The sequence below is a fragment of the Vigna angularis genome, chromosome 3 (genome assembly GCF_016808095.1).
Source record: "Vigna angularis cultivar LongXiaoDou No.4 chromosome 3, ASM1680809v1, whole genome shotgun sequence".
Classification (NCBI taxonomy): domain Eukaryota; kingdom Viridiplantae; phylum Streptophyta; class Magnoliopsida; order Fabales; family Fabaceae; genus Vigna; species Vigna angularis.
The window spans coordinates 36217195-36289283 of record NC_068972.1 but is presented as its reverse complement, the minus strand read 5'-3'; the positions used below and the strand labels follow the sequence as shown (position 1 = coordinate 36289283).

General features: G+C 33.3%; 2 protein-coding genes across 5 annotated transcripts; one reads left to right on the top strand and one right to left on the bottom strand.

The window, feature by feature from the left end:
- Positions 1 to 12710: 12710 nt before the first annotated feature.
- LOC108325561 (polycomb group protein EMBRYONIC FLOWER 2) lies at positions 12711 to 17726 on the bottom strand. Of its 3 annotated transcripts, XM_017558650.2 has the most exons (9): positions 17621 to 17726; positions 16462 to 16561; positions 16188 to 16243; positions 15557 to 15662; positions 15264 to 15429; positions 15103 to 15180; positions 13419 to 13552; positions 13155 to 13217; positions 12711 to 13015 (listed from the first exon to the last, which is right to left on the bottom strand). In XM_017558650.2, exons 2-9 carry the CDS (start codon positions 16468 to 16470, stop codon positions 12932 to 12934), a joined length of 696 nt encoding a protein of 231 aa, XP_017414139.1. In that variant the 5' UTR covers positions 16471 to 16561; positions 17621 to 17726; the 3' UTR covers positions 12711 to 12931. The 3 variants fall into 3 exon arrangements, with proteins under 3 accessions (XP_017414139.1, XP_017414137.1, XP_017414138.1); XM_017558648.2 differs by lacking the exons at positions 16462 to 16561; positions 17621 to 17726 and having other exon boundaries at positions 16188 to 16437; XM_017558649.2 differs by lacking the exons at positions 16462 to 16561; positions 17621 to 17726 and having other exon boundaries at positions 15103 to 15177; positions 16188 to 16437.
- Positions 17727 to 32413: 14687 nt separating this feature from the next.
- LOC108326486 (serine/threonine-protein kinase TIO) lies at positions 32414 to 53494 on the top strand. 2 transcript variants are annotated; one of them, XM_017560015.2, is made up of 23 exons: positions 32414 to 32685; positions 32765 to 32839; positions 33532 to 33624; positions 33779 to 33853; positions 34075 to 34167; positions 34544 to 34607; positions 34716 to 34800; positions 35454 to 35526; positions 35599 to 35667; positions 35776 to 35856; positions 35936 to 36017; positions 36148 to 36297; positions 37259 to 37397; positions 43151 to 43180; positions 43835 to 44006; positions 45887 to 45985; positions 46175 to 46702; positions 46916 to 48073; positions 48289 to 48522; positions 48999 to 49142; positions 49459 to 49539; positions 50071 to 50259; positions 53111 to 53494. In XM_017560015.2, exons 1-23 carry the CDS (start codon positions 32596 to 32598, stop codon positions 53354 to 53356), a joined length of 4050 nt encoding a protein of 1349 aa, XP_017415504.1. In that variant the 5' UTR covers positions 32414 to 32595; the 3' UTR covers positions 53357 to 53494. The 2 variants fall into 2 exon arrangements, with proteins under 2 accessions (XP_017415504.1, XP_017415505.1); XM_017560016.2 differs by lacking the exon at positions 43151 to 43180.
- Positions 53495 to 72089: the final 18595 nt, after the last annotated feature.

Here is a 72089-nt window from a genome sequence, read left to right as displayed (position 1 = left end):
CTCTTTCTTACACATTTTTTTTTTTTTTTGAAAATTCTATGCTTGGAATCCGTTGTCAATGTTGACATCAAACGTGATGTACGTTCGAAATGCATTCAATCAAAATAATGTCAAGAAGCAGTGGGTTCTTTGATGAAAGGAAGAGAGCGTAACTAGGGGTTCAAATTCCCTCTAGCACTAGCTTGAACCTGAAAAGGTGCGGGAGATGAGTATGAAAGGTAGATGGTTGAATGATTACCTGTGGGTAACGTTAGCATTTGAATTTTCTTACTTTGGGAGGTGTTGTTAGTATCTACACATGCATGGCCCGCAAGGGCTGCCCCAATTTTGTTGCGTATAGTAAACTTGATTTGGAGAGGTGGAAAGGTTCGGGTGGGAAGGATTGCCCCAATTTGGCGATTCTTGATTGACGGGGAGACTTCGCATTTTTTGTCTTTTCTCTTTTTTTTTGATGTTTTTATTTTCTTTCCCTTTTTTTTCTTTTCTTTAAGTGATTGTGTCATCTACCACATCATTTCGTTTCAGGGTTAAATTCGTGAGAAAGATTAGGACAAACAGTCTTCAGTCAGCGTGGATTTTTATTGGCTTGTACCGTGGCTAAAGGTCAAAGGGTTTTGAAAGAAATGGATAATGAAGGCTCAAATAAGTGTTTGGCGGTTAAATTGTTTCGACAAGAATCATTTGCAAGGTGTCGAGTCAACTATCCCTAGAGATTTGAAACTTCGGGCGTCCTTTTATTTTCATTGCTGTTTTTTTCTTTCTTTTCTTCCCCTTTTGGGTCGCTTGCTTCGTTGTCTCTGTTGTGTACTTCTTTGAGACTTTATATATTTTTATTTCATTTTCCTTCTTCTCCTTTTTTAGAAATCCCCTCCTTGATTTTGGATGCCCTTGATGTACCCTTTAGGTTGACATCGATGTGCTAATGATTCTTGTCGAGGGTGATGAAAACAATTATAATTTATGGCTCAAAAGGGGTGCAATTGGATAAACTTCTTTTAACGTTTGGATAAAAGAAAAAAATGGCCACACGTCACTCTGAATCTTTGCTTACCTTACTTTCTCGCGACTTTAGCCCTGGAATAAAACTCGGTAGTGGTTGACACATCAACTTCATTATTTTTTCTCTTTCTCTTCTTTCTTTTTTTTTATATATTTATTTTTCTATCTCCCAATCAACAGATCGTTGGGGATGTGTACCATGATGAACACTGCCCCAGTATTGTATTCATGACAATCCTTTGTTTTAATGGGAAACGAAAAGGTTGAGGGTTCAAGTAGTATGAATGCAGATGCTCTAGCCAGAAAAGAACGATGGTTACCCCGAAACCTTGCATCAAGAGAAGACCCAACTTTGGTATTTTCAAAATTTATTTTGCTTTTGCTTTTCGAAAACACTATGCCCTTGACAACCTCATTGACAACGAATTCAACATGTGTCTTTTCTTTTGCCCCTTTTTTTTTTTTTTTTTTTTTTTTACGACACCCACCAGGACCGAGCTAAGCCGACTGGATACCCGTGATGCTTTTATTGACATTCGTTCAATTATTTTCGTTTTCATTCCTCTTTATTTACCTAAACAGCTCAGCGCGACATGCAATAATTTTAGAAAGTATGAACAAAAATTAATATGCGGTATTTATTGAATGAAATAACACAGATTACAACAATTTAAAAGGCAATGTTAATATTCGCTAACGGCAACCCCTATCACGGAATCATCATACATAAAACTTTTTGACCGCATGAGAATTAACCGGTAACGGTAATTCCTCCCCATCCATCCTTGTGAGAATTAGTGCCCCACCAGAGAATGCTTTCTTCACCACAAACGGCCCTTCATAGTTTGGGGTCCACTTGCCTCTATGATCTTTTTGGATGGGCAAAATCCTCTTCAACACCAGTTCGCCTTCACGAAACTCTCTTGGGTGCACCCTTTTGTCAAAAGAATCTCAATGAAGAAGTTAATTACATGGGCAACCAGTTTTGTTCCAACAATTACAATCAAGGGTGGAAATCTCATCCTAGCATGAGACAAAGTCAGTTTGGGCAAACTGGTGGACAATTCAATAGACCACCACCACAACAACAACAGTGGTAACAACCCTCTCTAGTTGACATAACTACAAAGCTTAAGGAGACTCTCCAACAATTCATGCAGGCAACTCTTTCCACCCAGAAAAGCACTGAAGCTGCTATAAGAAATCTAGAGATGCAGGTTGGTCAAATAGCCAAGAAGTTGGAAGAGATACCTATCAACAGTTTTGGGGCTAATACTGAAGTTAACCCCAAAGAAGAATGCAAGGTTATCGTGAGCATAGAAAATGCGAAGGAGAAAGAGAAAGAAAAGGAGAGAAAAGAAAAAGTTGAGTTAAGAGAGAGAAGAAAAAGAAAATTTTGTGAGAGAAGAAAGAAAAGAAAAAGAAGAGAGTGAGAGAAAAAAAGAAAAAAATGAGAAAAAACTCAATTAGGGTGCTTTGAATAAATTTTCAGAAAGTTAGGAATAAAAAATCCTGTGACTGAGGCATTGCAACAAATTCCTGAATATGCTAAGTTTTTGAAGAAACTCCTCAAAAGAAATAAATATTTAGAGAGGAAACAATTGAGGTACAAGGAGAGTGCAGTGTGATATTGCAAAAGGTACCTCCTCCTAAAGTTAAAGATCTAGGAAGTTTCACCATTTCTTGCACTGTCAAGGGCCATAAAATAGGGAAAGCCCTAATAGATTTAGGGTTCAGTATCAATTTGATGCCCTTATCTATTTTTAAAAAGATTTGTGGTCTTGAAGTCAAGCCTGCAAGGTTAACTCTGTTTATGGCGGATGGATCCACCAAAAAGCCCTATGGTGTGATGGAAGATGTGATGGTACAAACTGACAATCTCAGATTCTTGGTGGACTTTGTAGTGATGGAGATGGAGGAAGACTTGGAGATCCCTCTTATTCTTGGAAGGTCATTCATGAAGATGGCCAAGGTAATCATTAATGTTGACGATGGAACTATTACACTCAAAGACCAAGAGGATGAGGTGATTTTCAATGTCTTCAACGCTGAGCAACAAATCCAAGTGAAGAAGACTAGTCTCAAAGCTGCATGTGGAGATGCACCAAAGATTAGTACTAAAGTTTCCAAGCTAGGTAAGAAAGGTAAAAAGTGTTTTTTGTCACAGGTAAAAGAAGAAGAAAAAGATAGCAAGGGAAAAAGTGTTCATCAAGATTCCTTGGAAAAATATGAAGAATTTAGACCAGGCATTCGTGTGAGATTCAACAAAAAGCTGTGGGTTGTGAAAGAACTCAGAACTGATGGACTAATAGAGATTGAATCTCCAATTTCAAAGAGAACCAAAAAGGTGAACAGGAAGTTACTGAAGAACTGTTAATGTGGAGAAACACAAGATGACACCAAAATAAAAGATGACATGAGCTTATTGGGTCAAGCTAGTGACATTAAATAAGCGCTTGTTGGGAGGCAACCCAGTGTTTTATAAAATTTTATTTTGTTTAATTGTTTTTATTTTGGATTTTGTCATTTGAATTTTGTTTCTGTTTTTGTTGTTTTTTCGTGATTCTAGTGTGCATAGTTTGTAATAACTGAATGTTTGAGGGGTGGAGAGAGATTAATTGTTGGTTTGAGTGTTGTTTTGTTAGCTAGGGAAAAGAAACTGGAAAAATTCTAAGTGGAATCTGTGACCCTAGGGCCGGGAGTGCCCAAAACAAGCCAAAAAGCTAAGGGAGAATAGTGTCGCTCGCGGCTTGAGCGTCCCCTAAGGGGCGCCCGGGCGGCGTGAGTGCAGACTTGGATTTTAGTTTGGGGCTCAAGCGGGATTTTGGCCCACTTCCTTCTTTTTACGCCCTAGGGTTCGCCCAAGCCTCCTCTCACAGATTTTCTTCACTCTAGCCTCCCTAAACACTCCTCCTAAGTTCTCTCCTCACTTTTCCCCTCATTCATCCACCAAAAACCCTCTTCAGGACTAATGCTTGGTGAAATCTAACCCCAACAACATATTCATCTCATATTAAAGAACATTCGTTCACTGTGTTATTCTGTTATTGATCAAACTTCATTCATAATTTTTTTTCTTTGCGTTTGAAACCAATGATCTCGTTTTCTTTAAGTCTTAATTAATCGAGTTATCACACGATTGTTTAGTGGCGAGAGTCCTCTAGGATACGATACTTGGTTTTACCATTTTATATTACTTGTGCGATTCGCTACACTTGGCAATTCAACCCAACATCTCTAACAGGAAAGAAAACTTAGCCAAGTTAAAAACTAATCAAGAAAGGGACCGAACAAAGAAAGACAAGTTACCATAAATGTCTCGGTTGAGATATCGAGAAAAGGAACATTTTAGAAGCTCTCTAGTCGAGAGCTTATGAGGTAACGTTTAGAGTGGGAAAGGGTCAATCCGTTCGAAGTTTTGTGTCCAATAAAAAAGGAACTTTGGTCGATTCTTCCCATAAAAAAAATATATGTGCTGATTATATCATTAACGTCATTGATATGCATTTTGTAATTTCACTAGATTTGTAATATATCATTAACGTCATTGGACACAAGACACATATTAAAACTTTTTTAAAAAATATATGTGCTGATTAAACTATTTAGATCTCAACACACATTCATTATTTAGATCTCAACATACATCCACCTTGAGAAACAAATTTGATCTCTAAACCACATCCAACAACACAAAAGCCACGAAAGTCAACCTAACTCAATTTCATAGAACCTAGTGGATGTCACATTAAAAGTTTCAAGTAAAGGTAATGTAGACATATTAGTTTTGTACTTATTATCTTTAAACAAAATCATATTGAATGCATTTTGTAATTTCACTAAATCTAAGTATGCTAAAATATAAATGTCAAACTCAAACAACTTTTTTAATTCTTATATTTCATATGCATTTAGAGATTGACAAAAATTTGTGATTCTGAATATCCGCAGATATAATGTGACAGATAGTTATTACTTATGGATATTTATTATCTACGGGTAACATGTATTTTAATATTCACTTTTAAAGAGGTCAGGTACGAGTATTATATTATTCCAACGGATACTCGTTATCCGAAAAAAAAATAATTAAATTTTAAAATTAAATTTGTTTTTATTACTCTAAAAAAAAGAAAAAAGCTTTTCAATTAAATATTACCTAACCTTAATTAAAAATTACAATTGTTGATTTCTTTCAAAAACTTTATTAAGAAATTTTTTCCCAATCTCTTCTCTTTTACATTTCTAGCAAGTAAACCCATAAACTTCAAGCTTTTTCACTATCTTTGGTCTCTGGTCTCGCGCAAAGGTACACTATTTTATAGTTATGACATTATATTTGTTATGCTCTTCAGAGTCAATATAATGTTTCTGAATTTCATTAAATTTGTATTTAGGTCATAGATTTTTTATTACTTTTCAATCTTGAAAACATATGAATTCATTATTAATATATTTATCCACTCGTAATTATGTATCTATAAAGTTATTTGATAATTGATCATTTACCATTTTTCATACCGCATAACATAATTTCCTATTTTAATAACTATTGTGAATAATTTTTGTAATGTTCCTATTTATCATATTGTGCATAACCTAACAAAATATATATCTTTTACGTTGACTATGTATTTCGAAAGTCATAAATCATCTTCGAGATTAAGTGACATGAAAACATATTATAGATTAACCTATCAATAAAATTAACTTTCAGATTGAGTTAGGTCATACAAAAATACTTTACCAATTAACCTGCCTAGACTTTACAAAATAACTTCACATTGCATCTTTCAAAATTATTCCAACAGGAATATTGTTTTCTGCATTTTATGGAATACAATTATTTTTTTCTTCCAAAACGTATAAATTGTAATAAAACAGAACCCAAAATTTACATTCCGATTTATCCTATATGAAAGACTTTCAAACCTAGTGTCATAAAACACCATTTTTTTTTCATTAAATGGTTTTCAAACTACATCTTAACACTCATACACAAGTAAGTTCAACGTCTTGGTCTTTACCATAATATTATGGTTTAATTCTTAATTTGGTCTTCTAATTTTATTCAAAATTTCAAAAAAATCTCTAGTTGTTGGTTTTTTTAATTTAGTTTTTTAAAAACATCAAATTTAGTTTTTTAATTTAAAAAAAATCAAATATAGTCTTTTAGTTTTTTAAAAACATTCAATTTAATCCTTTTGACTTTTAACTACTCGTTCGTCCTTAAATTTTTAAGGTTTAATAGCTTAAGTGGTCTCTATGTTAAGTGATTTTTTTTAATTTAGTGATTTTTTTCAATTTAGTATCCGATTTTAAAAGTGCATACATTAGGTTCCAAAGTAGTCGGTATGAATCAAGTCCTTTCTGGGCAGAAATTCAACTTTTTTTCTTTTCTTTTTATATTAATTGTTTTCATAATGTAGGACATCTCTTCTTCTTCTTCTTCTTTTTCTTTCTGCACTTTGGAAGCCTTCACATTGTCTTCCTCGATCGTCTTGAAGAAGACAACCGACTTCAGCACGCGCATCAGCATGAACCGAGAACGAAAACGCGAATGCTGCAATACTCTGCACCAAAGGGGTTCGATTTCGCCAAGTACGTGATCCACGCGCTGAGAGCAAGGTGAACCATACCCAATGAAGTGAGGGTTCGGTTTCTAGGACCACATGCATCTCGGTTGCGAGCGGGGAGAGGTCTCGTTCCACTGTGGGGCCTTCGATCTCTTGGTGCTTAAAGTTTGGGTTTTGGCTTGGGTACGGGCTTTGGGCTTGATCTGGGGTTAGCTTGCGGGCTTCATCGAGTCTGAAGATGAAGAAGACGAGGAGAATTGGTTTGATGAGAGAAAGGTGAATGAGATGAAAGGAGAGAATGAATTTTGGGAGGGTTTGAAAATTGAGAAATTAGGGTTTTGGGAAAACGAAGTGATTGAAAAAGATGAAGAAAAACAACAGGGTTTTAAGAGCGAGGAGGTTAACATTGACCCTTAGTCTTCGTGAAATTATGACGACCATTGGCGTAAGAAGGAAGCAGAATTATGAGACTGTATAATGGGTGAAAGTAGAAAACTGAAAAACAAAATGTTCTTCTGGTCTTTTGAATTTCATTTTCTTCCTCTTTGTGTACTCAACTAACAGTGAAGATAAATAGTAATTAGTGGGTTAATGAAAATGATTTTGTGATAAATTATTTAATTGCCAAAAATTGTTTTTCTGGAGTCGACAACTAAGTAAAAATTAATTAGAATATGAAAAAGTTGTAGGAAGAGCAAAGGAAAGAGAAGAAAAAGTGCAAATTCGTTTGCCACGTTAGTGGGGAGTTAACTCTGTTTCTGCTCATTTAACAGTACAAACTTGATTCATACAATTTTGATAACTTTGAAACTCGCACTTATAAAATCGAATACTAAACTGAAAAGAAATAGTGGGGCCCACACGACGGGCTATTAGCTTAGTGGTAGAGCGCGCCCCTGATAATTGTGTCGTTGTGCCTGGATTGTGAGGGCTCTGTAATGCCCCGACAACTTACACTTGACCATGAAATTTTTATGGGTTAGGCTACCGAAAAGCAAATGCATTTTGGTGATATGAGTAACCAAATCAATTCCTTTAAGCTATCCTTCAACTGTATAGTCTCATACCTATACAGTCTCTAGATCCCTCTCATTCCGGTGTATGTTCGATTCGTCCATGTGTCCCTTCCACTAGAAGCCTGCCAGGAGTCGCTCCTTGTTTATACCTCATGCACTTCGTGCCTCTTGCACCGACAATCACTCCCCACCCTCGTCAAATCCAAACCCATATTCTAATTTTTACTAGAGTGGAGCTTCCTATTTTGTCGTGATGGCGAAAGAACAAAAGTAGAGTATTGATGAGCATATCAGTGGTATACCTGTAGTGGAAGAATTTGTCAATGTATTTCCAGATGAGGTGTCGGGGCTGCCACCGAGTCGAGAGGTGGACTTCGCAATAGACCTGGGTCCAGGAGCAGGACCAATATCAATGGCTCCATACCGTATGGCTCCAGCAGAGTTAGCAGAGTTGAAAAAGCAAATTGAAGAGTTGCTAGAGAAGAAATTTATTAGGCCAAGTATTTCTCTGTGGGGTGCACTTGTGTTACTAGTAAAGACGAAGGACGGAAGTTTTAGGTTGTGCATTGACTACCGACAACTGAACAAGGTTACAATCAAGAATAAGTACCTATTGCCAAGGATCGATGATCTATTAGACCAGTTGAAAGGCGCTGAAGTATTTTCGAAGATAGATTTGAGGTCGGGCTATCACCAAATCCTTGTCAAGCTGGATGACGTGAAGAAGACGGCCTTTCGGTCACGCTATGGGCACTACGAGTATGTCGTGATGCCTTTTGGGGTGACGAATGCTCCAGCAATATTTATGGATTACATGAATCGCATCTTTCGCTCTTGCTTGGATAAGTTTGTCGTAGTATTCATTGACGACATCCTTATATATTCGAAGAATCAAGAGGAGCATGCTGAGCATCTTAGAACAACATTAGAGAATCTGATACCAAATATAACACCCCTAATTGGATGTCAATTGTGAAATAGAATAACACTTTTCTTATATAGTTTAATATAAAATTGTTCTCTTCGGATAAAATAAAACTTATTCAAAAAGTATCGCGGAAGAAAAATCACAAAACATAAACGTTGTTCTTACAAAACGCGAAATAACTCAAAAACATAACCTTTACCGAAACATATAAAAAAAACAAAATAAATAAAATCCCAACAGAATTGAAATCCCATCTCTCGTCAAACTACTGCACTCCAGCATCATCTGCAACACCATCTACTCTCGTACAAGTACGATCATTGTAGGTGGAAACCACAATCACAAACATAAAGGGTGAGCAACCAGAATTAACATCATAGCATATAGTAAAACAGCATGAAACACAAACCATAACTAGTCATGGCAATATACTCTACTCATAAATAATATCATAACCAATCCATTCATAAACCAATGTCGTTTTCTTGCACTTTGTCATCCCAACCTTACGCAAAACAGGACAATTTGAGTCGTCCTCCATTGCGACTTCGGACCTATCTTCCCGACTTCTCAAGGAAGTCTTTTAAACAAGACATCCACTTCTTTACGTAAAAAGAAATGACACTCGAATATCTGTCTCTACATGAAACCCAATATCCTTCTCGTATCGCAACACGAAAAATCTAACATCCGATGACAAATACAAGAAAATAACAGCTTATTTTTATATCACAATCTCATACTCATTCGCAATAACTACATTAATCAATTGAAAACAGTAAATTTTAACACACCAAACAAAGCACTCTTTTCAATTAACGAAGCCTAAAGATCAATTTATTGAAATAATTAATTACAAGTAGGCCCCACATAGGTCCACCAAACCCATCCAAGCATCCACGTATACGCTCTTAAACGTAACAATCCCGCACCTGCTTTACACTAAAAATTTTCCTAAAAGCTTGATCCCATCATCCTCAATTTAATTTTAATACTAATAAGCATATAATAAAAGGTTTAATTGCTTCCTTTGTCCTCAGTTTGGTTGAATTGTGTCAAATTCATCCTCATTTTTAAAAAAGTTTCATTGTCGTCCTCACGTGGTGTAAAAGTTTCATTGTCGTCCTCACGTGGTGTAAAAGTGTCAATTGAATCCAAACATAGAAAAAATTTGTGTCAAAGTAGTCATTTTTCCTATATCTCTGTGTCTTCCTTTCATACAATCAAGTACAGATATTCATTTTACCTTATCCAATTTAAGGCTTTTCATAGCTCCAGAGAAGTGACATATGAAAGGAAGACACAGAGATATAGGAAAAATGACTACTTTGACACAAATTTTTTCTATGTTTGGATTCAATTGACACTTTTATACCACGTGAGGACGATAATGAAACTTTTTTAAAAATGAGGATGAATTTGACACAATTCAACCAAACTGGGGACAAAGGAAGCAATTAAACCTATAATAAAACATATCAACAGAGTCATCTTTCTAAACCACACGCATAATACACAATGAAAATAAAGTGATCAGGAACCTCTTACATAAAATACATTGAACTTCCTTCTATCATTATAACCATGGTCCCCTTAACTTCTCTCATAGACTTTCTTTAAATTCCAAAAATCAAAATCAAAATCGAAACTTCCTGTACCAATAAAAAAATAAGCCAAACTTTCTAATCCATAAAAATTTCATGGTTAAGTGTGCTTAGCCTGGAGTAATTTAGGGATGAGTGACCTTTTGGGAAGTTTTTCCAGAAAATGTGCGAGTGAGGAACAAACACATTGGAAAACCTCATGTTGATGTGTGGAGGCAGTCAATATTCCCTGTAAGTTGTCGGGCGTTACAAGTGGTATCAGAGCCTAGCCTCTCCCAATAGGGTGTGGTTTGAGGCCTCGTGGTGATGCGTGAGGACAGTCAATATTCCCTGTAAGTTGCCGGAGAGGATAGATGGGGCGATTCAGGTGAGATCCAATGTAGATCCAACTTTCTCTTCACTCGTGGGATCCGGGCGATCTGGGGGGACCACTACGACTCCTCTCTTCTCGAGAATGTTATCTCTCGAGCACATGTTTAGGTTTGACCTCAATAGAAAAAATGGAGCACCTAACAACGTATCTTCACAGACCAAAAACTACAAGATCGCCCCTTTCATTATGGGGTGACGACGGGATCGTACCATTCGAGCCTTTTTTTTCATGCTTTTTCTGAAAATCTGAAGAAAATTATAATCAATAAAAAATTTCTAATCCTTTTTTAAAGAAAGAACTTGAAATTCTTTTTCCCTAGACTGAGAGATTGGATGGGACCTAAGCTATTAAGCCGATTTTTAACTAACCATATATATATTATTTCTCTTCTTTATCCATCAAGACATTAAGTTTATTCTTTCTAAACCACCATTCATAATAAAGCAGGAAGCCAACAACTAATCAAATTGAAAAAATAATCAAATTTGATGTTTTTTAAAAAACTAAAAGACTAAATTAGAAAAATAAATAACTAAGAGTCTTTTTAAAAATTTGAATGAAATAAAAGAATCAAATTAGAAATTAAGACTAATATTATTAATAAATAGATACACGATAAATATTTAAATAAAATTCACTAATAATAATTAATAAATAATAGATATTCACGGATTACATACATGATACTTCTATCATTAATAATACAGATTTTATTGTCATGTCTCCCTGCGCTTATATTTTCTTACACCTTCTCTTAGAGTGTAATAACGGAAATCACTATTTTAAATTCTTACACTTTTTAGAAGATGCAAATCTAAAATGGAATTGGTTTTTAACTATTCATTTCAAAACATTTCATCATAAATGTATTAATTAATTACGAAATAATGCTTAGTATGTTCTGACATATTCATTCTTCCACAATATTTTAATCTGAAAACATTTTAAAAGTTGGTGCTAGAAAACCCTCTATTTCTACAAAATAGTCCATTTTCAGAAGACTGAAAATCGAGCATATCTCTTTTTCAGACTTTTTTCTCTTACATGTTCATTTTTATTTTTTAATATTTTTAATGAATGTGAAACTTTCAATGTATACATAGATTCCTACCATATGAGACACGTATCTAACTCAAATAATCAATATAAGTGCTTGACTTGTAAGCCTAAGATAATGGGCAATTTTACAAATTTGGATGATCTTGTTGGATTTTTCTGTGTTGTTCTTATGTTATGTCTTCAAAATACACTTATCAACAACACTGATTTTGATGGTTTAAAATATTTTAAAAATAATTTTAATATACTACCATCAGAGTATTTTTAATACTCAGCATAGGACAACACTAAAAATCCAACATAAAATCTGGACTCCAATTTTACACTTAAGAATAAAAGTTGCCAGTTCATGCCAACAGCATTAGCAAGAGCCATTACCTTTGCAGATCAAGCTTTTCAAAAAGGCTTTAAAAAGTTTTCCAAATAAAGCATTTCAAAAGGTTTTAAATTTTTACATTAGGAAATCAACATTCCTAACTATATTTAAAATCATTTCAAAAACATTAGTCCAGAATTAAATTTTTTATCATACAATACTTTAGAATGACCAGTCCAGAATAGTTAAAAATCAATCAACTATGAAATCTGCATTTCTTATGTTATTCAAAATTCTCATTTCTAAGTATACCTTTGCAAAATGTTTAATCCAAAAAGCTTTAGCGTGTTTCAAACAGTACTTTTCAAAATAATACGAGAACTTTAAAAGATCATTTGCATATTCAGAAGAGGGAGATGTGCCAAGAAAACATGAGTACAAGAAGCAATTGCTCTTAGAAAAATCAGGTTCATGCTTCTTAAGAAATTAGGAAGGGGAATCAGAAAAATCATGCATTGAAATGAAATGCAGCTTTAATTGAGAAGTTAAAACAAATCCAGTCACAGCATTTCACTTTGGTGTCAATCTCATTACTGCACCAGAAATCACAATATATTCAGAGGTTTTCAACAACTGTCAACAGTAGCTAAAACTCATTTTTGAATGCACTTTCACACAAACTCCCATTCAGCAGTTATATAAGTCTAATATAATGTATTGATATGAATTCAGAATCATAAAGTAACCATGTCACTACCAGCCATCCTGCAGAAACAGTTTTAGGATTGACTGCTTTGCACCACTTTTTGGGATTCTATGAAGCAACTCAGCTATGAATCTCAGAAAGTATAGTTTGTAACTGTAAGCATGAAGAAATAATCCAGAATCATCCATATAGAAAAATAGACAAATTCTAAGTTGCTAAAAAAACTAGTTGAAGAGTAACTGCATGAACAACAAATTGCAATAATATCCAAGTCCCTGTGTTTCCTTTTTGAGATTTTGTCAAAGTCCAACAATTTACCCCGATCATATGAGAAATGATGAGGACAAAACTTCACTATAGGTGCAGGAAAGGCCTGGAATAGTTCTCTTTGGACCCAAACTCTTCAGCAGAAATTGAGATATGTATCTCTGATATGCTCTTCAGAAATACAAACAAAAGGAAAGAAACAAAAAGCAGTCAATACAATTGATTCGCCATTTGATATCTAAGTCTATTATGGAGTTTAGGTGTGTGATTTTCTTGCTCAGTGGGAAATGACTTTGGAGCTAGAACTAACCATATTCTTGTCATTAGATGGACGTTGAATGGAGACTTTTTCACCCTGATTTTGAAAATCCGACTGCAGCATAAAGGAAGTTATGAACTAGTACATCTTTGGAACCATGAAGAATAGATAACAAAGCTTGAAATGGATTATTAGACCAAAAATATAGTGCCATGCATATCATATCATATACTATAAATAAGTTGTGTAAAAGGAAGCATAGTAATGATAGTGTTTTCTCCTCAAACAAAAAAATAATTGTGTTAATCATCATACCTTCAGAATACATGGAAACAAATCCAAAGTTGTGCAAATCTCAGTTCGGTGTCCCAAACGAAAAGTAGGAAGATAATTCCAAGCCATATAAATTGATTCTAAAGTTGCTTTCGCCAGAAGACAGTACTCTCCAGCTGTCAAGCACAAAATGAAGAACAAATTCCATCATGTACTAAAAAATCATTTGGAGGAAAACTAATTTATTACTTCCGTTCATCAAAAATATATTTTACAATGCATTAATTGTGTATTTGAGTACCTTAAGAATATCTTAAACAATTTGAAGAGAATACAATGGAATAAATTAGTTACCCAATTGAGAAATTGCAGTTCATTGTGTTTACTGATTTTCATAATTTAATTAGGGATTTTGTAGTTTTTTGTACTAGAGGGCTTCCTCTTGTAATTGTAATATGTACTTGGCCAAATTATTAGTATACTACTGGGTTAGTATTTTGTATCACATGAAGAACAAACCATATTTGAAATTAAGGAAGCATGGTACCTAACAAACTAGAGACAAAAATTCTGTTGTGTTTGCCGGTAGTAGTCTTGTAAAGGGCTATCTGAAATTTACATTGATTAGTTAGTTAGCCAAAATTTTAGGAGTTAATTTGGTTTTAGGCATCCACCTTGTACATAGTTAAGTAATATTTGTTTAAAACTTGTCAGAGAAGTTTCTTCCACTTAGCTTATGAGAGAAGCTTCTCAAACTCTAGGTAGTTAGCATAGGTTTACTAAACTAGACACCCAGTTAAGAAGCTCTAGTACAAGCTTCTGTTTTTCAATAAATACAGTGTAAACAAAGTCATTTGAATACTCTGAATCAAGTTTTTTTTTTACCAATTTCTAAAATGTGAGGAATACTCCTCTTGGATTTGAAATCCACCCTTAATTATTATCTTTGAGTATCCATATTCAAAGAGGAAAATCCTTTTCCAATCATCAATCTCTTCCATATTTTGCTTTTCATTTGGTTGTTCTGTGTTATGATCGAATGGTTGAACCAACCCATGGGAGCTTGGCTTGGCTCAATTGCATTGATGTTGTAGAGATTCTAAATCCTCCAAGGAGGCATTCATCAATGTGTTACCATGTGATGATAGATTACATTTTAATACCAATTAACACAGAGTTAAGTTGTCCAACAAATATATAAACGACATCACAGTAGTTAAGATGGGCCAATAATAATTTCTATTTCTAATACCATGCTAGATTTTATCTTAAAACTGAAAAGGCAACAAATTTTATCTTAAATTCACATAACATTAAGTGAAATTGCCCAGCAACTATATGAACTACACCCCAATAATTGATGTATGTAATCTGGAACTTTTCACCACCAACAATCATCCCAATGTAGAAATCACTAAGCAGATAAAATATGAAGCAAGATTCACTTTCATGGTTAGAAATGTAGAAATACGTCACTATTTGTAGCATGGCAAAACTTCATAATGTCGCATGTCATGTACCAGAGAATATTGCAAATCTGGTAACTAGTTTAGTAGTCCTACTATATTAGTAGTACTTGACCTAATTATTAGTATATAGATCAGATCACGGGGCTAGTCAGTCAAACCATAGTAGTACTTTGCCTAATTATCAGCATATAAAATATGAACATGGGGCTAGTTCTTGTTGCAGGCTCAAAAAAATTTGCAATTAAAGCACATCTCACATTCACCAAGAGGCAGATGATTCGGATCCAAAGGCGACGAGTTTGAATTAACTCCATTTGATAAATTTGAGTCCTCTACTGCATGTAAATTGTCATAATAAGGAACTTGGAAAATTTATGGATACTTCCATCACAATTCAATCACAATAGCACATACATACCAGTGGCTGCGCTGACAAACAAGAGATCAATTGTGTCAGATTTAGCTTCCTTCGCTAACTTATTCAATTCTGGGAGTGTAAACTTTACTTGGACTTCAGAATTCCAATCAACTTCACGGGAATTTCGGAAGATGAAAATCCGGCCAATTTGATAAACAACAGTATCCTTTTTTTGTTTTTGGTATGTTAAAAAACAAAAAAGCTATTATCATACAGTTTTACACTAAGAAGTAAGAAACTGGTTAGTATAAGAAATAGAAACTGAATCAGATTTTAAGAAGCAACACTCCTACCATTGAAATTCCACTATTAGGAGCCCTCCTAGCCAGACAGACATACATAGGAAAGACACTTTTGCCATTATTGAAAACCTTCTTTAAGCAAACTGTCATTTGTATTCTACATATGCAAATAAAAAAAGGAGTCATGAACAAAAATAAGAAACTTAATGTATCATCTCAAATAGAACAAGATTTTTCCTTCTCTTAAAACAAGAAATAAGAAATTCATCAAGACAGAAGGAACATGATTGCTAAATATGCTCTTAAGACCAGTTAGATACGATTGATAGAACAATCTGAATTAACACTCCCGATCTTACTTCATTTTGGAATGACACAAAAAATCTAAACATCAAAGTTTATGTTTTGAACTTGATCTTTCAACCAAGTAACTGTTAGTTTTCTTGTGTAGTTTGATTAAGTTTTTTGTAGTGTGTTTTTAGTCCCACATTACTTAGTATTGTGAGATGGTGTTCTTCACTTTGCTATATAAGAAAGTTTATGTAAGGTTTACAAATGAACCAAAACAAATACTTCTCTTCTCTCCTTTATTGCCTTTATTACCCTTGTTCCCAACAGTAACCTCTTCTTCGTATGAGAGACTTAAGTTGTCTCTAAATTGTCTATATATTATAACTTTTACCTCTTTTTTTGCTTCTCCTGTACCTTGTGGCGCAAGCATCTTCGAAGGAATACCGGCTGCATAGCAAAACCAATTCTATTAGCAATACAACATGCCATAAGTAATAGTTTATCGGCAACCCAGTATCTTCAAGGACCAGAAAATTTACTAGAAAATTATACCCCAAAGAATATACAGTCAACTCAGTATCTCATACATATTCTAAATCAAATGATAAGAACAACAAAAAAAAATTATGACAATGCAGATCATTTTAGCAAATAAGATAGAGTACAGTTCCCATCGAACGTCACTGAATAATGTTGCAGAGTTCTACGGGTCTGCAGAAAACAGAAAGGATCTCGTTGGCTGCAAGCTCCTCTTCTGGATGACTTCTGCAGGGAAAAACATATATAATCACTGGTTATGTTGTAAATACTTTTATCAAATGAAAAATGTGAGGCTAGTCACAAAGCGAAGATACGAAGTTGCACCAGCTACACTTCTTATTAAAGAAGTATCAGAATCATATGATATTTACCTGAAACTCTGAATCTTTAAGAATGTAATATTTTCTCTATTGACAAATGCAATCGAAAATGATTCAATAATTCATAAAAACTACAATTATTCAAATATGAAAAAATGGTACTCAAATGGATTAGACTCTGTAGCTACGCCAAAGCCTGAGTGTCAACAGATGGAAAAAAAAACATTCATAGCTTGTATCAAGTTGAAAACCACTGAGGTTGCTGATATCACTAGTTATCACAGCAAGTGATATGTGCCTAGTGATGATAGCATAAAGGCATTATTGGAGTAAAAAGCATCATATAGAATTATATAGGTGCATGCTTCTATGCTCATTAATCTTTGAAAGGGGCCCTTATGTCCTTATGCATGTCAATGAAAATAAACTGTTTAAGCATACACAAGAATATATCAAAGTATCAAAATGTCCTAAGTTCTCTTCTTTTCTTCTTTCCTTTTTCTTTTTATAACTCATATAAGCAGAGAATGTAAATCACAAGCCAAGTCCTACTTTTGTAGGAAACAGAAGCGTCAGTGATTTCTCCAATTGTGGGAAACATGACTGGTATATCCAGGTGCATGGAATTACAATGTGCCGTACAAGCATCAATCACACAGCAAGAATTAGAAAACAAAAAACATAAAAAGGGGTCAAAACAGATAAAGGGTTCTGAGAACCGAATAAATAGAGACTTTCCTGAACAGAAAAATACAATCTTGATAGCAAACAAGCAAATGGACAGGGAAAAAATAAAAACTGAAAGGTTCTTACTTTGAATGAACTATAAAAGGGGTGAAAGAGATGGAGAAGACAAGTAAGAGTGCAGTGTAAATGGGAACTTTGAGATTATGGAACCAAACAAATGCTTCAAAAGTGAAGTGTGTGGAGTTTGTGATCATTCATTATTCATTTACTATGATACCTCAGAATTGAACTCAAAATGAAACAGAAGAGATTGAAAAACCAATATTGATCTCTCTCCCACTCTGTCTTTGTTTCTGTTTGATTAATGATAAAAAGAAGGCTGGTTTTGGTGCAGACTCAGAGGAGTGAAAGTTTGAAATGCAAGCAAGTGAGGTAAGAAATAAACTCAAAGTTTGGAAACGCTTCTGACAATAAACTAAATTACAAAAGTAATGAATACAATAAATACAACATTAATAAGTGTATTAATTTATATTTTAATAATTACTTGAATTAACATTAATATACAATGATCTTTGTCAGATATAATAAATATATTAATTTAAACTTTAATAGTTACTTAAATTAACATAAATATAGAGTCATCTTTGTCAGAAATTTATTTTATGTATCATATAATACACGTTAACGTTATTAATTTTAGCATTTAATATATTTTCAATTTTTAAGTCTAGATGTGAAATTAAAATTAATCGATTCAAATTTTGATATATTTTTGTCTTCAAATTTAAAAATAATAAATATAATTTTTTTAACTGATTATATTAATTTTTTTTTTACGTATTAAATTATGTTTTATGATAACATTTTAATTTCTATAGTGTGAAATGATATAAATAGTTAAAAAGTTGGTCAAAAATATCATTTAACATATAAAAAAAATTAATACAAGTTAAAATGATTATTAAAAATTTTTTGATGTGTAAAGTTTGAATTCTAATTTTATATATTAAGCTTCTATACGAATCAATCCTAAAGTTTGTAAAACTTATCGACATGCATTAAACATGGTTTTTTTTTTTTCTATAATCTTATCTAGTAGTACTAACCAACACTTAATTATATACAACACTTTCTCATAGTGTCAAGATAAGTGAGTTAATTTATCTTATTTTTGTGTTGACGTAAGATCTTTAACACCCATCTCATATAGAGTTAAGAAGTGAGTTTAATTTATCTTATATTTAGCCAACCTAAGATTTCTAACATCCTTTCAGGTCGAGAAAAGAAAACTTACTTAATCTTACAAAAATAATATAAATTGAGATTTATATCAAATTATATATATATATATATATATATATATATATATATATATATATATATATATAAACTTGTGATATCTCTAATCCAAGTGAGATTTCCAACACTTATATATTTATAAAGTCAACTTATTTTAATAAAATGGCTTGTTAATATAAAAGAATGTAATGTATATAATTTTTATAAAATAAATAAAAGTACTAAAAAATTTAATATTGCTTTAATTGTTTTAAAAAAAGTACAAATTTCAAAAAAATTATCTACTTATATTTTTGTATGTCATTTTATATTTGTGAATGAATTAGTTCATGAGCTTATTAATTGAATATTTTTAATCTAATAAATTAGTTTATTAGTAAGATTTATAAAATAAAAACTTATTGTTTCGGATTGTTGTGTCGAGAGCTACTCTTTCACACCTTTTTATCTTATTCCTTCTTCAATGTAGTTCCTCTAATTATGTCTTAACTCCTCCTTACTCCTCCAAAGTCCAGGCCGAGCGAGGTACCTGTCAAAGACAATGTGACACTCAAGTTAGTTTACAATATCGATCGGTTAGTAGGATCAAGTCCTAAATGTCTAATAAATGTCATCACTTATCTCCTTACCTTAATCCTGTATTTATAGATTTTGAAGTAGATTTTTAATTAAGGTTGACCTAATTAATATTTCATAAGTATGTTTTACCTTGTTAATCATGTTGAGCTTGTGTTGGTTTTCTTAATATATAAGGAATCGAAAGGTTACATAACACCCGATCAATTACATATTATTTTGAGGCTTCTAGAAAGTAGTGTGATTATAGTTGACCGATCGACCACTTTGAAAATGTGTTTGATCGGACGGTCTATATGGTACACTTACCAATTATCAACTAAATAGTTAACTTATTGATAAAAAATAATTAATAAATGTGAATTTGCAAAAGAGATGTAAGTATATAAATTTTATTATATAAGTATACTTATTTAATATATAAAATCTTATTATATAACTATAGTTTTTAAAAAATAATCAAGTTATTACTAATTTTTTTAGTATTTTTTAAAATTGTTTATGTTTCTTTTATTTGGATAATTCATTTTATGTAATTGTGTTGATCTATTGGGTATTAGTTCAATTTATCTTTTATTTATTTTGTGAAAAAAAAAGTATTTCTCAATTTAAACTAGTGTCATATATTTTTTTAAAATTTCATTATTTTTCAATGAGTATTTTTCACATGCTATCGTATAAAGAATTATTTTACTGTTGTATTTATAAATTTCGAAGTGGATTTTTTTGTTAGGGTCGGCCCAATATCTCATAAGTATGTTTTAACTTGTTAATCATGTTGAGTTTGTGTTGGTGTCCTTAATATATAAGGAATCGAACAGTTACATAACACCCAATCAATTACATATTATTCTAAGGCTTCTAAAAAGTCGTGTGATTATAGTTGATCGATCGACCACTTTGAGAATATGTTTGACCGGACAGTCTATATGGTACACTTACCAATTATCAACTAAATAGTTAATTTATTGATAAAAAAGCAATTAATAAACGTAAATTTACAAAAGAGATGTAACTATATAAATTTTGTTATATAAGTACACTTTTTTCATATATAAAATCTTATTATATAACTATAATTTTTTTAAAATAATTAAGTTATCACTAATTTTTTTAGTATTTTTTAAAATTATTTATGTAATATTGTGTTGATCTATTGGGTATTAGTTCTGTAAGGGCTTGAGAAATAAGTGGGCCTTATGTTGAGACAGTGTTGAGACCTCGGCAAGCGTACCGGATCGTTCAAGTAATAAACCGGTAAGTCCGGATATCGTTTTCCCAAGAGATTTGTTTCGATTCACTGATTGTTAAAGTTTACTAATTTAACGATTATTAAACGTATTTTTATAACACAATTAAGATTAGCATACAGATGTAAAATAAAGTGGTAAAACAGTCGAATTTAGGTTCACTGGGGTTGAAATTCAAGTTCATCACTCAAGTAATTTTCTACTAACACAATTCCTCAAAATTAAGCATCGACATCCTAGGCGCATACAGCCTCTGATCCCTCATATGATAGTTTCAGAATCGTTCAAACTAAATTACTAATCCCTTAGCTAATTCATTTCTCAGATTTGCCTTAAACACAATGTCACAGATGACTAAAAATTCCAACCTATGTCTAGGAATTGAAATCCTTTAGTTGTTCTATCCTAGGTCCGCAGTCTCATACATTTCCCAATGATTTAACCGTTAAATTAGCTCAGATTCCCATCGTAGGCATGAATAATAAAGATAGAACACAAAATTCATACAAGATCATGCATTAATAGAGAAATTACAAAGAGTTTCAGAACTTTACTCTCAACCCCAGTGAAATGGAGTTCTATCTACACATATACATCACAGAAGCGATAAATGATGGATTGGATGGTGGAAAGTGGTGGTTTTCCACCATGGAAGCACCTAGACACGAGCTGGACGTGAGTTGCAGAGTTCCCCCTGGTCTCTTCTCCCCTCTGGATCAGTTTCACGACGTTTTAAAGAGAAAGACCGTAAGTGAATTTTCGCTGGGCGAGAAGCCTCCACTCGTTGGGCGAGTGGCTTGTTGGGCGACCAGCTCCAGCTCGCTGGGCGACTGGACTCCACTCGTTGGGCGAGTGGTGCTGGCTCGCTGGGCGAGGAGCTCCAACTGGCTGGGACTATTTGATCCTTCTGGCTTGGCAAGTGACGCGCTCCAAGTCTTTGATAATATCCAATCCTTATTCTACTTCGATATAAACATACAAAAGCATCAATACACATTTAAACACTCAAAGTTATACTTACATCAACATTTATATACTTTTCATGAGAATAAACACTTAAATTACTCAAAAGCACAACATTTTAAGGAACAAATACAAGTAAAGTTCACACTTATCAGACAGTCTGACCCATACCACTAAGGACACCCTGACCTTAGTAGGGGCCTTTCTTTTTCCAACTCTGAGTTCATTTTCCTCTTCTCCTTTCTCTTTATAAACATCTAAGTTTTCTTCTTCTTGCTCTGACTTCTCTCTACTCTTCCACCAATTTCCACCGTTGAAATTTGAAATAGGTGGTGTTCTCTCTTTCACGGAGTTGAGAGCTTCTCATTCATCCGATTAAATTCTGTTTTGGACGGGTAATTTATCTTTTCTGTTTTCCTTTTCTCTTGAGCCTAGGGCATGCAATTTGTGGCAGTTGCATCTAGCCAATGGTTTTCCTCTCTAGATTCTCTACCTATTCTGATTCTAAGAGATGTCTCTGTTCCCAATTTGACGGTTTGTAGGTTGTGTTGAACTTGGTTCTGTGCAAGGGTTATTGTTTTGGGGTTCTTCTAAAGAGTATTGTGCTTGTAACCACCAAAGTAAGGGGAGCTAGTCATAAATTGTTTGAACTGTATTATGTGTGTTTGAATAAATTGCGATTTATCTTAGTCTTGGGGGCTTCCAGTATGCCTCAAGGCCCGGAACAGGCTAACCTCGTGAGTGTGGTAGGGTGGGGAACTCATGTTTCATAAGCCACCAGGAGTGCATAACCCGCCATAGCTCGACAGTCATTCTAAGTCCGGACGAGTCAAGTCTAGTATATGACATGCTAGGTTGTATGATTTAACTTGTTTGGATTGAAGTAGTTCTTGATGTGTTATTTACTCTAATATTGTATGATGGCTTGTAAAACTAGCTCACCTTTTCTTGTGTGGTTGTGTTTTGTTTGGGTATGCTTTCTTTTGCATTGATCATCCAATTGGATGTGAGCAGATAAAGAGGAGGTGTCCATGGAGCAAGCACTAGAAGATGGTGATGCGGCAGCTTAGTACTTCTAGGATTATAATTTGTAGAGCTATTTTGATAATACTTCTCAGGGGTCCTTTATGTTTAGGAGACCAATTCTGATTTTATTTTGGATGATTGTAACCGCAACAGTCTGTTATATGTCTCTAACTGCTTTCCAATATTATAACCGAATGACGTCTTTATTATATATGCATGTCGTATATTTTGGGGATGTCACAAGTTCAATTTATCTTTTATTTATTTTGTGAAAAAAAAAGTATTTCTCAATTTAAACTAGTGTCATTATTTTTTTTACAACTTTCATTATTTTTCAATGTGAGTAATTTTCACATGCTGTCTAATAATGAATTACTTAATTTTTTTAATGTCAAAATGGGTGTATAATGCAACGCAACACGTAATCTTAAAAAAATGTTTAAAATTAATTTTAAATATTTTATTCAAACTCACTTTATCATACATAATTTTAGAAAATTCAAAATTATCAATATAATTTATAATTTAATTATATTATATTTCATTTATCACAATTCAACTTTTATCATTCAAATTATATATATATATATATATATATATATATATATATTAATCACACTAAAATCATAAATTATTCCTACTTTGTTTTGATCTCTCTCACATTTCACACATTCCATTTGAATCTTTATTTATATGTCCATGGCTCACCTCAATATTTTCTTAACATCAATATTTTCTTAACAATTTGGTAGGCACAGTGTCCCATTTGTTTATGTCAAATTTTGGGTTGATTTTATGCATTGATATGATAATACTTTATGTCACTCACACCATGATACTAATAAAGTTCATCTTTATATTCACTCGTTCTAATAAGTGTGGTCCTATATTATACAAAAGTTTACTAGAAAAATACACTAAACATTTTGCTTTATTTATTAATTGTGATATTGAGATCAAATTGTAATTCAACTTTGAAACAAATAGAACATTTTCGAGTTTTAGTCATCCATCAAGGAAAATGAATTCTTCTTTGTTTGCCATCACCAATCACCTTTTGGTAGTCCCATAAGGCATCATTCCATGGCTTAACTTTCTTACAAGTTTTCTAGCGGACTTGTCATATGGTTAAAGGCATTGGTGTCAACAATCCACAAGTCGCCTTCTTTCTTATCTGTCATCTTTTCAATTTCATTTGTCTTGCAAGAATTCAACATGGTTGCCAAGATCTACAATTGCTCATTACTCAGTCCTACCATTTCTGGTTTTCTAGTTTTTGACTTCAACTCACTATTATCTATATTATCTATATTACTATGTGCCATATTGACACAAGTCATTCCTTCTTTCACTCGGAAAGTCCTTGTTTTTTTTCATTACTTTTGCTTTCATTTTGTGGTCCCTTTCCCCACAATTATGGATAACCAATGATCTCGAAGCAATTTCCCTTGTCATGTCTTGTTTTTCCATAATGTGTGCACTAAATTGATTTTTCTTTTTCTTCATTGTACAACTTGTTCTTGGTCTCCACTCATACAACCATTCCCATGATCATTACTCGTTATTCTTTAGACCTAGTGGTTGTTCTTAACCTTTCTTCTTTCACCATGGTGGCAAATAACCTACCTAATGAGGGCAATGGATTTGTTGCCAAAACATTTGACTATGTTGTTCCATAATTCTCGTCATCTAGCCCTATCAAGAATTGATGAATGTTTTCTTCTTATCTATGTATCTCAAGTTTGGTCATAATATTACACTTGCATCTCCTACGTTTACATTATGAGATTTGCTCGTAATTTACTAGTTCATCCCACAATGTTTACAACTTCCCATAACAGACAACCATAATCATTTTTTGTTGGTTGCATTATGCCAATCATGTAATTGTTGGATTTTTGGTCCGCTCACAATCAAGAAACGTTCCTTGATATCATTCTACATGTCCTTTATATTTGTCATGGAGGCAACAATGGAACACAAATTAAGTTCTATGGTGTTTAGTATTCAGGACATAAACATCAACTGAGTTCCTTACGAGGTCCATCTATGAAACCTCATTTTCTTCAAGGTCATAAAGAGATCTCCCTCGCTTTAGCTTATTTATCATAGTTTTCTCCCTTTAATTGCACTTGTGTAATCACATTTATGGAATTATCACTAACACTCATATCATATGGCAATGTTGTTTTCTTCAAGGCCACAGTCTTCCACTTGGATGCTTGGATATGTCTTCTTCAAGTTCCTTGTGAGTTTCATTTATGAAACCCCGTTTTCTTTGAGGTCGCAAAAAGATATTCATCGTTCTAGCTCATTCCTTATAATTTTCTCCTTTTAATTACACTAGTGTAATCACATTTATGAAGTTATCATTGGCACCGAGATTGTAGGTCAATAGCGTTTTCTTCACTGCCTTGGTTTTAATCTTCTCACCTCTCTATGTCATTTCAGTAGTGTAATTATGTTCTCAGGCTGTTGGATACAAGAGCTAGGTTAAGCTTTGAAACCATGCCAAAATGTATTATAGAACTGTTATTTTGTATTGATTAGAATATGCCAATATATACATAAAGTATGAAAACAAAATTCTAGGCTACAATTACGCCAACTAATATGGTTGGTATCCTACAAATTAATATACATTGTTGTCATGACAAGATAGATACGAAAATCACAATAAATTTCAATCACGACATGATACGATATATATATATATATATATTATTCTTATTAAAGGAGAGGAAGACAAAGATAATGGAGGAAGGGTGAAACAGGTGAAAGGAGGCTGGGGAGGAGGAGGAGTAACCATGGAAAAGAACACAAAAGAATGAGAACAGAGAAAAAGACACATATGTCAACTAGATAAATGACACATGTACAAATAAAAATGACAGTATGATTCATTGTTTACCATGCAAATAAAAAGTTAATAATATTAATGAAGAAGACTCCATCCATTTCGTAAATATGAGCTCTTAATAAAAATAAAGTTTCATATAAAAAATGTAACATCCTAAAATATAATAATAAATCATATAATAGTAGTCTCAAAATAATAAAAGAGAACAGTTAAAGACTAGGAGATATAAAGTATAAACTTTACATTCATCCAAAATAACCGTAGAATTTAAAACTTTATATACAAAAGAGTATTCCAAAATAATACACTAAAAATAAATAACCTAACTAACTAAACAACAACATCCTCGCTCTCCAAGGCCTACTCCAGAGGCACCTCATCTCCCTCTGCTCACATCCACCGGATGATCATTGCAAAAGAAAAGCACCACACATACAAAATACAAACACAAACACAAACAGAAGGGTAAGCTAGATATACAAGAAAACATACCATTTAATAGCACATAACATACACAAGATAAATCAACCAAAGTAACTAAATCAAACATCCTAGCATGTTATGTTCTAGACTTGACTTGTCCGGACTTAGAATGATCCCGAGCTATGGCGGGTCATGCATTCGTGGTGTCCTCTGCTGCTTTACAAAGTCATTGCCAATGAGTTTCACCTTACCACACTCACGAGGTTAGTTTGTACCACACCTTGGAGCATACTGGAAGCCTCCAAGACTAAGACCTCCTACTACTCCTCACGACATGGATCAATCCTCTCTATATAAGAATGAGCCCATTGAAGTTTCAAAATAACCCCCAAGACTAAGCTCATGCATTAATTCTAAACAACCAGAAATATCACCAAGAGATTCTACATTGAAGCTTACATTCACCACTTTGATTCACATACTTTTACTTGGAACGTGACTCATAATCATACACCATATTTAATACATCATACAAGCCTTACAATGTATTACAATTCATTCAGGTTCAGTGAATACAAGAAAGAAACAGGTGAACAATAACTCTGACCATTCGCATAGCGCACACATTCGCAAAGCGAATCCAAAGGTTTCTCGTACAATGACCCAACTAGCTATGCGAATCCTTAAACAAAGACCCACCCCTCATAACCATTCACACAATGATTAAATTCAATATGCGAATAAACTCCTAATTGTATCAGACCCTAAACCCCTCGCATAACGCCCCAAATCGCTATGCAAGAGTCCCAGATAGTGGCTCACACTCCCTAAACACTCGCAGAGTGCATCTATTCGCTATTCGAATAAAAATGGCAATAGTCCCAGACCCCAACCAGTCACATAGCGCTCTGATTTGCCATGCGGATCGTCAAACAAAGAGCAACCCTTTCAAACCATTCGCACAATGTGTCTATTCGCTGAGTGAATGCCCTGGCAAATAACATCTCGCCAGGGTGACTCGTTGTGCGAATCCATTCACTCAGCGAGTCTGCATAATCTGCAGAACGAAAATCTACAGAATTATGCAACTCAAACCCCAATTACCAATTCTATCTATTTTTCCCAACTTCAAACACTCTTAGATGGTTTTATATACCTAATTAGACTTGACTAAGTGATTCTAAACCTTCCTAACATCAATCTAAAGTGTTTATGGATCAATTACTACTCTAGAACATCAAATTCATCAACTTAGGAACTCAAATCAATATCTACCACTTTAAACATGTTTTTGACCATTTTGATGACTCAAACAAGCCATATTTGACTTACCTAAATTGTCCCAACAGACCCTATGAGCTCTCAACTCCAATTTCTCATTTTCACTACCTCACTTCCTCTAAATTAACTATGAAGTCAAAATAACTCGCTTCAATTTACCAAGAGACAAGCCTATATCAGATTTATCACAATTCAAACATATAATTACAGATTTACATCATTTCAAGCTATTCAAAGCACTCATTCATCATTTTACACTCAACCAAATCAAAATACATAGTATCTACTTACATCAAACATCATTTTCAGTGTAACTAATTCAATAACCTTGTAATCACAAAATGAAGAACTAAATTATCAAATTAAAACATATCTAGCTTCCCTTACCTCGGAGATATACTGCCCAGCTCATAGGATTACTCCGACCGTGCCTTACACCGTAAGGAAACTCTAGAAACACCTACAGATCACTAATTAATGATAGAAACAACTCTTAGAGTTTAAATGGAACTATAAATTAGGAGAAGGAAACTCCAAACACATGCAGGAGCAGAAATTCTGTGAAACCATAAAATTATAGAAAATCGAAAAAAGAGGAATGAATCTTACTGGTTCAAAACGAGAAATTGATCGATAAAAATTGTTGTCATTGACGCAAGGATTTTTTAGGCACTCTCTGATCGTTGAACAGATAGCACTATAGTGAGAAATCAGAAAACTTAAGGAGAATATAGTTTTAGAGAGATAGATGTGATTTAGATAATGAACCGAACTTTAGAAATTTCTATTTATATTATAAGATTATTTAAAATAAAAATAAAAATGCTCGTCTCATTATTTTAATACACTTATCTACTATAATATTCTATTTTTTAGGTCCTTACAAAAATAAAATTAAAAATTTAATTATAACTGAGAGAGTAAAAACATATTTACCCGAAAAACATAAATAACTTCTATGAAATTCTTTCAAAGTAATCCAATATAACCAAATTTTAATATACATTTAAGTAATTATTTTTAATTAATTGCTACAAAATGATGCCAATATCTAAAAAAGGAAGAAAAAAAAGATGTATTTAAAATCAGAATAGAGAAAAACTAAAAAAGAAAGAGAAAAATTGACGAAAGAAAAAAAGGAAAAGATGAAAAATAAAAATAAATAAAAGAGTTATAAATTGAAAATAAGATTTATAAAATAAAAAATAAATTTTATAAAATTTATACTTTTTAATAAATTAGAATTAATTTTTTATTTTTTTCATCAATAATATAGAACGTGCTAATAACATATTTTTTCTATTTACTAATCAAAATATCTTGGAACTTCTAAATGTTTTTACATCTGTTCCCAAACTTTACTTTAATTAATAAATTTTCCCTATTAGTCTGACTACGAGTGTTCAGTTTGCACCATGCTTTTAAACGTCTTATCTTCTTAATTTTAGCATTAATTAATTAATTCGACCGTTGATGGTCTGTTACTTTGACTGTTTCACTCGGCACAACACAAGTTTTACTTCTTACTTAATTGTTATTTAATTAATACAATTGAAAATTCCTTACCAATAATATTTTTTAGGCTTAATTACCTACTTAGTTCCCATGTTCGGAGGTAATTTGCTGTTTAGTATCCGGTTTTAAAAATGTAGGCATTTGATATCTATGTTTTGAAATTTGTATCAATTGAATCCTACCCACTTAACGCCGTTATAATTGATAACGTTTTTCTGACTGTGTATGTGATTTGTGCAATCGTGGCAATGAGGTGGCTTAAGTGACTTGACGTGGTAGGCTTCCTCCAAGACTGAACCTCCAACCTACCGCACGGCCAATTCTCATCCAGTCTTCCTCATGAGCGTTCGTCTTCCTCACGAGCGTTCGTCTTCCTCACGAGCGTTCGTCTTCCTCACGAGCGTTCGTCTTCCTCACGAGCGTTCGTCTTCCTCACAAGCGTTCGCCTTCCTCACGAGCGTTCGTCTCCAACAACTCACGGCCTGCGCCTAACGTCTTCATCTTCTTCAATCACCTCCAACACCCGTGATTTCCCTTCCACCGTCTCACAGCCAACATCACAATCATCAACCAGCATCCAGTTCAACTTTACCCATTAACCAAACTTCCCTCCAGCAACAATCATTATCCCTCCGCCAACCACCCAGAATTCCAGAAAACCAAACCAGATACTGGGACTAAGCCATCAAGCTTCCTTTCATCTCTAATCACCACCAAAGGAGTTGAATCTTTGAACAGGAAACACGCGCACACAACAGAAACCCACCATTCCTAACTACCCAAACACAAAAACAGAAAATAGATAAAGGAGAAGGGGAGAGTCAATCGGCGGCGGCTTCCAAGGCTGACGGCGTCGCGGTTGGGAACGGATCCGGTGGTATTTGGGGTTTGCCGGCGACGCAAGAGGTGGTGGCACGGGTGGCTGGGTCGACGGTGAAAAGAGAAGGAGAGAGACCAGAAGCAACTTGCGGTGGTCTGCTTGGAGGAGGCGGCGGCCAGAACTGCTCCGACGGGCGTGAACGGCATCGCCGGCAGTGGTCCTGCTGGTGCTTAGCGTCGCCGGCGAAACTTCGGATGAGGTAGAGGATCCTCTCGCGGCGAAGGCCACCCCCACCTCAGTTCACCTCTTTAACCTCTGCTACTAGCTACCTATAAAAAAAACCCTAATTAGTTTATTTCCCCAATTTAAAAAATGTAACCCCATTTCAAATTCCCAATTCAGCCTGCCACGTCAAGTCACTTAAGCCACCTCATTGCCATGATTGCACAAATCACATACACAGTCAGAAAAACGTTATCAATTATAACGGCGTTAAGTGGGTAGGATTCAATTGATACAAATTTCAAAACATAGGTATCAAATGCCTACATTTTTAAAACCGGGTACTAAACAGCAAATTACCTCCGAACATGGGGACTAAATAGGTAATTAAGCCTATTTTTTATTTTTATAAATAAATTGCATATAAGCTTAAGATGCTCATAACATGCAACTACGCATATGAAAGAAATCACGTTTTTAAAAATTTAAAAATAACTTTGTACTGAAAAATAAAGCTAAATATATTTTTATTTGCTGACAAATTATCTAATTGTACTTATAATTTTTAACAAATTGTTTCTAACTTTGTTGTTATCCTATGATTTTTTTTTTCATTTCATTTTTTGTTCTCAAAATGTATTTAAAACACTTCAAAATACGATTTCACTTGTTCTTTTGGGAAAAATAATGTAACAGTTTTTTAGGGAAAATAATTTCAAATAAAATTATCAGAGATCAATGGATAGCATACAACATCAAATAATCTACCATTGATCTAATCTAACACATATTTAACTTTTCTAAACTTGTTCGACTATTTTTTTTTCTTGTTAAAATTAATAATTTATTTAATTTAATAAATAATAAATATTGGAAAGAGTGGAGCGGGAAAAGAAATTCGAATTTCTCTGCTCTCTTCTCTCTCATTCGTTCCGCAACGTTCTCAAATCTCTTTCACTTTTGAACATTTCCAAATTAGTCTCGCTCTTCTTCTTCTTCTTCTTCTCTCTACACACTTCGTTCTGCAACGTTCTGCAACGCCGTTATAATTGATAACGTTTTTCTGACTGTGTATGTGATTTGTGCAATCGTGGCAATGAGGTGGCTTAAGTGACTTGACGTGGTAGGCTTCCTCCAAGACTGAACCTCCAACCTACCGCACGGCCAATTCTCATCCAGTCTTCCTCATGAGCGTTCGTCTTCCTCACGAGCGTTCGTCTTCCTCACGAGCGTTCGTCTTCCTCACGAGCGTTCGTCTTCCTCACGAGCGTTCGTCTTCCTCACAAGCGTTCGCCTTCCTCACGAGCGTTCGTCTCCAACAACTCACGGCCTGCGCCTAACGTCTTCATCTTCTTCAATCACCTCCAACACCCGTGATTTCCCTTCCACCGTCTCACAGCCAACATCACAATCATCAACCAGCATCCAGTTCAACTTTACCCATTAACCAAACTTCCCTCCAGCAACAATCATTATCCCTCCGCCAACCACCCAGAATTCCAGAAAACCAAACCAGATACTGGGACTAAGCCATCAAGCTTCCTTTCATCTCTAATCACCACCAAAGGAGTTGAATCTTTGAACAGGAAACACGCGCACACAACAGAAACCCACCATTCCTAACTACCCAAACACAAAAACAGAAAATAGATAAAGGAGAAGGGGAGAGTCAATCGGCGGCGGCTTCCAAGGCTGACGGCGTCGCGGTTGGGAACGGATCCGGTGGTATTTGGGGTTTGCCGGCGACGCAAGAGGTGGTGGCACGGGTGGCTGGGTCGACGGTGAAAAGAGAAGGAGAGAGACCAGAAGCAACTTGCGGTGGTCTGCTTGGAGGAGGCGGCGGCCAGAACTGCTCCGACGGGCGTGAACGGCATCGCCGGCAGTGGTCCTGCTGGTGCTTAGCGTCGCCGGCGAAACTTCGGATGAGGTAGAGGATCCTCTCGCGGCGAAGGCCACCCCCACCTCAGTTCACCTCTTTAACCTCTGCTACTAGCTACCTATAAAAAAAACCCTAATTAGTTTATTTCCCCAATTTAAAAAATGTAACCCCATTTCAAATTCCCAATTCAGCCTGCCACGTCAAGTCACTTAAGCCACCTCATTGCCATGATTGCACAAATCACATACACAGTCAGAAAAACGTTATCAATTATAACGGCGTTAAGTGGGTAGGATTCAATTGATACAAATTTCAAAACATAGGTATCAAATGCCTACATTTTTAAAACCGGGTACTAAACAGCAAATTACCTCCGAACATGGGGACTAAATAGGTAATTAAGCCTATTTTTTATTTTTATAAATAAATTGCATATAAGCTTAAGATGCTCATAACATGCAACTACGCATATGAAAGAAATCACGTTTTTAAAAATTTAAAAATAACTTTGTACTGAAAAATAAAGCTAAATATATTTTTATTTGCTGACAAATTATCTAATTGTACTTATAATTTTTAACAAATTGTTTCTAACTTTGTTGTTATCCTATGATTTTTTTTTTTCATTTCATTTTTTGTTCTCAAAATGTATTTAAAACACTTCAAAATACGATTTCACTTGTTCTTTTGGGAAAAATAATGTAACAGTTTTTTAGGGAAAATAATTTCAAATAAAATTATCAGAGATCAATGGATAGCATACAACATCAAATAATCTACCATTGATCTAATCTAACACATATTTAACTTTTCTAAACTTGTTCGACTATTTTTTTTTCTTGTTAAAATTAATAATTTATTTAATTTAATAAATAATAAATATTGGAAAGAGTGGAGCGGGAAAAGAAATTCGAATTTCTCTGCTCTCTTCTCTCTCATTCGTTCCGCAACGTTCTCAAATCTCTTTCACTTTTGAACATTTCCAAATTAGTCTCGCTCTTCTTCTTCTTCTTCTTCTCTCTACACACTTCGTTCTGCAACGTTCTGCAACATTTTCAAATCTCTTCCACTTTTAAACATTTCCAAATTAATTTCGCTCTTCTTCTTCTTCTCTCTACACACTTCGAATTCAAGAATGGGCGTTGAGAACTACCACGTGATTGAACTCGTAGGCGAGGGTTCCTTCGGGAAGGTATACAAGGGAAGGCGCAAGCACACGGGGCAGGTAAGCTACTCTTCTGATTAGGGTTTCTTCTGAGTCGATCTTTGCGATTGTTATCTCACTTTCGATTCTCTATCACTAGACCGTTGCAATGAAGTTCATAATGAAGCATGGGAAAACTGAGAAGGATATTCACAATTTAAGGCAGGAAATCGAGGTGATTGATTCATTTTTTTCTATACTGTTTTTACGCTATTTGAATCTCATTGTTAATGATTTTTAGTTGTTAAGAAATTTGAGAAGCGTTGGTCATGGAGTTTGTGTAGCTTGTTGTTTTGTGGCGTGGGTTTCTATTTATGTCACCACTATAGTGTCAAAAGTATTTGGGTTTGGAACAGACATGTTGCCTCAGAGGTATGATCATCAGGAGTATTTTGTTAAGAAGCTTCTTGTTAATGGTTACTATTTTTCAATTTTAATCATAATATCTATTGTAATTATTATTATTACCCGCGGACACAAAGACTTGTGTGTGTCTGCATTTTTATTAAGTTATCAAAGATAGTTGCCCCGGCATTTACTGCAACGGTTACTACTATTCCCTTAACAAAGATAACATGGTGTGAAATTGTGGATGCAAAAAGCCCTTACGAAAAGTAGTATCACTTATAGATTAGTAATTTTGTGTCGTTACAGTTAAGTCATGAGGTAACATTGGTAGAAACAATCATTTCATTTTTTTTAAATGATTTGTTGATGTATTGCCCATTTGCATAATCAATGAATGCACCTGATTTTACCTTGTAGGGCATAAGGTTTTCTTGTTATTGTTCTTGCTACTTATTAATATGGTTATTAATTACTTATGTTTGTGCTGACTGGTGACATATGATATCCTTAACTTTGCAGATCTTAAGAAAGTTGAAGCATGAAAATATCATTCAAATGCTTGATTCCTTTGAAAGCCCGCAAGAATTTTGTGTCGTTACAGAATTTGCACAAGTAATCATCTGTATTTTCAGTTGACAAACTCATACTTCAGTATCTGAATGTTAACACCATTAATTGGTGATCTAAGTATACTCAGCTAGCTGACAGTGGAACAGAACTTTCAATTTAAATGTTGTCATGCTGAAAATTTGTTTTTATTTTGCAGGGTGAGCTATTTGAAATTCTTGAGGATGATAAGTGCCTTCCGGAAGGCCAAGTTCAAGCAATTGCAAAGCAATTGGTATTTCCTCTTATTAAGTGATCTTCGCTCTTTCTTTAATAACTTTCGATGAGGAAAACGCAGATGAATACTTTAATTGAATATGTGCGCACTATATATATATATATATATATATATATATATATATATATATATATATATATATATATATATATATATATATATATGCATGTATCTTTTATCATCTTAGCAGAAGTTCATTTTTAGTTTGGGTTATGCAGGTAAAAGCTTTACACTATTTGCATTCCAATCGGATCATCCATCGCGATATGAAGCCCCAAAATATTCTAATTGGTGCTGGATCTGTTGTCAAGGTTTATTTAACTGCTAGTTTGTTCACATGGTGAAACATGCACTTAAATTTCTGTCTTATAGCTTGATATAGTAGAATTTGCCACTAATCCACTATCTATTGTCATGGTTTACATTGTAACCGAGTTTAAGCTTTGATTCATTCAATAGTTCGGTACACCTTTCCAATAACACACTTGGCGACACTTTGTGCATGTTTGGCTCAGCTTTTTTAATGTAAATATTTATTGTTTTTTTTTCCAAAATTTGTCGTTGGAAGCTATAAATAAAAGCTTTTTTGAGCCCCTGAGAAGCTAATTCAACTTTCCTGCAAATGAGTACATCGGAAAGTGGTCTAATATGTGTGATTTTTTTCCCTTTCTTCTGAATATGTTGTAGCTTTGTGATTTTGGGTTTGCACGTGCAATGTCTACAAATACAGTTGTTTTGCGATCTATAAAAGGTTTGGCTGATCGGTATTGATTTTGTTACTTTTGGAATCTTTCACTGCAATTTATACTTGAGGATAGTTCTATAGTGTGCAAATATTTAGACATAGTATGTTTTACAGGCACTCCGTTGTATATGGCTCCAGAGCTTGTACGTGAACAACCTTACAACCACACTGTAGATTTATGGTCTCTTGGCGTCATACTGTATGTTGGGTCTCTCTATTTATCTTCATCTAGTAATGGACTTTTTATTGTGATTGTGGTCGATTGTTCATTAAATCTGGCCTAATGCTTAATGTCTTTATCGTAGATCCCTTTACAAGATTTACAACTTCCATTTGTATTTTGCTATATATTCATGGATGGAGAATACGATTGCCATATAGATGTATTCTGAGTAGGTTCCTTTATTTAGTTGTATAACAAGAGGCTAAGTGTGAGAAGATGTTTAGGGTAAAGGAAGAGAGGATTGATGTGTTGGTGCTTTTGGTTTTTACTGAGTGAGCAGTGAGAGATGGCTGCTATGAAGTTGTCCTAGGTGTTTTTTCCTTTGCAACTCTTGGTTTCTCGTTTTAAATCCTTTCTATTTGTCACATACTTATGCCATTTTCTGGACAGAACTTCTTGTTTCTCTAGCAGAAGATACTTTCCCCAGCTTCTTGCATGTAATATTCAACCATTCTATCACCTTACCCTCGTGTAGTATGAATATTCCAGATCTGTTGCACTTTCCAAGAGTGATCTTAATGATGACGTTGTGTTACTAGTAGTTATGGTATTGTGTTTTGTTGAACAGCTTTCAGACCCTCAATTTTCTTTACCAGTCATGAGTCACCTTGTTTTCATGTTTACAACAGGTATGAGTTATTTGTTGGCCAACCACCATTTTACACAAATTCTGTATATGCTCTCATCAGACACATTGTTAAGGTACATTTCCCAAATGCGTTACTTTTGTTATTTAATCACTTGTGTATATTTACTACTAGTTCAACAATCCAGGATCCTGTTAAATATCCTGATCGCATGAGTCCAAATTTCAAAAGCTTTTTGAAGGGTTTGCTTAACAAGGTAGCTCACTTGTGAATATATCCCTTTTTTTATTGTCACATTGCTTTATTTTACTTTGATCTACAATGATATTTAAAATGCTTTGCTTTCTGAATTTATTTCAAGTAGGCACCGGAAAGTCGTCTAACTTGGCCGGCTCTTCTTGAGCACCCATTTGTTAAAGAAACCTCTGATGAACATGAGGCCAGGGTTAGTATTAGATTGTTCCACAACATGTAACTTGGTTGATTTCTTAACTAATTTATTAAAACATGGATTGAAACTTCAGGAATTGCGAGAGATAAATGGTTCACGCATGCGCAGTGAAGCAGAACGGATGGTTGAAGGGAAAACCATTCAAACTCCAACAGGTTCAGCCACTTCTAGTTCTGCAAAGTGACAGTACCTACCTTAGTCGTATATATTGATAATATACAACCGAAATATGCGTTATTTTTGTTACTTTCTATCCCTTCGCTGTAATAGTTTATTTTGTCACAGGCAAAAACAATCACATGGCAGGTATGGAGGGGCATATTGCTTCACCGCTTCAGAGTGAAGCTCAGTTAAATGGTCATAACATAGACAGAACTAACTCTTCAGTGCTTGATGATTCCCCGGGATTTTCAAATCAAAATATCGTAGAGTCAGGTAATTCTCCGGGCTTTATTGCTCATCATATGCCAATATCATTTCAAATCTTGTGTCTGCACTTCCAACTATTGGTATTCCTGTTTACATTCCTTCCTAGTGCATTTTGTTATGAAAAAAAGGTACAGGTAAAAAAATTGGAATTACAAATGGTTCTTCATCCTGACATTTCTATTTTAATGTGTTAGGGATGTCTTTAACGTTTCCTCTTTAAATTAAAAAAAAAAATCTAATATTTAAATTTAAATTGGTAGGGTGAGCTTTTTGTTAATGTAATTATGTTATATTTCTGATTTGTTCGGGGTGCTCATGAGAACAGACGTGACACGTATGTTCCGTCCAAAGGAATTGATTGAATGCCGCATACACTTAAAAAACCAAGAATTAAAGTGTGGGTATTGTTTTGGTCTAATATATGAGGTTAAGCCTATAAATGGGCTTGCTGGCCAATGAAAAGGGGATTCCTCGATATTTTAGGTTTCTTGTTTTTCTGATTTTGTCTAAACTCACATGTCCTTCGCATTTCCAAAGCTAACATTGCAAAATAATACTAATACAAAATGTTAAAATTTTCATTATGATCTCTCTCCATTCCAATCACTTCCTTTGGAGCTGTATCCTTTCATACAAATGAATTGGTGGAAGCTGTAAAAGCATCTGCTGTTCAAACATTGACATTTTTTTTTTGAGTTTTGTCCTACCCGTGTATTATACTTGAATTCTTGTTTAGGCTTTAAGCCTTTGATTCACCAATTTTTTTTTTTGAGGAATGGATGCATGCATAACATTCGTATGCATCCAGTACGGGACTTTAGTGACGTGTTCTTAAGGATTGAACTATGAACTTGTGTTACAATTTCTGTTCTGTTAACTTTCTGAAATAAATTTTCAAATGTCTCGATTATTATTCTTTATTTTCACGAACACGTGTAATATGATTGACGTAAATACTTCTGGACAGGCTGCCAAAGATTGGACAGACTTGAAAATAACTCTCGCACAGTCAAAAGTGCAAAAATAATTGGTCAAGATAATGAAGCGTTGGGACATATTCTGCTACCACTGCAAAAATGGTCAAAAGGATCTCAAAATATTTGCAGGTATATATGAATTTCATGCTCAAAATAAAACTTCTATTTTCCAGATTAAATTCTCCTGAATCTCATTAAATGTTGAGTTGGTTTTAATATCTGGAGTTTACTCATTGTAACTTTTCTTTTAAGATTTTTTTCAATTTTAATATTCAGAAGCTGGAAGTATTGTTTTTGACTTGGAATGTAGAAATGCTATCTTGTTATCCTTCCAAAACATGGTTTTATTGTATTTCTGCTCAATGCATAATGTTTTTCGTATAGTTTTTGTTAGATGTTAAGATGTGTGTTTCTGTTATTTGGGCTTAGTCTATTCTGTATTAAGGGCATTGGCCCATATCTTACAATATAAATAAACTACCCTATGTGTAGTCTAAACACATAAGGGATATTTTCTCCCAATCTTCTTTATTTCTCATATGGTATCTAGAGCACAGGAATAGTTCCAGTCAACTTCACGGTCTCCGGCACCCATCACTGCTGCTGTTGTCGCGTCGCCGCCGCTGCCGTCGCCACCGACGCCGTCGCCGCCGCCGCCGCCGCTGCCGTCGCCACCGACGCCGTCGCCGCCGCCGCCGCCGCTGCCGTCGCCACCGACGCCGTCGCCGCCGCCGCCGCCTCCGTCGCCGGAGCACCAGAATCGACCAGCGACCACACCATCGGAAGCGTCTCGGCCGGGCGACCACCGTCGCACGAAAATCGCCGCGATCGGAGCTCTCACGCGCCTCCACGCGCCACCGCAAGAGTCGCCGCTGCCGCCGCTGCCGCCGCGCGTGCCGGCGCGTCGCCAGAGCTTTCCGCCGCCGATCAGCACCGCCGTGATCGCCTCCTCGCCCTCTTTCTGGATCTGTGGTCGTTGCGTCAATCGGAGCACTTTGAATTTTTAGGGTTTCTCCCTCTCCATGGCGTCTTCCTCGTCTACAAACACCTCTATTGGTGGCTCATCTTCTGATCCCTCAATATATACTAATTATGTGAATGTACACTTGTCCATTGACAAGTTAGATGGCACAAATTATGCAACCTGGGCGTCCGACATCAAACTTTGGTTGAAGAGTCAGGGGTACTTAGATCATCTTACTCAAAATGTGACTACTGCTCTCATAGATGACACTTCCCGCTGGATGAAAATTGATGCTCAGTTATGCATTGTTATAAAGTCCACCATTCACTCCTCATTGAAACAAATGTTTCGATCCTATGAGACATGTTCAGAAGTATGGGCACAAGCAAAGTTGTTATACACAAATGACACTCAGCGTCTTTATGGTGTTTGTCAGGACCTATTAACTGTTATTGGTCCGCGCAATCCTGGTCCCATGGCAGAATATTTGGGTAAAATTCATGCCCTTCTTCATGACTTTAATGATATATTACCTCCTGCTTCCACTCCTGCTGAAGAATTGGAACAACGATCAAAGTTCTTCATGTTGTTGGCATTATACGGACTCTCTGATGATGTTTCTCATGTCCGTGATCAGATTTTGGGTTCTCCTGTCATACCCAACTTTACTTCTACTTGTTCTGCTCGTTTGCGTATACCGAGCAAACCCGTCACTGAGACATCTCCTCGTACTGATGATTCCTCTGTTATGGCTGCTCAACGTGATGATCGAAGTCGGTCTCGCAAGCCAAGTAAAGGACGTCCAAAATGTGACCATTGTGGCAAGTTAGGCCACAAGATTGATAGATGTTATGCTCTCCATGGACGTCCTCCTCGACCTGTAGCAGTGGCAAATTCTGATCCACCTCCCCGATCACCGTCTGCAGACCATCCTACTTCATCTAATATCGTAGACAAACCTGCAATCTTTAACGAATTTCTCAGATGGTATGAGGATCATCAGCACTCTGGTTCCACTACATCTGCATCTGTTGCACGTACAGGTACACCTTTTGTTGGTCTAACTCACTCCCTTGGACCTTGGGTCCTTGACTCAGGCGCCACCGATCATATCACTGGTAACAAGTCCTTGTTTTCTTCCTTGTCATGTCCGACTAATTTACCCTCGGTAACAATGGCTGATGGGTCTAGAGTCTCATCTCATGGTATTGGTACTGTTAATATTTTTCCATCCATATCCATTGATCATGTACTTTATGTCCCTGGGTCTCCCTTCAACTTATTGTCCATTAGTCGTTTAACTCGTACTCTTAATTGTGTTATTTCCTTTACTAAAGATTCTGTTTGGTTGCAGGACCGGAGTTCGAAACACATGATTGGCACAGGATGTGAGTCTCATGGCCTTTATCATCTCCGCCCTTCTCCACATGTTGGCGTAGTCATGGAGTCACCATCCCTTCTTCATGCTCAGTTCGGTCATCCTAGTCTTGCCAAACTACAACAACTTGTCCCGAGGTTGTCCACATTATCAAGTTTGTCGTGTGAGTCTTGTCAATTAGGGAAGCATACTCGTAGTTCCTTTCCTCGTAGTGTCTTACAACGGGCGTCGTCCCCCTTTTCATTGGTTCATTCTGACATTTGGGGACCTAGTCGTGTTAAGTCCATTTTAGGTTTTCAGTATTTTGTTACCTTTATTGATGACTATTCCAGATGTACTTGGTTGTTTTTAATGAAGAATCGTTCTGAGTTGTTTTCTATTTTTCAATCTTTTTTCAATGAAATAAAAACACAGTTTGGGGTGTCTATTCGAAATTTACGTAGTGATAATGGCCGTGAATACCTTTCTCAACCGTTCAAACAGTTTATGGCTTCTCATGGCATTCTTCACCAAACCTCATGTGCTTATACCCCTCAACAAAATGGGGTGGCTGAGCGTAAGAATAGACACCTTATTGAAACAACTCGTACACTTCTTATTCATGGTCAAGTACCCTCACGTTTTTGGGGTGATGCAGTTCTCACAGCATGTTATCTTATCAACCGCATGCCATCTTCCGTCCTAGATAACAAAATCCCTCATTCTATCTTATTTCCTCAAGACCCTCTGCATCCATTACCTCTTCGAGTTTTTGGGTCTACATGTTTTGTTCATGATTTTCGTCCTGGTCTTGATAAGTTATCTCCTAGGTCTCACAAATGTGTCTTCTTAGGATTTCCACGGTCACAAAAGGGCTATAAGTGTTTTTCCCCTTCCCTCAATCGTCATTTTATCTCTGCTGATGTCACTTTTGATGAGTCTTCTTTTTACTTTTCACATCTATCTTCTAGTTCTGTACCTCTCCCTGTTACTGTTGATATTCCTCTTATCTGTGATCCTCCTGGTGATGCTCCACCCATTTTGTCTTCTCCTTCTTTAGACTCTCATTCACCACAGGATCATCCTTCACCTCCACCCCTTCAGGTTTATAGTCGCCGTAATTGTCTCCCTCATGACTCACTTCCGGTGCCGCCTCATGTGTCTCCTCCGGCTCCAGCAACTGAGTCTGACTTGCCTATTGCCCTCCGTAAAGGTATACGCTCTACCCGTAACCCTTCCCCCCATTATACTGTTCTTAATTACCACAGATTATCTCCATCTTTTTATACTTGTCTCTCATCCATTTCTTCTGTGTCAATTCCCAAATCTGTGGGTGATGCCTTAACTCATCCTGGTTGGCGTCAAGCTATGATGGATGAATTAAGTGCTTTACAGGAAAGTGGAACTTGGGAGCTTGTCCAATTACCATCTGGAAAGTCTGTTGTTGGTTGCAGGTGGGTGTATGCTATCAAGGTTGGTCCTGATGGCACAATTGATCGTTTGAAAGCTCGACTGGTTGCCAAAGGCGGCTACACACAGATTTTTGGTTTGGATTATGGTGATACTTTTTCTCCAGTGGCAAAAATGACCTCTGTTCGCCTTTTCATTGCCATGGCCGCTCTTCGACAATGGCCTCTTTACCAACTTGATGTCAAAAATGCTTTTCTCAATGATGATTTGCAGGAAGAAATTTATATGGAGCAGCCGCCTGGCTTTGTTCCTCAGGGGGAGTCATCTGGATTGGTATGTCGTCTTCGCAAATCCTTGTATGGCCTAAAACAGTCTCCTCGGGCCTGGTTTGGTAAATTCAGTTGTGTTGTTCAACAATTTGGTATGTCTCGCAGTGAAGCGGATCATTCAGTGTTCTATCGCCACTCGAGTGCTGGATGTATCTATTTAATAGTGTATGTCGATGATATTGTTCTCACAGGAAGCGACTATCTTGGCATCTCTCAGATGAAACAACACCTTTGTCATCATTTTCAAACCAAAGATCTTGGCAAACTCCGGTACTTTTTGGGTATTGAAGTAGCTCAATCCAATGATGGTATTGTCATATCTCAGAGGAAGTATGCGTTAGACATCTTGGAGGAAACAGGGTTAATGAACTGTAAATCTGTTGAGACACCTATGGACCCTAACATCAAACTCCTACCAAATCAGGGGGAGCCTTTCTCAGATCCTGAACGGTACAGAAGACTAGTTGGTAAATTAAACTATCTTACTGTTACGCGTCCTGACATTTCCTTCGCAGTTAGTGTGGTGAGTCAATTTCTAAACTCCCCATGTGAAGACCATTGGGATGCAGTTGTTCGTATACTGAAGTATATTAAAAGATCACCTGGAAAAGGTTTGCTATATGGCCCTAACAACGATACAAAGATCGTTTGCTATTCAGATGCTGATTGGGCTGGTTCCCCTTCTGATAGGAGGTCTACTTCTGGATATTGTGTCTCTATTGGTAGCAACTTGATATCTTGGAAAAGTAAGAAGCAAAGTGTTGTGGCAAGGTCGAGTGCAGAAGCAGAATATAGAGCTATGACATCAGCTACTTGCGAGCTTGTGTGGCTTAAACAATTGCTTAGTGAATTGAAATTTGGAGATGTCACTCACATGATACTTATATGTGATAATCAAGCTGCTCTCCATATTAGCTCTAATCCTGTCTTCCATGAGAGAACCAAACACATTGAAGTTGATTGTCATTTCATTCGAGAAAAAATCATATCCGGAGATATCAAGACTGAGTTTGTTAACTCAAGCAACCAGTTGGCAGACATATTCACTAAGTCCTTACGAGGACCTAGAATTGATTATCTTTGTAACAAGCTTGGAACATATGATTTATATGCTCCAGCTTGAGGGGGAGTGTTAGATGTTAAGATGTGTGTTTCTGTTATTTGCGCTTAGTCTATTCTGTATTAAGGGCATTGGCCCATATCTTACAATATAAATAAACTACCCTATGTGTAGTCTAAACACATAAGGGATATTTTCTCCCAATCTTCTTTATTTCTCATAGTTTTAAAAGTTCAATCACAAATTTGCAACGTGCTTTCTCTCTCTCTAGTTAAGTAAATCATGTGTTGTCTATTTTACTTCCTTGATTGGCTGCTTTTGTACGTCAGGCTGTTTGAGGGTCTCTAGCAGTCATTCTATAAACTTTTTAATGTTGCATTTTTAAACTATTTACTTGAAATAGACTTGTTTGGACGTTGACGGGGCCAAGAGCCATAGTTAAATGCTGTTTACAATTTTTTTTTTGTTTTTCTCTTGTTGATACTGCAAGACCAGCCAGATGATGTTTGCTGGTTGGTAGTGAGAGGTTTAGTTCACTTCCTTGATTGTCTGCTTTTGTATGTCAAACTGTCAGAATGTCTCTGGTAATCATTGTAAAACTAATTAATGTTTAATGTTGTGTTTTTATCAAAACTAATTAATTGAAACAGCCTTATTTTATAAATGTTTTTCTAAGTTTTTATTTTTTAAAACATATGTACAAGTTAAATTTAGCTTTTGGAGAAACTCATTGCACTTTTTTTCTTATTTTTTCTCTTCTAGAAATCCTCATGGAGACGTTTTTCCAATCAGGTTCTATGTGACATTTTAGTTTATTTTTTATTCTAGGCAAATAGTATGTAATGTACTTGGCTTCTGTTTTGTGCCAGCAGCACCATGTTGTTTTTATGTCTTCCTAAGATCTCTCTTGTCATACCTTGGGTATTTTCAGCAGGTATCGTCATAAATGATTTGTTGAGAAAGGCTTTATGTAACTTACTTTTTCTATTTTTATAATTATCTTCTCAGTTGTATTCTCAATTGTAGTTTGCTGCGAAGGATGTAAAGTGCTAATATTAGTGTTATTTGATTTGCAGATACTGCTGCATCACATAATCCCTTTTAAGTTTGCATTGTTTCTGACTAAATCATTGTCTTTTATTTTTGAAATAGTAATGCAAACTCAGAGTCTAGTGTTTTTTGGGCTTTTCATTTCATGTATTTTTTTTTTCATGGAAAAATAGGTTCCCTTTAGTGTGGTGTTGTCCTATTCTCTCTTTATCTTCTACATAAAAATAAAATAAATCATATTGATTGACGACAAGTAGGCTTTTATATAGTCATTTAAATTTTAAAACACTTTCAGCAATTCAGTAACCTTTAAATTAAAAGTTATTGCTTTTTAGGCTCGAGTACACAACTTTCATAATTATCTTTGAAGTCTAATTGCATGTGAGCAATGTACAGTGATCAAGATGTTCCTCAATCAAATCAGTCATTGAGGATTCTCTCAAACCTAGTTGCAGCTGGTGCCTTCAATTCTAGTGGACGAATAGATGAACTAATAAGAGAGCTTCTTGTGTTTACTGGATCAGTTATAGCCATTAAGTCCTCTGAAGTTACTGACATGATAGCAAAGGTACATGACAATGACATCTATTATAGTATTTTTGTTTTTAAATTTTGACTGGTAAAACATGATTGGATTTTAGTTTGATGCATGCTAGAATATTTCAGTCCGTGTGAATATCTCAGAATTTTTTTTTTTGGAATATAATCTATTATGGAATCATTTAGTTTACTAGTTATATAATTTAGGAAGCAATCTTAGTAATTGTTGAAGAAGCGATCTTAGGAGCTGTTTATAATTTCTTATGTTTCTTGATTTGTTTACTTAATAAATTTATTTAGAGCTAGCAGTCTTATTCATTGTATTAGTGAACTCGGGCTTATACTAGGCGTACAACTATGTAATCTGATTAATAAGTTATTGTATTTATAAATTGGTAGCATTGCTCTGAACTTTACACACATCGTATGTATTCTACCTCGTTATCCATGAAACTATTACTCCCTTATTCTCCTTTAGTCCTTCCTTTAGCCTCAATATTTGAGATGACAAGAGAGTGGTTTTGTCCATGTGGATGGGGTTTGTCCTTTTAGCTTTGTTGAGTTCCAATAATGTGAAAACTCTTTATCAATTGCCTCCCAAAATATCATCCTTGAGAGCCCATGTTTTTTTAAGACTGTTTTTTTCTTGAAGTATATGGGAAAAATTGGGGGAGCATCTAGGGAAAAGACTAGTAGAAGCCCTATTGTTGGAAAACTGCCTTAATTGATTGCACTCATTCCTGGACTGCTTTGATTATGTCCTAATAGAGTTGGTAGCCTCTTGGAAAGGGATGGCTACCTATGGAAGGATTGACAAGAAGGGTTGAGTCAAGTGTTGGGTAGTGCAACTTTTAAGACGTTGGTTCTTGTTAGAAGTCTCACATCAACTAGAGATAAGACCAATTTAGAGTATATATGTGGTGCATATCTCACCTTACAAGCTAGTTTTATAAGGTTGAGTCAGGTTTAAAATCCATTTCTTAACATGATATTAGAGCCGTGGGTTAGAGTCTATCGTAGTGAAATTTGATGTTCGTTGGGTTTATTGTTCCACTCGTTATCGGACCACCCATTAATATTGTTGGAAATCCTACATCGACTAAAAGATAAGACCAATTTAAAGTATATAAGTGGACGCAAACCTTACCTTACAAGCTGGTTTTGTGGGGTTGAATTAGGTTTAAAGTTTACTTCTTAACTTGGTATCAGAGCTAGGTTAGAGTTTATCCTAGTGAAATTTGTTGGGCATATCCTTCCACCCGCTATTGGACCACCCATTAGTGTCTAGTCTCACGCTTGAGAAGTATATACCTTGGTGTGAGGGGATGTGTTGGAAGTCCCAAATCAACTAAAGATAAGATCAATTTAAAGTATATAATTAGGTGCAAACCTTATTTTACAAGCTGGTTTTGTGGGGTTGAGCTAGGCTTAAAGTCCCCTTCTTAACAAATATCTAGTTCTATGCTCGAGATGTATATACCTCAATGTGAAGGGAGTGTGTAGGAAGTTCCAGATTGATTAAAATTTAGAGTATATATATGGTGGTATAAACCTCACTTTACAGTCTTATTTGAGGAGTTGAATTAGATTTTAAACTAAAATTCTAAGACCTAGTAAGGAGAGTAAGGAAAGCTATTGGCCAAACCACTAATGAAAGATATAGATTCAAATTGTTTGTCATTAGACATAACTTATGATAGGACATAATGGCATTGGTTGATTGAAGTGCTGATTGCATCTGGTTAGGCTTTTGTAACACATTGTTTTAGAAGGCATTAATCCCAGCACATGAATTAAATTAGACGCTCTTAGTTTAATGAGGCAGACATTAAACTGGGTTTGTCTACATTTTGGGTTTTTTGACAATAACCGACTATTCCCAAGTTTAAGCTATTTTATTCGGTGCAGGGCTTCTCTATCACTAAGATTTTGCTAGATAATGGCGGAAGTTGCTCTTCAAGATCTTATCTAAGTCACTGGGTTGAATTTGTTGAGATCTATTCTCAGGTAACACTTTCCGTCATGAAATTCACATCTTGATAATTTATATTTTCAATAAAAGTTGTGCCGTTTTCATTCATTTTTTCACCCAGCCTATATGCACTGAATACTAGTTTGTATAACTTAGATGCATAAGCTCTTGATAATTGTCTGTTTCTTACTTGTTTTTAGTACTTAATATTATACGATTTTCAGGTTGTAGCATCAAATAATGATGCATCTGGAAGAGTTCTCTATGAATCCAGTGCTTGCATTACAGTCATGCTGTCTGGAGTTGCTCAGGTGCTCATGTCATCTCAAATTTCAGGCCAAGAGACATCGAATGAAACAGCTAACAAAATTTTAGACCACGCAAAAACGATGGGTTTAGTGGACCATCTATGTCTGTGTTTAGCCACATCTGGATCAAGTCTTATTTCTGGTTCTTCCAACATGTTAAGGGCTGCTTCTGAAGCATGCAGAGCTATCTGGTCTTTGATTAATGCACTGGATATTCTTTTTATGAAAAAATGTGCCATTTTGTTTCCCATTAATGCGTTGCGCAGTCATTCTTTGCATAGGATGGAAGTTTTGCAACATGAGCAAAATCTCTTTGACAAAGCAGATTCAACAAAAATTGTTGATTCAATGACAAGAGCATTTCTTAGATCTAAAGCTGTCCAGGTTGCTGTTTACTATTGTTTTCACCAACGACTTGAGTCTGCAATGAATTGTTGTCTTCAGGTAATTGTGGTTTACTGCTTGCCCCTTTTTTTGGATATATGGCAACGCGTTTTATACATGTTTTATATTGGTCAAATCTGGTAAATCAATCAAATATTTTTTTTGCTGTTTTCTTGATGATGTTGTAGCACATAATTCCTATTTGCACAAAGCTTGTGGTTGTAATTATGGCAGAGGTAAAGGTGATTTAATTTTTATATTCTGTTTTTCCAGCTTTTGTCAAGGTGCTGCCTACATAATGAAATTGTTCCAGCTGTCCTTTGTGGTCTTCCCAGTTCCCTTCCGGTGACTACTGTTGTTAGTGGGGGTGGTGATGGAACTATTGTTTCAGAAGTTTTCACTGTTTTATCATTATGCAGTTCCTCTGTTACCAAAGACGCACAGAGTATAGAACCAAGTAATGTAAAGTTCAAATTAACAAATCCTTCTGCTCTGGTTCGTCATTCATGTCTTGTTCTCGCAATAATTGCTCAGTGTTTGAAGTCAACGGGAAGAAATTCAGCAATGTTTATGCTCACTACCGCACCAAAGAAGCAGCTTGCTCGACTTTCGGTGCTTTCACATCATATTAGTCATGATGATAAAATAAAAGTCTCCATCGAACCTCAAAGTGCATCAGCCATGTTGGCTTTGGCATCCATTCTGTCTCTCGAGTCTGGGGCTTTAGTTGAGTCTCCAATATCTGAAATTGCAATACCTGTAATTCCTCGAACCTCTACACTAAGTGATCATCTTAAATTTTCATGTGGCAATGAAAATGAATTGGATCCTTGCAACTTCAGTGGGAAACTCTCTTATTGGCAAGGGGTAAGAGATGGGTATGTTGGTCTTTTAGATTCCAGAATCAAGTGGGGAGGACCATTGGCTGTTCAGCAGTTGTGTGCAAGTGGCATTCCTCTACTTCTTATGGGCTTATTAGGCAATGATGTTTTAAACGCATCTCATGGAACCGACCATCAAAATGATAGAGTTGGATTGTCTCCAATTGGTGTTGTATGGACAATTTCATTATTATGTCATTGTCTTTCTGGAGGTGCTTTGGTATATCGTCAAATTTTGATTAGGAATGAACATATTAAGCTCATTTCTAACTTGATATGTGATGTTCATATCAAGTTAGTGAAATGCTGGATCGGACCTGGTGGAGGGAAAGCAGGAGTCAGAGATCTAATAAATGCTGTGATAGATATCTTAGCATTTCCTTTTGTTGCTCTTCAAAATGCACCTGGCTTGCCTTCAGCCACTGCTTCTGTCAGCAGTGGCTTTCTTCTTAATATGGGCTCCCCTGGTCAGAGAGTATGTATGGAAGATAAGGGTATAGTTAAGGCAATTGAAGAAGATATGGGAAAATATATTAAGATACTTGTAGAGGTAAATTCTTTTTTCGATTCCTCATTTGGTAATTTTTATTGGAGATTAAGAAGCTCCAAGCAATATCATTGTATCATGTGATAGTAGTGAGATGTCAAAGTAACTGTTCTAATAGTTCCTATTACTTATATTTTGTTTTCAGTTGATTAGCCGATGAATTGCTATATTTACTTTAATGGTCATGTTATCATCATTAAATGGTTTGAACTTTTCAGGTTGGTGTGCCTGGTATTATCCTTCGGTGTGTAGATCATATGGATTTGAATGATTTGGGCAGGCCTGTCGCATTTCTGGCTAAGATGGTATGTCACCGACCTTTGGCAATCCAACTCGTGAGTAAAGGTCTTTTGGATCCAAATAGGATGAGAAAGTTGTTTGATTGTTCGGGCCCAAAAGAGGTCACACTGGATGCTCTTATGATTATTTCTGATCTGGCTCGCATGGACAAGGTTAGTTTCATTTTCCATTAAATGATTTTGTGAATGCAAATACCAAAGTCAGTCAGTTCTTACCTTTATTCTATCTATTCTTTTTACTAAGGCTGGTGAGTGCACATAAAAGAAAGAGGTACATGGGTGGAGATAGTGCTGTCTATTTTTCATAAATGTATTTTTGTGTTAAAAAATAAAAAGAATCTTTAGTTTACTTATTTGGTATTCACAGATGCAGCCATTCTCAAGTTAATCCTCTAAGGATATATTTAGTTTTTGTGAATTTATTGAACTTTTAGACTTTATATAGAGACTATCTTCAGTGCTAAGGCTTTGTCTGCAGGTATTTGTTTCAGTGTCAAAATGTCATTTTGATTTCAGTTGGTTGTAGTTTTACTTTGAACAAATATATACTCGCGGTTTCTGTATTTGCATTTTGGATATTCCTTAATCATATTTTGAAAAATCATTACTGTCTGTTTACTGGTGGTCAGGTATTCTATGAGTACATTAAAGGTGCTACTATTTTGGAGTTCTTGAAAGATTTTCTTTCACACGAGGATCCCAATGTGCGTGCCAAAGCCTGCAGTGCTCTCGGGAACATGTGTCGTCATAGCGCCTATTTTTATAGTTCTCTTGTAAGTGTTCTAAATAATGGTATTTGCCTTAAAGTAATTTATTAAGACAATGATATTTCGTTGTTGGATGTTTTTTTCTTTACATGATTTCATCTACTTCAGCCATTTTCTCCTGATGTTTATTTTTTGGTTACTATTAAGCAATTATGTATTTTCAACTGTTAAATATGAACAATTTTATGAAAAAGATTTATACTATGGCCGTAAGTGTTCCTTTCTTGGATGGACACAGCACACATGTGAAAAACGAAAGTGATTTTATGCTTTGTTCTGTTCTCATATTTTGAATTCTCTTATTTTCAATTGTGATTTCCAGGCTAGACATCAAATTGTTGGTATCCTTATCGAAAGATGTTCTGATCCAGACAAACGAACACGAAAGTTTGCTTGTTTTGCTGTAAGTTTTACCACGTTCCCGCTACAGAACCTAAAACTTGATCATAACGGTGTCGTTCATATTTAGTTCTTTATGCGTTTGATTTTATAAATTTGTTTATTTTGGCTTGTGGTATATGATTTCCAAAATACATTAGTTTGATTTTTATTGGTTAACTGTTAGAATTTGTTAGTAAAAAAAAGTTGAATTTACAATCGTTCCTATTTTTTCTTTCAAACCTATCAGATCAATCTTATATTTTCAAATAAGTGGGGGAGTTGAACTCTCCTTACCTCCCTTTCACTAAACCATCCTTAAATCGAGATATTAGTGTAATTGCATGGCATAATAACATAAAATGCGATCAATTATTTCTTTAATGTTTCACTTGTCAAACATTTAACTGTCGATGTACAAAGATGTGTCTAGCACAAATTTATCCTTCTTGCTTTAGATATGATGCTATCCTGTTTATGTTTTCTTATACCGTACACTTACCACTTTTCTTATATTTTCATCTCTTCTAATCTGGTGCACCATACCTGAATTCAGATTGGAAATGCAGCTTACCACAATGACTTGTTGTATGAGGAGCTGAGGAGATCGATTCCTCATTTAGCAAATTTGTTACAAATGGCTGAGGAAGATAAGACTAAGGCAAATGCAGCGGGAGCACTTAGCAATCTGGTTCGCAACTCTGACAAACTTTGTGAAGACATAGTATCTAAAGGAGCTGTTCAGGTTAGTGCAAAACTGCAATTTTTTTTTTAACATTGTGAAAGTTTTTATTTATGTTCTCAAGCTCAAGTGGTATCTATTTCAACAACTTATTAACTGATTTTTTTAAATATATTTTTTATTCCTCAAATTTATTATTTATAAACTGGATCATATTTTTCCAAATTTGAGAGATTAAAATAAACTTTTCATAGTTTGGAAAACTAAAATAGGAGATATTCCACATTCTTATGGATTAAAAATATGATTAAATTTTAATAATGCGTCTGGATTGAAAATTTTCAGAAAATGTTCATTTTTTAGAAATCTAAATATTTTATAATAAAGTATGTCATTTTAGTAGAGACTTTTTTAAAAATAATTATAAGTTAAAAAGTTTATTGAAGTAATTTAATTTATTGTTGGCTTGGGTAAAAATGAGACGGGATCAATTCAAACAACGAGGTTCACATGTGAAATAAATTTTTATGATGATAAATTTTTTGACATTATTAAATATTTATATTAATATTGATTAAAAATGTTTTAGTCAATGTAAGGTCGGTGAAGTTTTTAACTAACTAAAGTAAGTTAGAAATTCAATCAAATATTAAAAAAATAGTGAAAACCAACTGACTATTCAATCAACTATTTTTTTTTTTCATATTTTGGTCGAAAACAAATGACTGATATTTTGAATTATTACTTAGAAATTCAATCAAATGTTAAAAAAAATAAATCTAGTGAAAACCAATTGACTATTCAATCAACTATTTGTTTTTTATATTTTGGTTGAAAAAAAAAACTTAATTACTATTATTTATATGATACTATTGACTGATATTTGAATTATTAGTTAAAAATTCAATCAAATGTTAAAATAAATCTAGTGTCTATTCTATTTGGTTTTTTATATTTTGGTCTAAATAAAACCTTAATTACTATTTTTATTTATAAAAAGGTTTAAACCATCGAATGATCTTCGTATTTATATGGGAATCTCAAATGGGTCATTATATTTTTAACTGTCTCAATTGGGTCCAAATATTTGTAAAATTGAACCAATTTTGCCATAATCGTTAAGTTGTCACAAACGGTGTTAAAATGTGTTGAGATGGATATACTGAGGTGAATATCTTCTCTTAAAAAAGTATGTTGTCATTGATGACATGGAATTTAATAAATAAAAAAGGGGGAAAATAGCTTGCACTCAGAAAAATCACATAGACCCAATTTGAAAAACCCTTTGAACCTTCGCCACTACCCTCATCATCCTTGCCGTCATACTTCTTATCCATCTCAAAACCAGTAGAAAACTGCACAGGAAACACCAATTGACCATCAAATTCAGTTCTGGATAACCGAAACCGCTAGCTCGTGGCTCCAGCAGGCGAGTTCAAGGAACCCGTCTGCAACTCAAAAGTAGTCCGGAAACTCCGGTACAACTGTCTTGATGTAGTCATCTGGTAGGCCAAGGTCCCACCGCAAGTGCTCAATGAGTGGCAGTGGGATTTTGTGGATTCTTGCAATCATCAAGAGTTTCAAGAGCCTGTCAGATGATTGGTGTTTGAACTGGTGTGATTGGTATACGAGCTGCTCCTCGGCGTCGAGGTGTAGGGTTTTCGGTGTCAGGCGGATGTGGGTTTGGAGGATGGTGGGAGTGGGGGGGAACTCTTTGAAGACGGAGGGGTACTTGCAGATGAATTTGATGGGGCGGAAGGGAAAGTGAAGGGTGCTTTTGATGAGTGAAAGAGGGAGGGATTTGGAGGGTTCGCGTTTGATGAGGGAGATCAAGGGTTTGCGGCTTTTCTCGTGCTCCACCGCGTGATCCAGGCCGCGGTCGCGGACGGGCTTGAATGTGCCATCAAAGATGGTTCGTAGGTGGTGGCGCTGCTGGTAGGGAGGAGGAGGACGGTTCCGGGTTGGGGTGCGGCGGGACAAGAGGAGGAGGAACCGCGTTGCGCCAGGTTGAGGCATTGGTGGCAATGGAAGTTTGCTGACACAGAGAGGGGAGATGGGGCTTTCTCGGATGTTCACCTGATTCATTTTGGAGGAGGAGCTTGCTTCTGATAAGGCGTAGATACCAACCATTGCCTTCCACCGATGCAAATAGGAAATGCCACCACAAATGCCATTTGGTTGCGCCATCGCGAGCACTTTCCTTGCCCCAGATAGAAGATCAAAACGAAGAAGAGAACAACCAAGGGTTGCCATGTCATAATCTCTTAAATTAAATAAAAATTTCACGTAATAAAATATTTTGACATCAGCGTATTAATTATGCAACACGTCAGCGCCAACTAACGCTGTTTGTTACAATTTAATGGTTATTGGCAAAATTAGTTCAATTTTACAAAAAATATAACCCAATTGAGACACTTGAAAACATGATGACCTAATTGAGATTACCATAAAAAACGAGGACCAACGAAGGGTTTAATCCTTATAAAAAATACTGACTGATATTTTGGAATTATTAAATACTGTTTAATATTCAAATAGTTTTTATATTTAAATCTAATTAAAATACTTTATGTAAAAGTAAATTTAAATTGCTATATTCAAATAGAATAGTTTAAAAAACTTTAGTAGTAGTTTTAACATGTATAGATATATGTAAACGTAATTAAAAAAACCTTTGTTTTGATTTCCATTTCATGGCTATAGGGAAAATAATATTGGCTATGTTCTCTTTCACAAAATTATAATAAAATCGTGCAAGTCATGCAACTTTGTAATCTGAAAACCAGTGAACTATTAATGTCAATCTCTCCAACAGTCAATTTTTTAAAATTTTAGTGGTAGTGATACTCAACTACTTGCTTTGGATGTAACTAATTCTTTGTATGGGTTGGATCGTGTTTTTCCTTTGCAGTCTCTGCTGAAATTAATTTCTGATTGTGCGGTATCAGCCCTAAATCCAGGCAGAAATGATTCAGGAAACGAATCTCCGCTTAAGATCGCTCTGTTTTCCCTTGCAAAGATGTGTGCACATCCACTCTGTAGACAATTCATCCGTTCATCACCTTTGTTCCCTGTGATTGGAAGGCTTCAGCAGTCTCCAGAATCATCCATAGCCAAATATGCCTCCGTCATCATTGGTAAAGTTGCTGATCCTTGACATTTTAAAATATATGCAATGTACATATATTGTAATGTCTATTCTAAGTGTTTAGTTTCTCTCTTCATGACTGTAACTTATTACTCAATCCTCTTAATTTTATTACCATTTATTGAAGAAAAATACATAAGTTAACATTATTAATGATTTCATAGTTAACAATGCAAAATTTATATTGAGTAAATAACTTTGATAACTGACACGTGCTTTATACGATATGCTTTATACGATATACCATATTCTGAACAACCTGTACATTTAATAGTTTGTGTACTAAGTGAAAATTTTATTGTAATGTTATTTAATTATATATAATTTTTGTTGACTGTTAAATTTAAAATAATTTAGTGATTTAATTTTAATAAAAAATAAGACGAATAAAAAGGCAAAGTTCTTAATTTGCAAGAAAAAATTATAAATTGAGTTAACAATGCAAAATTTATATTAAGTAAATAACTTTGATAACTGACGTGCTTTATACGATATTTTGAAAACTTGTACATTTAATAGTTTGTGTACTAATAGGGTAAATTTTATTGTAATGTTATTTAATTATATATGATATTTTTGTTGACCTTTGTAGTAATTGCCTTTTGTAATGTTTACTAGTGTAAGTTGGTTATTTATTTTTCACAAATGAAAAATTACATTAAGATTTTGTTAAAAAAAAATTATGAAATCACATTAAACTTGTGATAAAATTATATCATTCACATCATGAAAATCATTATATACTTTGAATCTAAGAGGAATATTATTATAAAATATTATGATTTTGTTCATGAAAATTATTATATACTTTGAATCTCATTAACTAAGAAAAAGGATATAGTTCATTTTTTCGTAAAGTATAATTTTAATTTTTAAACTCTGATGTAAACTTAATTTTTTTTTTATTTTTGAAACTTTACTATATTTTGATTTTCAAATTTTTTTAACACATCAAATAAATTTTATATAATTGAGTTTAAAAGATTATATTACTCATTCTTAAAGTTTAGGAAGTAAAATATATCAATTTTAGGAAGCAATTTTAATTTTTTTATCAAAATTTAAGACCGAAAATATAGTTAACTTTTTTTTTTCATAATAGTTTTTCTTTTGTTTGTGTACAATATAATTTTATTATGAATATAGTGTGTTTTCTCTGTTTTATTTAATAAAATCCTTTTGTAATAAGAATTATCCCTAACATGAGTTTATTGAGAATTTTAGTTTGTTAAGCAAATTCTCTCTTCTTGCTCGATTTTTCTCATCCACTTACATTAGAATTAGATTAGTTAAAATAAGTAAAAATATAAATAATTAAGAACATTTATGACTAAATTTCCTTTTAAGACTATTTACCAAAACCATTTTAAGGATGAATGTAAGACTTATGAAAAATATTTACCTTAACAGTAACAATTTTATTACTAGTAGTAATAAATTTTTCTTTATGAATGGAAAATATAATTAATAAGTTTATGTAAAAATAAAATGTGGAAAGCTAAATAAAAAATTTTAGTAGTTTAAATGGTAGAAAATTGTAATGATTTCAAGGACATGGGTTCAAACGTAAAATTTTTGGACTATAAATAGCCATGAGAGGAGAAATTATTCTGCACAAAGAGAGGAAGAATCAAGTGAGAAATCTTGACAAAATAGAGAAGAAAGAGTTAGGAAGAAATTTTTAGTTGCAAGAAGAGTAGAGGTTCTTGAGGGTTTTCGGGGAAACAAATTCTGAGCAAGAGATTAAGTCTGGAATAGAGATAGGGAAGCTAACATTTATAAGCTTTTATATTATGATTTAATATTGTTTTATTACTATTCATGTCTTGAAATTCTGTGTGAATATTGTTAATGAAAAACATATGTGTTTGTTGTATTGAATTTCTGTGTTAATATTATATGTTGTTGTTTTGAATTTGTAAATGAGAAATTTGTTAAAAACTAATTGAGGAACACTTTGGTTAAGGAAAGACTTGATACTTAAGTTGTCCATTGTAACGCACCTCTCTTTTCTAGAAGTCTACTCGACAAGTTTTTAACTTAAATCTTATTGAACAGATTATGTACGGTTAAATTATTGTGTAATATATCTTGTTGGAATGAAAATTTCTGATGAATTCATGTTATTGTGGTGGATATGAAATTATGAATTTGAGCATGATATGAGTTGATGAATATGAACATGACATGAGTCTCGTGGAGAGATTCCGTAATGATATGGTATTAGTGTATATGTTGATGTTGAGGGTCCTGTTATTGGAGGTTATCTTGATACTCTAATAATCATCCAGTCTCAAGTAGAGAATGATGAATTATGTGGTGAGAGGGGCAGGAGGTCCTGGTCTATGTGCCGGTTTTTGGATATAGTGTTGAAGACTAACCTTGTGGATGGTATGAAGTATTTTGGAAGTGTATTTGTAAGAAGAAGTAGAAGTCATCACAAGTGCATAACCTCCCGTGACCGCTCATCAACTTATCATCCGAATGAGTGTCTATTGGGTATTGTGGAATGAGTGTCTATATGGGTATTGTGGAATGAGTGTCTATTGAGTATTGTGGGATGATTGTCTATTAGGAATTGTGGTATGATGGGATGAATATCTATGGTGCGATTGTTGTATGATGGTATGAGGGTGTTTGACAAAATTATTATATGATGTTTGTTGAGTGTATCAAATTAATTATGCATGTTTTATAAATGATTTGTTGCATGTTAGCTCACCCTACTTGTTTGTGTCTGTGTTTGTGCGATGATTGTATAATTCGTTATACGATACGGGAGAAGATGAATGAATGTCGTCTGATTCAGTGTCAATGAAAATAGAGATAGAAGAATAAATTAGAAGAATTCGAGTTATATTTATGAGTTTGTAGTTGAAATCTGAGTTTAAAACATATATACATATCAACTATGAATTATCAAGTGTGAGATTATGAGATGTTACTTTAAATGTAATGCTACAATATATCAATTATGAATTATCAAGTGTGAGATTATGAGATGTTACAATGAACGTGTAAACACTAAGCGTATGATAAACGATATCAATTACTAAGTTAAAGAGCTATAAAATATGTTTATCACATATCTAACTTAAACCTTTTGCACTTGAAAGTAAAATCTAACATGATAATACAACGAAAGAAATATAATAGTAAATGAGATAAAATTATAAATGGAGTATGATAAAAATTAAAGAATAAAGCGTTGGATGATCTTTTGTACTAAAATTTCAATTTGGTTATTATATTTTAAGTAGTTTCAATTGGGTTTTATTTTTGAAAATATGATGTAATTTGATATTTTTCGTTAATACACTATTAACTCAATACCATGTGTCATTCTTATTTTTATTGTTTTTTAATTTATTTTCAATTCTTGTTTTTTTTTAAAAAAATTGTCAAGTGTTAAATGTGAATCTTGCCATCCAGTAGAGATAGTTTGACTTGACAATGAAAATTCACTAGTAGTGACAACTGGTCGGGTCAGGTATGGATAGTGCCTACCGGCTATCCAATCCGCAAAAAAAAATTCATCCACTACTAGTGCGGATACTCGTCTAAAAAATATCTACAAGTATTTTAAAATCCACGAATGCCCGTTAATACCCACAAATATTTAAAAAAGTATATTTTATAAAATTTTAAAGGCTTTTAATATCATTGTTGGTACCAATTTTTGTCAACTTTGTTCGAAATGATCCTCAATTTTTTTAGAATGTTTAATGTAGTCTCTTATATCGTAATTTGTGTTGAATTTAGTCATTTTGGCAAACGATGTTTAAATCGTTAACGACACTGTGTCAAAGTCAACAATAAGTAAATGATGTAATCTATTTTATCTAACGTGACTGCCTTTCGTCATCTTCATCCTAGCCACTTCATCATCTTCAATCTTTTAGAATCTGGGAACCTTGGCTCAATATCATTATACAACTACATAAAAGTTAAATTTGATCTAAATTTCGTGAGAGATGGAATTGTTTTAACTTTAAAAAAAATCAGGACTGAATTGAAACAAAATACAAATAAAAAGACTAAATTAAAAATTTTCACTTGACAATTTTCTCAAAAGTGACACGTGACACTATCACTGTTACTTCGCACTATCTACGTCACATGATAGTATTCTACTTCTACATAGAACTCTATACATACAAGATTTCCTAAATAATGACATCCAAATTTCGTGGAGACTACAGTACATACATCGTAAACAATGATCATTCTCATATTTAAACTTGATTATCAATAAATGTAATCAATACATTTCGTTGAATATTTCTAACAAAAAGTATGTATATTTAGACCTCATCAATACATATTCAAAAAGTTGTAAACAAAACATCAATCACATTGCAAAAATTCTTATTCAACGACATCTACATAAGGCCTTAATCTTGCAATACTTCATCCCTCCGCACATTGTCCACATCCAAGATCCAATCACAAACATATTTCTCCCTAACCTTTTGCAGTTCCTCCTGCAAAGAGATAAATGCACAATATATCAATAAAATGTAACATCTTCTATCAAAGCTCCCAAAAATGAAAATTTTTATACCTTACATTTCTGTAGGTGGGCATTGTGTTGCTTTCGTATTCCTCAGCGACATCCCACAACTCCATAAAATTCAAAACAATAACTCCACAATCATACCGACATCAAACAAAGTCCAAAATACAAATAATGTTATTTAACATATCAATGAAACAATAAAATTTTTTATTTGCAGAAATAAGCATTAAAAACTTACAAGTTTGGTTGGCTTGGAGTGTGCAAGTGTTGTACCTACAACGTAGTTGACCTGGTTGTGCAAAACATTTACCTAAAGTCCTCACTTATTTTGTCTTTGCTACCACTGCAGTTTCTGCACCATGAGTTTTACAAAAAATGGTTCCTTGGAAATGAAATTGTATATAAATGGCATAATAATTGTGTCAAAAGAACTAAACCAGTAAATGGTCAAAAGAATTAGAAAAAAACTTCATACTTTCCACCCAAAAACGCCATCAACCACTAAATCTTCTACACAACTCAACCCACACTAAACCATACCTTGAAAGGGTCCGGCGACACTCCGACGGCCACCGCAAGGGTCCGGCACAGGGAAGGAAGCGGGTGGGAGGAATCGAGACTCAAAACGCACCCTTAGTTGACTAGGTCGGAGGGAAGAGGATGTCGTCTTCGTTTCGTCTGCCAACGCCGGAGCTACAACGACCCTGAATCGGAACTGGCTGGCTGGGTGGAAGAAGACGGACTCCGGCGGCACTCGTGGCTGGTCGGAGGAAGACGCACTCTCACTCTAGGGTTCCCGCTCTCTCTCAAGCTTCTCTTCTCTCTCTACCAATGTCCCAAATTCAAAATGTGAAAACTGGAAATGAAACCCCGGAATTTCAAACCTCTCTGCAAACTCTCTTTCCACGTCATTAAAAATTCTCAAACTATTTTCCACGTGGACCACTACCATTTTGACACCTGTCCCGTGTCAAAATGTTGTCAAATTCTGTTGTTCAAATATCATTTTCCTTAAAAAAAATAGACAAAAATTACTACAACAATGCAAACCTTATCCAATATTAAACAATTTGAAGCTAAATTTAAAGATACGAGGATTTTGAAAATGGTATAAGCAATTGGATGTAACCTCCTTTTTAGAGTAAAAGGTGTAAATTTATGTATTTTCTTCTTGCTCATTCTCTTTTATCTTTTGTTATACTTGTAAATTATATTTACTGTTTTAAAGTATAATGAATACTAATTAAGTATTGCAAAAATAAAAATGTTTGGACTATTCCTTGGTTTAATTGATTCATAGAAAAATGTTTATTCTTTTTTGGTTAAAAAATTACACTTTGGGTAGAACAGAGCCTTAGATTCTTTTTTTTAGCAACTCTACACTAAATCATCTATTAAGAATATGAAACATACATCCCATCTTTTATAAGTCTTCATCACAAAAGTAAATACATTTTACTCTTTAAACATCTTCGGTTAAAAAAAATGTTTTTTTTGGCACTTTCAGAATAGATATTGATATAGATGATAAATAAAGTTTTTAGTTTCTATATCGATTCCAAAATTTATATAAAAACTTTGCATTTTATGATGGTTCTAAATAATTAATCGATTTACATCTCAATTAAAAATATTTAAACAGAAACCCAGATCCCAGTTTGATGCAAGGAAGCAATAGATAAATATAGAAACATAAGAGGTGAAAGTGAGATTGTGTCAGCTTTGTTCTCTTTTAGGGTGGTAGGAAGGGGTAAGCAAATAGAACTGAACTGTACTGCACTACTAAAATTTGTACTGAACTACTGAACTGTTTTTTGTTTTATCAAACTGGACTGAACTGAACTATACTAAATTGTACTAAACTACAATATAAACTAAACTGAACTACTAACTATACTAATTTTAAACTGAATTGTACTAGTTTTTAAACTGAATAGTATAACAATACACGTTCTTTTTAATTGAAATTTATTTTAATATTTATTTTATTTTATTCATAAGTCTCTTACAAATTAACTTTTTAATTATTTGATATTATTATTTTCTATTTTATTTATATATTTTTTTATTATTATATGTGTATGGAAATTATTTTATTATTTATTTATTTATTTATTTTATTTTATTTTATTTTTTATTTTTTTGTTTATATTTATTTTGTCATGAATATTATTTTACTTTTATATTTATTTTTTTAATTTTTTATTTATATTTTTTTGTTTTATATGTGTATATAATTTATTTTATCTTTTTATCTACTTATTTTATTTTAAAATAATTTTTTATTTATATTTATTTTGTTCTCTCGTAAAATTGTTTTATTAATCAATTGTTTATTATTTATATTTAATATGTAAAAATTAAACTAATATTTATTAGTTATTATAATATAATAAAAGATGATACTAGAAAAATTACTCTTATTTGTTAATTGTTTTGTCATTTGATATTTCTATAATATTAACTATTTTGCTACATTACTATTTTTTTATGATATTTCATTATATATTCATTTAAAATACTATCATTTAAAAATAATAATATTGATATTTATTTTAAAATAAGTTGATTTTTAAAATAAATAGTTATTTTAGTGTGTGCTTACACACATTTTAATATCATTAAAAGTTTTTTTAACATATTTTTACATATTTAATAATATGTTAAAGAATATAATATATTTAAAGTATTATTTTTTTATATAGTCTTTTTTTTATGATTTATATTACTTAATCATTTAATAAAATTAAATTTAAAAAAATATATTTTACTTTTATTACTTAAAATAATATTATTTAAAAAGTAATATACGTTTATTCATAAAAAAATATAAAAATTTGTGATAAAAAAATTTTGGCTTAAAAAATTCATTATTAATTTTTATTTAAACGGTTTCTTTTATTAATATTAACGTTTTCTTAGCAAGACGGAGCAATTGAACGGGAACTAGAGAAGAAAAAAGAGTAGATACAGTTCTAACATTTAACTGAACCAAAACTGTTATAAGTTCAGTTTTTAAAAACTAAACCATAAAATAATATACTGAGCTTTTAGTAAAAGTGGATCAGTTTTTTAAGTATAATATAGTATAGTTAATTATAGTACAGTACAGATCAATTATTTTTGCCCAACCCTAGTGGTAGGTTCACGTATCTTTTTTTAGGCCAAAATAGTTTTCCTATGTTCATTTTGTCAACATCCAACACCAATCTTTAATTCAAACACAGATAAATAAGTAAATAAGTACAAACAAATAAAAAACATATGTTTGCATTTTATCTTATTACATTAAACAAATTTTGTTCATTCACATAATTTAGATCAAACAAAATTAAACTCAATAATTCCTTTTAAACAACTCAATTACAATGAAATTAGGTAAACTATAAAGGTAAATTACACAAAGTAAAATTAGCTACAAACAAAATCAGAAAAATACAATAGTAATTGTGTTGTATAATGAAGCAAACATTCAAAGCTAACCGTCAGACAAATAACGTCTTAATCAAGTGTTTTATTTAAACAAAGAATAGAGAATGAGGCTTAAAGCTGACTTACTATGTCGGTTTTAGGTGTAACTTGTATAAAAAATATTTTAATTTATTAAAAATTGTTATCGTTCTAATATTTTATATCAATTCTGGACACGAAGTAGAAAATCTTTTAATTAATTACGAAAATGTTATTTACCTACTTTTTTATATTAATTTTAATAATAATCAGTATAGAAATTCTTTAATATAATTACACTGTACCACATATCACTTATTATATTATTTATATATATATATATATTAATTATAATTGACATAATAAATCATAATAAAATTATAAGTTAAACATATCCTAAAATTTTATTTTAAACTCAAATAAATTGTTAGATATACCTTCTTTTTATTCAAGTAGAGCACATATCCTAAATCTAAGATATTAAACTGTGATAGTTGCAAAATCAGCATACAAATATTGTGATTTTGAGTAATGGACGATAATTGTAGTTGTGGTTTTCTTAGGATGATATTTTATATATTTATAAAACTTTCGCATATATTAATTAGTAATTAAAATTCTGACGTCTGTGAAGGAGGATTTTTAAAAATTTGTTAGTTTTGATCCTAATATCAATGCATTTATAAGTACTTGCTTAAGTTTAATTAGTAAGTAAGTTTAGGATTAAAAATTGTAAGTGTAATTTCATACTAATTAATTTGTTTCTCAGTAATAAAAAATAATATTTTGATCATCTGGCTGATTTTTAGTTAAGGACCTAAAACCTTTTGAAAAATCAAGTGTTTAAAACTACTGAGAAGAAATATTTCTTGACATTATTATAGCTAAGACTATAAAATCAATTTGCAGTACAAATTATACTGCAATAAACACAAAAAATAGGACACTGAAAATGAGTGAGTATATATATACAGAGAGTTACTCGCTCTTGAAAGAATATCGAAAACTATAAAAAGAGTTTGCATTTATTGGCTAATTACAATTATCACTGGCTGGTTCAGAGAGCTTCCAGTGGTGTGAGGAACTATAGTATCTGCAAATATAAAAATAAATCTTAGTTTTCATTTAGGGAAAACAATATTTCTTAAAAGACATTAACTACAATATTTAATTATTAAACAAAAATATTATTAAACAATGTTTTTAGATATTATTTAGAACTACTTTTGATAGTTAAGCCTTTTTTTTAGTTAAAAATGTTCAAAATTTTAGTTTGGTATGAAAGCTTCAAAATAAAATTTAGTTTAATACTAACTATTTAACCAACCTTTTCCTAATAATTAAGAGGGTATATTTAGTTTCTAGGATTATACATATATATTAAGAAAACATTTTGCTTGTGAATGAACTTTTGTTTTATTGTACCTTAGATATTACAATGAACCCTAAAACCCTAATTCTAATTGGGTTAACATACAAAAATAGTATAACAATAGCGATGAAAAAAAAAAAGCAAAATGTACGTAAATTAAATACAATAAAAGTTTAAAAGAAAGTAAAGAAATCGAAATTTAAGAAGTTGAAATATGTTAAGAAAAAAGAGATGAAAGAAAAAGTGTAAACCTGTGATGTGATTCGTCTTGTGTACGTATGTTAAAAGTATAGGAAAATGAAGTCAGAAGGTATATATACGAAAATGTGGTTTTGGAATTAAATTTTTGAGAGTGAAAGAAGTTTTGAAGCTGCATCTTCTTCCTGCCATATCCATGAACATAGAGAGAGTAAAAAAGTGCAGAAAAAAGAGAGATGCAGTGTGAAAAAGAAGAGAAAGTTTAGGGTAAAAACGAACAAGTGGAATGTCAAAGAGGCTTCTTCTGCGTTTTCTTGTCTCAAAAGCACTTATTCTGAGAAAGTACTTTTGTGCATGACTTGCAACTTGTGTTGGAGTCTTTGTTCTCACATAGTTCTTTGAGATCTCTTTCCAATTCCCTTTTCCAACATTCTTCAAACCACACAAGAAGTATCTGTGCTCTTGCTCAGTCCATGGTTTCCCTTAAATAACAAATCACGGGATAAAATAATTTAGTATCTTATTTATACGGATAAAACTTAACACAATCTATTCTTTTAAACTATATTAAAATCAAAATTACTTGATAATTATTTTATTAAAATTCCAATAGATGTAATTTGATATTTTCTTTATATATATAGAAATAGATTTTATGTGTATACATTTTGTTTTAATTTACGTTTTAGTATTTTTTAAATTAAATAATTATTTTAACTTATCTTTTTGAAATTTAACTGTTTTTTTTTAATTTGATTATTTTATTCTAAAATTTTAACTATTTTTTTTCAAATAAAAATAACTATTTGTAATAAAAAATTATCTACCATAAAATTATAAAAAAAATATTTAAATCTAATTTTATAATTATAATAATAATTTTAATATTTTCATTATCACAAAAAAGTAACACCCATACGTTTTCATATATTTATCTATTTAATATATATATATATATATATATATATATATATATATATATATATATAAGAATCTTGTTTGAGATAAATTCTAAACAAATAGAATTTAGAAAAGATATGAATAAATTTATATATAAGAAGTTTAGTTATTGATAAATGGTAAGATTATGAAGATATTGATTTGTGTTTGTGATGTGAAAAAATAAAAAAGAAACATAATGAAAAATGCACCTTTGTTCTTCTTATGAGAGAAGGATTGTCGTCGTTGAAGAAACATATCAGACCAATATCCACCTTTGCATGTTTCTTTCAATGACCAATTCATCATCGATTCTCTTCGTGCATCAAATTTTATCGGTTCATCCATCATCATAGTATTTCGACCAACATTTATGTTTGATCTTATAAATTCAGGATGATTCCTTAAATAATCAATATAAAAATCTTTATGATTTTTGCTATTTTCATAGTTCTCTTTCTCTTCATAACTCAAGTTTACCATTGTTGAAAATTGGGAATCACCAACTCTTGGACTTTTCCCTGAAAAATCACACACTTCATAATTTTAATTATCATTTCACATGTTATGCAAATATCAAAATATAAACTTCAAGCGTGAAATTGGATTTATTAAATATAATAGTATAATTGTTCAACAAAAATCATAAAAGTTTAACTTTCTTTTTTTTCTTAAATAAGTCTTTATTTGATCTAAAATAAGTTAATGTATTACATTTTTTTTTTAAAATTTATGTTAACAAAATTTAGAAGATGATCACATGTGAGTAAATTTAGAATTTTCCAATTCTTTACTCTCTCTTCACAGTTGTTTCTGAAAAGAATAAAATATAGTGAATAAAAACAAAAAAGAGTAAAATCTTAAAAAAAAATCAGTCTTAAACAAAAAATCATTTAAACCTAAAAATAAACATAATACACAAATATAAACAAAAAAATAAATATAACCATAAACAATAATCACAACGTAATATTTAAAATCCTACAATTTTGTAACATAATACTCAAACTGAAACATAATGTCTACTAAAAGACTTTTATATTATACATAAAATTTAAGTTCAAGAAAAACTTTATGTACGCATAAAGATGAATTCTCAATATAAGAATCAAAGAAGTAATCAAAATTGTAGTAATATAAGATAAGTTTATGTATAGGATGTGTTAAACTTAAAGATAACATTACTGTATTTATAAAACATATGCATTGTGTTGTTAATAGAAGAATACATACCTATAGTATTGTTGTGATGAAGTTCTTCATACAAGTCTTGATCTTTGGAAAAAATGTGTTTATGAATGTTGTTCTCTTGGTGGCAATAACTTAGAGATTGAGGATGACAAGTAATAGGTTTCCTTGGAAGAATGTTGACACCAAACAACCTCAAACAAGTAATAGGTTTCATTGGTTGTTCATTCACCATCCTTTTTTCTCTATCAAAAACCTCTTCACTTGCAAAACCTCTTCACTTGCAAAACCTCTCTGCCTCTGTCTCTATATATAAACCTTTTGGATTTTATCTTTTTATTGTTTCCCTTTTTCTAGATTGGTGGGATGAAAAAGTCCATTTTATCAAACAACGCGTTTATTTCCTAATTCTCAATCTTTTTTTTATCTATTATCCTGGGAAAATATTTGGTCAACAATCTAATTATGGCATCAAATTTCATAATTTATTTCACTGATTTATTCTTTCTTTTATTCATGTAACTGAAATTTCACTTTTTCTGGATTTCATTCGTTTTCACTTCAGAGGATTTCTGGGATCTGAAATTTTGTAAAAATAAAGTTCAAAGTTTATTAAGTACTTATATTTTCTTTATTTTTTATTTTCTTAAAGATAAATATATTACAAGAAAAAACGGATATGATAACATTAATTTGATGTTATTATTATTAAAATGTGAAACGAAAAGGAAACAAATTAACATTATCTTTTGATAGAATATATATTTTTACTAACACGTGTGTTAAGAATACTTGTCTTATTTTAATAAATGTTGTTATAAAATATATATATTTTTATTTTATATTGTAATCTCACTTATTTGATGAATAATTAATTAGAAAAGAAACAGTAAAAAACGATACCAATCTCTACATTTGAGATTTGTAACCTTATCTTAATATATCTAAATTTACCATACTGTATTCTTTAGGAGATTTTCTCTCTCTTGTATTCTATCTTTAATTAATAATTAAAGATAAGTTTTTTATAATTATTTTTATGGCAGATTTTTATTTTCTTATTTATTATGATATGTTAAGATTCTTTTTGAGAAAAATAATGTTCATAATCATACTAATAAAATACTAATATATAATATCACATAAATTAAATATTTTAAATAATATTTTAGATTTCAATATATAATACATTTACATTTTTAAAAATTTTAAGAGAAAAATTTATAACATGCAAATTGTAACAACCGATAATTTATAAAGAAAATTGGGAAAAGACAAGTGTATGCACTGGATTGGACCGATCGGTTTTGTAAGTGGTATATAAATGAAAGTTTCAAATTTTGTTCCACACTCTGCATGCACTCTCTCTCTCCAAAATTCTGATCTTCTCTTTTCTCTTCTTTCTCTCTAAAAATCTCTCATCTTACTTCATCTGATTTTCAATCAGACCAAGCTTAAAGTAATTTTGAAGTCAAAAACATCTTTTTCCACTTTGACACATGCAAGTCAAGTTTCTGGTTGCATGTGTTCATCAACTTCCTCTCCCCATTTCTAATCATATATCTGGTCTTTTGGTGGGTCTATTCTTATCAATTGGTGAATTTTAGGTTCTTAGGAACTTCTGGTGGTGAGCGAATTCTGCAGTGGTTGAGAGTTCGGTTCGGTCAAAGAGGTAAGGGAAGCTAGTTAATTTAATTGCTTGGTTTATGATGCATGAAAAAGTTGTTTGATGGTGATGCATGTGTGTGAAACTGAATGATTGTGTGTTTGATATTGTTACTGAAGATTATTAAGTGCTGAATTCATGTTGATTGTGATCTCGCATACTTTTGGTTCAATGGTCGAGTGAATTGTGAGGAAGTGTGATGGTGAAATTGGAGAATTTGTTTTCGGTGTGAGTTTGGTTTGTATAGAAAATCTGGGCAAGTTATTTAGGACTCATTGAGATCCTTAAGTCACTCAAAATTGTACTAAAACAGAGAAATCTGGTTCTCGGTCCTTGAGTTCATGATTTTGCAAAATTGACTCTCAAATCTGAGATGAAACTCTTTAAATAATGTGAGGAATGTTTAGATGTTCTTAGAGAAGTGTATATGTCTGTATAATATAAATCAGAAGGATTAGAAGTTGGGAAGAATGAAGGAAATTGGTAAAAATTGCCTATTTAATTAAACACGAAGGCTGACGTTAAGCATCAAGGCCCTAACGCTGAGTAATGACGTGTTGATGTATCAAAAATTGCCTATTTAATTAACTTCTCTCGAAGGAAACCGAGTTTTTGATGGTTTGGAAGTATGTGTCACTCAGAAGAGAGCTGAGAGGTCTTTTAGGACTCATGGGAACACTCCTTTCTTCCGCTTGGCTTCTCCATCTTCTTTCATGATTATTTTGTAAGTTTGAGGCTCTCCATGCCAAACCCATCTTATTAGAGACATTTGTACTCAGTCAAAACTCTCTTGTACCTTATTATGTTTATATTCCACATTGCATGACTATAAGTAAAATTTGATCAGGTTCACACGATGAACTCACAAAGGATTCCGAAGAAGCCTATAGCAAGCTCACCAGACTACAAGAAATTAAGAAGAATAGAACACAATAGATAAAAACGAAAGTGTATATCACAGTCTGAACTACATTCACGTAAAAGGTCTCCTTTGTTATGATTTATAAGCTTAGAGTCATTGGAAGTTGGAAACTGTGGTCATTGTTCACTCTCAGCATCATTTGGTGTACACATATCTGTTGGCTTTATAGAACCAGTTGGTGAATGGGCGCCAAGATCTTGTTGGTGCTCTCATGATACTTTTTGTACATATATGTTATGAATGATTATTTGTCCCATGGCATAGTTTTGAACTAGTCTTCCTTTTCTTTATGCTTTTTAGTCAGTCATGTATTTGATCTCCTGTAGCCTTTATTATTGAAGTAATTGAACATTGAGAGTATATAAATGTTGTGAATTTTTATATACATTAATATATTTTGTTGAATGCTAAAGGAAATATTTTAAAAATTAAAATTTATTGTTATCCTTCAATTTAAATTAAACATCTATCTATTAAGGGAGGGATTGAAAAGTCTCAATCCTTAACTTTGACTGTTTACAAAGAAATTGGGTCATCTCCTCTCTATTGGTTTGATTTGTATCAATTACATATGAATATATATCCGTCGTAATCACATACATATTTATTGGTAAATAATTATCTACAAATTTATTCAGAAATAATTAAATATGAATTTAATTTCGAATTTATCTGTTTATAATTATCTAAGATTTATTTATATGTAATTACTTACAAAGTATTTATATATAATTTATTTAAAAATAAATCTATAAGTAACTTTTTCTACAACTATTTTACTTATCAATTTTTATTATTATTATCTATAATTCTTTTAGATTATTTATGGATTTTAGCTTTAAAAGATGGACTTTTCCTTGTTTCCACTATCTTTGAATATGACATCAATCCAATTTTCTAAGGTAGACCCAAACCAGTCATTTCACTGTTCATCAACTATGTATGTTGATTAGAAACTCTTAGTAGTCAAACAGTTTAATTTAATAAATCTATAAGAAACGTGTCTATGATAAATTCAAATTTCCGAAAAAACAAAGATTCTGCATGAATATATGTTACTTGGATTTCTTAATTGATTGTATCACACACATATATTTATAATATAATATAATATAAAATAAAAGATAAGATAAGAAAAATGATAAAAGTGATTAAATAATTTATCAGAAAAAAAGAAAATAAATGAATTATTCGTCTGTCGGGGTTTAAATTTAAACCTTAATTTTTTCGGGGAAAAGATGGGAAGATATATTGTGAAGAGGTGAAGAAATTGAGCAGAGTTGATGATGGCAATGATTGAGGGCTACCTCCACATTCTCACTATAGTTGCTTAACCATTTTGTACAAAACCTTCCCTAATGGATTTGGAAGATGGAACATGGAAGGTGATTCCACAAAAATATAATCTTATTTTTATATTATATTTTTTCAAAACTTATTAATAGTCTTAAATTCCTGCCTTTTTTATATGTTTTATTCCTACAAGGTTAAAAATAAAAATAATAAAAGTATTTAAAATTAGATTATAATATGATTTTATAACAAAATAAATAAATGATTTAAGAAAATTATTCAATTAATAATTATATTTAATTTTTAAAATAATTATTACTTTTAATTTTATTACATTATAAATATTAATTTTTATATTACATTTGTAAATAATATACTTTTATGTTCATAAGATATATTTAAAAAAGGTAAATACATTTGTTTATTTTATATTATATTATATCATAAAATATACACGTCTACAATTTTATATGTAAAATATAAAACAACATAATTTACAATATGCAATAAAATAAAAAGCATATGTTATTATATTCTTTAATATTATTTTAAAGGACATGAAAAATTGATATTTGCTTCAAATTTGTATAAATTCAATATTAAACATGAAAAATATGCAAAGGTGAATGAAATAGGTAACAATCATAAACCTTAGGTCATTTACAAAATGGTACAGAAATAATTCACATTATTAGTTTCATAAATATTCTAAAGGCATAAGGCATATAACAAAGAGAAGAAAGAAAGAAGAAACTTTCGTTAGGATTTTCTCCAGCTTCGTTGGTACATATCTCTTTGAATATTTCTATTCTTTTCTAATATGATTCTGTTCTATTTCTTTGTTTAAGCAGTTTTCATTGTTGTCTAAATAGTAATGTTTCCTTTTCTTGTTTTTCGTGAATGTTTTCTTTCTGCAGTTGTTTGAGGAACGGCATGTTCAACCAATTTATACAATTCCATGGTGTATGATTTTATATATAGTGCAGAGGCAGCTCCAAGATGCAAGAAACTCGTGTGGCTTGCATTCAAGGAGAAACTACCTGTGAGATCTTTGTTGTTTGCAAAAGAGATTGTCGAAAACGACAAGTGTCCATGTTGCGACAAAGACAGTGAGACAGCCATGTATGCTTTGCTGCAGTGTGAGGAAGCGAAGTGCGTTTGGTTTGGGTTGTGCGACGGCCTGCTCCATGTTCTTTCCAGATCCCCATGTTAAGGCCAATTTTTCTGCTTCTGTTCTAGACAGAGTTGGAACTGCAATGGGAGTAGTTTTTAGAAACTCTGCCGGTGTACCTCAAGCATCTGGTACAAATTTTCTTTCTCTTTTTTCTTCTGTATTCAACATATTGAAATGAAAACATGTTACAGTTATATATGTGTAATGCAGATGCCCTAATAAGTGAAAAGAACAAATTTTGATCACTGGGTATAGTACTTAACATGTTTTGGATGAATACTGCAGCTACAAAATTGATGGAAGAGTGTTTTGAGGAGGAAATTGCTGAGGCAATGTGCTATAGATGGGCTTTAGAGCGAGCACGGGAGCTATGTTTTTCGGATGTTATTTTCGAAACTGATTGCCAACAGTTATAGGAACCGATTGATACGAGAAAAAGTGAACACTGATGATTGCTTCCTTGATTGGTGGGTCGTGGAGGCAACAAAGTGGCGCGGTGTATAGCTTCGAAAGCTTTTGTTTATGGTGAACGAGTTTGGACTGAGAAGGCCATGGATGAAGCAACCCAGTTTGTACTTCATGATGTTCTTGCTCCGTCTCGTTCGGAGTATTCTAATTTTGCTTCTTTGTTGGAATAAAACAAAGAAGGACCCATCCACCATATTTCAAGGGTCAATGTTTTCCACTCCACCAAAAATGCCACTACCCAAAAGTTGCTAAAGTTTTCCACTCCTTGCTGGTTTTACGGAAAATGAGTGCCTCTTGTTTTGAATTCATGCACTTTCTTAATTCATAAATTGAGATGCAACGTGCAACTAAATACAAGAAGTGAAGCCACACACCAACAAAAGAAGAAGAGAAACCTACCGTGAAGAAAAGAGAGCCACGGTGAAGGAGAGAAATAGAGAGTTTTTTGTGTGAGAGAAATACTGAGAGGTGTAGACACATTGCAATAGAAGATACTCTGAGTGTGAAAGTGAGAGTTTTGTATATCATCCGAGAGGGTGAGATTTACTGTGAGATCCTCAGAGAGTGAGAGGAACACTGTAATCCTACTTTTATAGTGGAGATATTTTTCTGGACTAAGTCCCGTGGTTTTTCCCGAGAGGGTTTTCCACGTTAAAATTTCCAGTGTTATTTTTCTACACTTTCATTTTTTATGCTTCCGCATAGTGCCCATTTTAAGTTCACAGAGGAGGGAACAAGTACCGCTGTTTCCCAACAGTGGTATCAGAGCTACCGATTCGAAAAGTCACGGTCCTGTGAAACTCAAGATGGAAGGAGACATGTTCAAGCTAACTGCGGATAATTATTCCTACTAGAAGCCGATGATGGAAGATCATCTGCAAGGATTTGTATGAGCTGATCACAAATCCGAAAACTCCGGAAGGGAAGACTGAAAAAGACTGGGAGATTCTGAATCGTAAAGCAGTGGCTATGATTCGGAAATACATCGACAAAAGTCTCTTTGAGCATGTATCGACTTATACCAATGCGTATGAGTTATGACAAAGCTTGAATCAATGATTCAAAAGAAGACTCCCAAGAATAAAGCTCACCTAGTCAGATGACTCGTAAAGTTGGAGTACTCTGACGACCAGAATATGATCGAGCATCTCAATACCTTCAAAGGTATTGTGAACCAGTTAATGAAAGCAGATATGAAAATTGATGATGAATTACAGGCTCTTTTACTCCTTAGTTCTCTACTGGAGAGCTGGGACACATTGGTGGTCACTCTCAGTAACTCAACACCAGATGGAAAGCTCAGTCTGGATAATATTACAGACAATTTGCTGAATGAAGAGTCCAGAAGGAAAGAAAGGGGATCGAGTAGTCACTCAGAAGCCAATGTTGTTGAGAATAGAGGAAGGAGTGAACACAAAAGCAAAGGAAAACGTGAAAAGTCACGAGGAAGATTCAAGTCTCGTTCCAAAGGTTTGACATGTTTTTATTGTGGAAAAGATGGTCACAAGAAGCCAAAATGTAGATTCCTGAAGAGAGATCAGAAGAATGGAACT

What these genes read in the sequence shown, in the direction of transcription:
- LOC108325561 (XM_017558648.2), bottom strand. Translation starts at nt 16,285, where the DNA reads ATGGCATGTTGTATTGCTAATAGAATTGGTTTTGCTATGCAGCCGGTA. An exon ending in CTAATAGTGGAATTTCAATG is followed by an intron (nt 15,430 to 15,556) that starts GTAGGAGTGTTG and finishes AAACAAAAAAAG; the next exon opens with GATACTGTTGTTTATCAAAT. An exon ending in TGTTTCCATGTATTCTGAAG is followed by an intron (nt 13,218 to 13,418) that starts GTATGATGATTA and finishes TTTATGCTGCAG; the next exon opens with TCGGATTTTCAAAATCAGGG.
- LOC108326486 (XM_017560015.2), top strand. Translation starts at nt 32,596, where the DNA reads ATGGGCGTTGAGAACTACCACGTGATTGAACTCGTAGGCGAGGGTTCC. An exon ending in TCGTTACAGAATTTGCACAA is followed by an intron (nt 33,625 to 33,778) that starts GTAATCATCTGT and finishes TTTATTTTGCAG; the next exon opens with GGTGAGCTATTTGAAATTCT. An exon ending in TCAAAATATCGTAGAGTCAG is followed by an intron (nt 36,298 to 37,258) that starts GTAATTCTCCGG and finishes ACTTCTGGACAG; the next exon opens with GCTGCCAAAGATTGGACAGA.